The following is a 72,089-nucleotide window of genomic DNA, read 5'->3' as shown; positions in this document are numbered from 1 at the left end:
TGTACTCAACTCTGTGTACATGTATGTATTCTTCCTTATTTATATAGATGTCTACTTGTGCACCTAATTATATGAGATAATTTTCCCTAACCTTCCTTTCCCTTTCCCCCATCCAGTTTATTCCCCCTCTATTTCCATTCTTTTCTTAAGGTCATCAAAACCACTCCCAGGTCTTCTCTAATAGGACCCCTTTTGTGAATCTTTTTTTTTTTTTTTTTTTTTTTTTTTGCGGGGCAATGGGGGTTGAGTGACTTGCCCAGAGTCACACAGCTAGTAAGTGTCAAGTGTCTGAGGCTGGATTTGAACTCAGGTACTCCTGAATCCAGGGCCGGTGCTTTATCCACTGCGCCACCTAGCCGCCCCCCCTTTTGTGAATCTTGATGAAAATAAGGTTCAGAGGGAACACACATATCTGTTACTCATATCTGAATGTAAGCAGTTTATCTTTGTTTAGTCCTGGTATCATTGTTCATTCATGTTTACCTTTTTATGTTTCTCTTTGCTCCTATGTTGGAACTTCAAAATTTCTCCAAAGCTCTGGTCTTTCCTTAGGAATGTTTGGAGTATTGAAAGTCAAAATTTTCTCTGTAGCATTATAATATTTTTTTCTGGATAAGTTATTCTTGGCTGTAAGCCCATATCCTTTGCCTTCTGGAATATCGTAAATTCTCTAAATCTTTACAGTGGTAGCTGCTAAATTGTGTGTGATCTTGACCCTGGCTCTTCAGTATTTGAATTATTTCTTTCTGGATGTTTGCATTATTTTTCCTTTGACCTGAAAGCTCTGGATTTTGGCTATAATGTTCCTGGGAGTTTTCATTTGGGGGTTTCTTTCAGGAAATGATGAGCAGATTCTGTTTCCACTTTGCCTTCTCATTGTAAGAAGTGTAGCCAGTTTTCTTTTAAAATTTCTTGAAATATGATATCTAGAGTCTTTTTTTGGTCATGGTATTCAGATAGTTAAACGTTTCTTATATTTTTTATCTTTGATCTGTTTATAGGTCAATTGTTTTCACTATGAGACACATCACATTTTCTAATTTTTTTTTTTGGCCTCTTGACTTTGTTTTAATATATCTTGTTGCCTCACAAAGTCATTGGCTTCTATTTGAATTTTCAAAGAATGTGTTGCTTGGGCAAGGTTTTATATCTCTTGTGCCAAGCCATTAATACCCTTTCTAATTCTTTCTTCCATATCTCTCATTCTTTTCAGTTGTTTCCTCAAGAGCTCCTATTCTATTTTTTTTTTTTTTGGTGAGGCAATGAGGGTTAAGTGACTTGCCCAGGGTCACACAGCTATTAAGTGTTAAGTGTCTGAGGCCAGATTTGAACTCAGATCCTCCTGAATCCAGAGCCAGTGCTCTATCCACTGCACCACCTAGCTGCCCCACTACCATTCTATTTTAAAAATAAATAAATAAATAAATAAACTCTTGCTTCATCTCTTCCAGGAATTCTAGTTGAGTTTGTGCCCAAGCTGTGTTTTTCTCTGAGGCAATGCTTGTAAATGTTTTGTAGTCATTCCCTTCTGCATTTCTGTCTTGAGTGCCCTTATCACCATAATAGCACATTATGGTACAGTTCATTTTTTGTTTGCCTATTTGGCCATCCTACTTCCTGACTTTGGACTTCATGTTGGGGCTCTGTGTTACTTCTGGAAGGAAGCTCTAGACTAGTCTTGTTGCTATTTTATTGGGATATTGATTATTGTGTTATATCAGGATCTGAGGTATAATCTAGGGATCTGCCAGCTTTTAATGTTCCCAAAGCAGTCTGATTCAGGGCAAAGCCAAGGACCCCTTCTTCTGAGCTCTGCAAATCCTTGACTTAGGATTTGATCTGATCAAGAATAGATTACTTCTGGACTCCACCTCTATCAGGCAACTAGAAAGTTCTATTGACTCAGAGTGGCAGAATTATAAGCTCCCCTTCCTTTCTTTCCAAGAGTGGGAACTACCACACTATTAATGTAAGTTATCTATACTCAGCTCCTTCCATGTGGACCCTCAGCTCAGCGATCCTCTGGCTCCTTGAAAGTCATAGTGGAAGCCTTCCCAGAAGGAATGAGCTATGATTATAGACAAAACCAATCATCAGCAAAATTGTAGATTAGATAGAATTGGTCATAGGTCTGCTTCCACCTACACCTCAGCCTATGAACACCCAGCACTTTGCTAATTTTCCCTGACTGTCAAGGGTTCCCAAAAGTAGTATATCATTCAGGCTGTATCCCTTGCTTTAGACTTTTTAATTTCAGGGACTAGAGGGTAGTAGAAAGTGCACAGGATCTAAGGTCCTGGTATCATAGAGTTAGAGTTCTAAGGGAAGTCAGAGGCCATCAAAGGAGCCTCTGTTCCTAGGGATTCACGATTGATCCAGACACCCAAACTCAAACAGACCACCAGCGTCACACTTCCCAGCAGCAGGGACTTAGGGGTATTTGCCAAAATACCCAGCTAGTGATGGACTTTAAAGCACTAGGGAAGGCTGGATGCTGGGAGAAATATTGTAGAGAATAGGGAAAAAGCTTTGTGGGCAATGTCCAACCTTACCTTTATGTAGGGCCAATAATCATGAAGCAGATAGGTGGAACAGTGGATAGAGTGCCAGGCCTGGAGTCATAAAAAAACCTGAGTTCAAATTCAGCCTCAAACACTTGCACCAGCAATGTGACCCTGGGCAAGTCACTTAATCCCTCTTGTCTCTGTTCCTCATCTATAAAATGAGCTGGAGAAAGAATTGGCAAACCATTCCAGTGTCTTGGCAAAGAAAACCCCAGATAGGGTCACAAAGAGTCAGACATGACTGAGATGACTGAACAAGAAGCAGCAGCAGCTAGGTGGCGCAGTGGATAGAGCACTGGCCCTGGATTCAGGAGGACCTGAGTTCAAATTTGGCCTCAGACCCTTGACACTTACTAGCTGTGTGACCCTGGGCAAGTCACTTAACCTCAATTGCCTCACCAGAAAGAAAAAAGAAAATGGAAAACCCCTTCAGTATCTTTGCCAAGAAAACTCCAAATAGGGTCATAAAGAATCAGACACAACAGAAAAATGACTAAACAACAATATATGCATATACATATGTTATATGATATACATATATATGTATACAGACACATACAGACACACACATGTGTGTATATATATATATATATATATGAAATTTTAAATCTGTGCTCAACTTAATATACCCCTGTTTTCAAAGAGAAATTTCTGTGGGAGAGAACATTGGAAACATTCTGCCAAGATATACTATTGATGAGGTCAGAGTATCCTTCATAAAAACTCACCTGTCCGGTGTCCCATACCCTTAGGGCCTTTCTCTGCTGGGGTATATCTGATCAACCAAATAATTCTAATATGTTATCATTGGAAACAATGGGTAAATGTGTTTCCAATTCCCAAGGAATTTAGATCATAAGATTTGAGTTCTGCAGCTGACTCTTTACGAGAATTGTTTATTAGCGTAACCCATCTAAGACCCAGGAAGACTCAGGAGCACCAGCTTGATGGGTTGGAATGTATATGGGCATATATTTCCTAGAGTTGTCTAATATGTAGTTCCTTTGGCTTGGAAATAACTTTTTTTTTCCTGGGAATTTCATGTAGCCAAAAAACAGAAAGAGGGATTATTGCCTTAATGTTTGTTAGCAGCAGGGGGATTATGAGTGTCTGCCCATGTCAACTAACATTTATTAAGTGACTACTATGGGCTGTTGCAGCTAAAAGTGGAATTCCTGTCTATAGTTACTTTCTTCCCTTGGGGTTTCTCAGAGCACAGCTGAGGAAACTCCCATTCATTCTGCCCCTCTAGAATAGGTGGGGAGAAAGTTGTTTGAAGTTGGCCTGGAGGAAGGGGAAAAAAAACCAATCCCTGCTGCAATGGATTGCTATTTGTAGCATTGCTTCTAATTAATTAATTACTTGTTTAAATATTTTCCAATTACATTTTTTTTTTTAGTGAGGCAATTGGGGTTAAGTGACTTGCCCAGGGTCACACAGCTAGTGTTAAGTGTCTGTTGCAAAAGACATATACACACATACATGCAAACAAGAAAAATAAAGTGAAAACAGTATGTAGCATTGCTTTTTAATGTCGTTTGTATTTTCTCTGATGCCTGATAGACTTCATAAGTTGAATGCTCAATTACATGGAATTGTTGAGTCCAATGAATTGTTAGTAAGTGAGTAGGAGGAAGGGGCTGGGGAAATGGGGGGTCTGAGCTAAGTCAGTCAACAAGCATTTATTGTTTACTAATGTTCTAGGCATTGTGCTAATCATTGCCAAATCAATTAGGCAGGTGTGGTAGCAGCACACTTAGTCCCTATTGCTGAAGAGGCTGGGGCTTGGGTTGGAGTTTTGAACTCAAGTAGGAACAAAGGCAATGGGAGAGGAAAGGGAGAAGGAAGGGGGAGGGAAAGGAGGAGAGGGAGACAGGAAGGGAGAGTGAAGAAGAGAGGGGAGGGTGAGAGTTTACATAATATAAATTTGTAGTTGAGACAGTGGACACAGTTGTTGACTTCCTCCTGCAATGTTTAGTAACTCCAAAACAGGAGATAATGTGAACTGAACCAGGTGTGAGGATTGATAGGTTGAGGAAGTAGGGACAAGGAAGTCAAAGGTAATGGACAAAGACTATGAAGGGAGAAAGAGAGAAGCAGGAGCAAGAGTTATGGACTAGAAAAACTGGTATAATAGGGGTTTGAGACCTGATTGGCATCTTGAGAAGGAAGGTTTAGAGGGACAAACGTTCCCTCTCAACATTGAAAGCCATCTGGACTGCCATGATCTCTGAGCTGGGAGGCAGCTTTAAGTCATGCCTGGGAAAAAACACAGTCTTTTGGAGAAAGGAGCCAGGTCTAAGTGAGCTGAGCAGCCAGCAGCAGCTGGGGAGATAGCATCCCCAGCCTGGTCCAGGATTTACCTGGAAAGAATTAGCAGCACAGGGTGAAAGGAGGAACTGAAAGAAGAGCTGAGCTATGACAAAGGAAGATGAGGTTGTGTGGGCCATTGGGGGCCCTGTAGGTGTCTCAGAACAGAACTGGACTGAAGCTACCTCTTCAAAAGCTGAGGGAACATTTAAAAGGGCTACTGTTCCCCCAGCCTGCCTAGTAATAAGCACTGTAATATTCTAAGCTTGCTTTTTTATCTGGATATTTCTTATACCCTGATTTTGCCTCATATATAGAAGCTAAGTTTAGATGATTATAGCAGACAACCAACATTTTGCACAAAAGCCACAGATTTGGGTTGTCGCTCCTTACCTTTAGTCCTTCTGAATGGAGGGCAAAGAATTCCCCACAAAGCCTCTATTTAAAGAGGGCTCCTACACCAGCCATTTCTTCATTTTCCACCAGCTTGCATTCCTTGGACTAGACTCCACCAGGCCTCCATACAAGTACCTTTTTCTTCCCCTACACCCCCTTTTCAGCTTCCTCTTCTATGTTGGCTTCTCCTATTATATTGTAAGCTCCTTGAGGGCTGGATTGTCTTTTGTTTATATACAAGTATCCCTACAACTTGGCACAGTGCCTGACACAGAGTAGGTATTTCATAATTGACTGACTGATTGACCTTTGTCTGAATGTTCAGGGCCTTTCCTAACTGGTGACCTTGAGCTATTCTGATTGTATTAATAACTTTTTGTCTGACAGAAACTCCACAACATAGAAAAAGGGACTACATTGACCTGAGGGCCAATATATTGCCTCTAGGCCCAAAGTGAGTTGATTATTATTACAGGGTGTGGCTGATTCATTCACCAGGGAGGAGAAATCAGAAACTATCCATAGACACTGACTATGGAGGATCAACTGGTCTTCCATAGAGAGAATTGGAGGAACTAGAGGTTGAGGAACAGAAATGGGTTAGGTAGGAGTGAAGCAGCCAGAGAGGAGGAAGGATAGCAGACTGTATTCAGAGAGGGGAGGTATGATAGTTTTGGGTGATGGGTGGGTTGATTTTGTAACCACCCTTAAGGGTAGTTGAGGTAGCTAAGGAGGGTTGGTGCACTCTATGAACTGGGACAAACAGGGTGTTTAATAAGATAACAACATGATTTTTTTACATTCCTAAGGATTGGGAGTAGGAATTAGCATGGAGACAAAGGCCCAACCAGAAACTGAATGGCTTAAGCCAATGGTTTAAGAAATGAAAGAGAACATCCTGAAGATTGGCAGATGACAACGACAAAGATGAGTGATAAAGACAGAGGTGTTTAAAGATAGATTTGCTGAATTATGGCAATAGCAGGAGTATTTAGAAATGACGAAGGGGGAGAAAGGAATACACCTACTCCTCTTCCTGGTCTGGTGTCTGCTCCAAATGTTCATATGGACTGTTTGTGCCTGATGTGTGATAGAGCCTTCCAAGCTCATATTGGTCTGATCAGTCACAGATGAACACACTGTACCTTGACCCCAATGTGGTGATATCAGTCTGGTTCTCTTTGAGAATGAAGGACAGCAACCAACCAACCACTGGGAGGTATGAGAGAAGGAGCAACTAGTACTGGATAGAATAGCAAAGGATGAGGTATTTTCTGGAAAAATCCAGGTTTCTGCCTCAGAAAGGCAGAAAGAGAAAGCTTTGAGAAGACCTGTGGTGAAGGCAAGTTTGTTAATAGAAGAGATGTTCCTTAGGCCATAATAAAAGGAACAGGAATGTCAGGGCAGGGACTGGAGATGGCGGAGAAATGATCTGTATATGGGTAAGGGTGTGAGAAGTAGGAGGAGAAAGGGTGCTCTGACAGATGTCCACTCTGGATCACAGCCTGCCTGCAAGCAGGGGGTGGGAGGCTTGATAGCCACAGGGTCGTAATCTCAGAACTGGACAGTATCTCAGAGACCACCTAGTCCAATTTATACCTTACCTGGACAAGAACCCACTCTTGTAAAACAACCGACAAGTAATCATAAAGCTTTTAACTGAAGAAAATCTCCAGTCAAGGGGAAACCTGCTACCTTCTGTGATGCGCCATTTTGCTTTTGGACATCTAGTTAGTAGGAACTTTTTCCTTATTTCAAGCCTATTTTTCCTTCTTTGCAATGTCTACTCATCACTCCTAAAGTTGCCTTCGGGGGCAAAACAAGACAAATTTAATCCCTCTCCTACCCCCCCAAAACCCTCAAATGCTTGAACATAGTTTCATCTCAGCCCTACCAATCCCAGTTTTCTCTTCTCTAGAAGAGAAATCAGTCATTCCTAATTCCTTCGACCCATGCTCATGGCTAAGGAAAAAACTGAGAATTGCCTGGTAGAGTAAGTGAATAAAGAGCCAGCCTCAAACTAGGAAGATCTTTTGGGTAACTCCTGTTTCTTATATACTGGCTGTATGACTTGGCACAATCACTCAATCTCTCAGTGCTTTAGGTATCTAAGAGTTCTTAATCGTGTGTGTGTGTGTGTGTGTGTGTGTGTGTGTGTGTGTGAGAGAGAGAGAGACAGAGAGACAGAGAGAGACGGAGAGAGAGAGATAGACACAGAGAGAGAGAGATACTGGAAGTCTGGTAGGGACCCCTTTTCAGAACATCAATTTTACATGAATAAAACAAAACACATCTGATTACAAAGGATGCCAGGTATATGGAAATAAAGATGCTTCTTTAAGGCTATAAATTGCAGAGAATGTGCTGACTTGCACTTGAAGAGAGAATTTTCTCACATGGAGTTTCCTGTAACATTGAAGTCATAGGTCCAGTCCTAGGCCTCATCCCTATGTATTTCAACTGAACAGGTCACTATGGTCAGATAAAAATGAGCCACTGTGAAAATGAGACCATGGACTTTTAGGAAAATTTGCTACCTTCCACCCGCAATCCTACCTCCCTACTTTCCTGTCCCTTTATCTAAGGCTCCCTAGAAGGGGGAGGAGGAGCCTGGACTCACTTATGACTCACAGGCCTCACCATAATAAGAACACCTGACATTCATACAGTTATGTGCCAAGTGCTGTGCCAAGTACCTTATTATTCCATTGGATCCTTGTAACAACCCCACTAGGTAGATGAGGAAACTGAGGTAGATGAGGTTAAGTGACTTGCCCAGGGTCACACAGCTAGTGTCTGAGGTCATATTCGAACTCAGCACCTCCCAATTTCAGGCCCAGCTTTCTATCCACACAGGGTACCCCACACTACCACTACCACCTCAGTAAATTCCAGTGGCTCCCTATCACTTTCAGGATCAGATATAAAATCGTCTTTTTGGTTTTTAGAGCCTTTCTTAACCCGGTCCCTTCCCAGCTTTCCAATCTTCTTATATCTTATAACCTTCCCTTCCCCTTCCCCCATGTACTTTTTGATTTCAGTGATATTGACCTCCTTGCGGTTCCTCAGACAAGAGCCTCCCATCTCCCAACTCTGCCTTTTCACAGGCTGTTCCCCATACCTGTAATGCTCTCCCTCCTCATCTCTACCTCCTTCAGGTCTCAGCTAAAATGTCACCTTCTACAGGAAGTCCTTCCCCATCCCCTTTAATGCTGATGCTTTCCCTCTGTTGAATATTTCCAATTTCTCCTGCATCTACCTTGTTTGTATGTAGTTGTTTACATGTGGTCTCCCCCATTAGATTGTGACCTCCTTGGGAGCAGTAATTGTCTTTTGCCTTTCTTTTTATCTATCTGCTGCCCTTAGTGGAGTACCTGGCATATAGTAGGTGCTGGATAAATGCTTATTGACTGAATGCTCACCTCCTGGTTTTATGTGTGTGGTAAATATTTAGTTTCTTTGGTTTAAACTTAAGGGTGGGGGAGCACTCTTTGCCCAGGGGACAAAGCAACAAGGGCAAGGGTTTGTTTACACTCAAGTTGAGAATCTGGAAGCCTGCCCTGGAGCCCAAGATTGGCAGCAAATTTGCAACATAACTTGAGCCAAGAGCCTCTTTCTCTCCCTTGGACCTGTTTCTCAACTTGGGAGATGGAGCTGATATTACCCTCCACTGCCTGATCTTATGGGGACGCTGTGAAGGCGAACTTGGACCTTAGAGTGCTTTGAAAATAGAAGGTACTAAAAAAAAAAAAAATAGAAGGTACGAGAACAAGATGACAGAATTAGGGCTTTGAGGCCTACCACAGAGATGTGCTGCCCTCGTGTGGCTGTTCTGGGTCACACATAAAAGACTGGGAAATAATGGGAAATGCTCATAGATGGTTGGTCCGGGGATCAGCATCATGGAATTTCAAGAATCTCCCCTGCAACATACTCCCAAGATGGTCTTCCAGACTTTGGTCAAAGACCACCAGTGGGAGAAGGGGAGGGAAGGGAGGAGAACCTCAATTTAGAACCATCAATCTTGGATGGTTCTAAAGGTTAGCAAGCCTACATTTGCCTCTTTGCAATTTCCTCCTCGTTATTCCTAATGCTTTTCTCTGGACCGAGTAGAAGTCTGATCCTCTTTTGTTCCCCTACAGAGCAGCCCTTTAAAATATTTAAAGGCTGATACCTTATTCCTTGCAGTGTTCTCATCTCCAGGCTAACCAGTCTCAGTTCCTTCAATCAACCCTCACAGGGCAGGATCTCAAAGCCCTTCACCCTGCTGGGGGCCTTCTTCTGGTCACTCTCTGTCTTACTAATGTTTTTCCTAAAATGTGGCCCTCAGAACTAGATACATCACCATTCAGGATGTGGTCAGAACAGGGCAGAGCACATCAAGACTATAACCTCCCTAGTCCTAACCACCACATGCAGCCCAAGGTTAAATTCATTTTCTTGGCAGCCCATTATCAATAGGCTTATTAATGTCAGCATGATCAACACCACTGAATCTTATCAAACTTACAGTATGCTAAAACTGCCGGCTCTTTTTAAGACCGGCTCCTAACTACACCTCTCTCATCTTGTATTTATGAGATTGATTATACCTACATAAGGATATAGGAGGGTCTGTAGAAACCACTGGTCCAAACCTCTCATTCCACAGGCAAGTCAACTGAAGGCCATGAAGGTGGCTGAAGCAGGTGGTGTGGAGTGCTTAGAGCTTGGTCAGACATCAAGGACGAAGATGCCACTGTCACCCACTGCATTCCAGGCTATCGCCAGACATCTTGACTGGGCCTTCTTAAGGATTTCATAATCTTACTGATTATGAGACCCTTTAATATAAACAACTCAGGAGTCTGATGATGGGACATGGCATAATGGCAGTCAATATTTCTAGGTCTATAAAAGCTGTGCCTAAAACATTTGGGGAAATCCCAGAACTTTTCCAACCATGCCCTAGCCATTGAATCTTCTAGGTCCAGACATTTGATCTCAGAGGCCTTAGTAGGTTTCATGGACACTGCCTTGCCCCTACAGAAAAGGAGCAGGGCCAATCAATTAGGGAATGGCTAAACAAATTGTGGTACATGAATGTTATGGAATGTTATTGCACTATAAGAAATGGCAAATATGAAGAATACAGGGAAGTCTGGGAAGACTTATATGACCTGATACAAAATGAAATAAGAATAACCAGGGAAAAGAATATGCACAGAGACTACAACAATGTGAATGGAAACAATAGTGTCAACAAAAATTTAAACTGAATACAGTGTAAATATAATGACTGAGTTAATGTCCCAAGAAGAGAGAGGATAATGTATCTCTCTTCATTCCTTGAAGTGGTAGAGGACTCTGGATATGAAATGCTTCATACACTGTCAGACTTGATTGATGTGCCGGTTAGTTTTGATGACCTGGGGTTTGTTTTTTTTTAATTCTTTCTTTTTTGTTCTTCATTATAAGAGATGGCCTCTCCTTTGAAGACATAGCTTCCTTTAATTCCCAACTAAAATTCTGTCTTTTCAGGAAGCATTTCTCAGCCCCTCTTAATTCTAGTGTCTTTCCTTTTTTATTTCCTATTTATCATCCATATAGTTTTTGTTTGTATTTGTTTGCATGTTATCTCACCCATTAGATTGTAATTTCCTTGAGGGCAGAGGTTTTTGGTATCCTCAACACTTAGCACAGTGTCTGGCACATATTAGGTGCTTAATAAATGTTTGCTGATTGATTGATTAGATGTGAAATGCTGAATATACTGTTAGACTTGATCGATGTGCTAGTTTTAGTGAACTCTTTTATTTTTGTTCTTTTTCATCATATGCCTTTCTGTGTAGCAGGAAGTAGGGGGATATATTGGAAAATAAAGGTGAGGCGAAAGCAAAAGATTACATTTTTTTTAAAAGAGAAGGAACCAGGAAATCTACTTCTCTCATGACTCTCACTGAAGAGAACGGACAAAATCCTGCTCAAATGCCTCATTAAAGCAAGGGTGGTGACTTTGAGTCCTTGAAGGCTATGGCACTGGGTATTAGTTTCTGGCCAGTTCTTCCATGCTGGAAGGACATCAAGTAAGATCCCAGCAACAGACAATACCTACTTTCTGAGCACCAGCATAGAGAAGTGGGGAGAAGCTTATGACCAGTAGGTAAGCTGTTCACTTGGCAGTGAATTTTTTTGGCCATGGCAACCTACTAAATGAATAAAAGTACAAAATGGTCTCTGCCTTTTGTTTCTGCAGTGATGGGGTCAGAGGAGCAGGAAGGAGGGTAGAAGGTACTAAATGTTTTAGACCATCCGTAAACATTCATTTGGCTGCCAATATACCTCTGTGAAGCATGGAGGGAGAAACGTTTTCCAATCTCTTCTCAGGGTCTGAACTGAGTCACTGTTCCGTTGTTATTTTTGTTGTTGATATTACTTACGTTCACATTATTGTTGTCATTGTGTGTGTTCCTTTTACTGGTTTTGCTTACTGCACTTTGCATCAGTTCACTTAAGTCTTCCCATGCCTCCCTGTAGTCTCCATATTTATCATTTCTAATGATGCAGTAATATTCTATAACATTCATGCACCACAATTTGTTAAGCCATTTCCCAATTGACTACAAGGTGAATTACTTGTCCAGTGAATAACAAGTGGCCATACAATTGGAGGAACTGAATATACCACTTTTTACTTTCTTATTATACAATCCATGAGGAAAGGAAGGAAACAAGCATTTATTAAGTGCCTATTGTGTGCTAGGCAGTGTGTTAAGTGCTTTAAACATATCTCATTTAATACTTATAACAGTTGTAGGAGATTTCATTTTACAGCTGTGGAAAATGAGGCAGACAGATTTAAGTGACTTGCTCAGGGTCACACAGCTAGTAAATGCCTGAGGTTGGTCATATTTGAATTCAGAACTTCCAACTCTAGGTCCATTGTTCTATCCACTGTGCCATCTACCTAAATGAAGTGGCTTCTAAATTAAACCAGAAAACCCAAAGAAGTTGCAGCTAAATGGAGGGTGGGCTCACAAGTTTTTCATGGAGAGGCAAATAAAAGAATCTGTAGAATTGTTTTTATTGTGTGCCCAAAACACAATAAGAAACATCATTCATTGGATATGTGGTCATCTCATACTGCAGTGCTCTGAAGTATTTGCAACAAGACCCCCAAGGGAATAATTAGAGTTTATTTGCCAACATCCATTGCTGAAGATAGGGCAGCTATATGGCACAGCAGATAGTGTACTGGGCTTGGAATCAGGAAGACTCATTTTTATGAGTTCAAATCTGGCCTCAGACACTGGTTGTATGACCTTGGGCAAGTCACTCAACTCTGTTTGCATTAGTTTCCTCATCTGTAAAATAAGCCAGAGAAGGAAATGGCAAACCACTATAGTATCTCTGCCAAGAAAACCCCAAATGGGGCCATGAAGAATTGGACATGACTGAAAAACAACCAAGCAATAACAAATTGCTGAAGATGAGGAAGAGAAATTCTACTGAAAGCTTGATAAGCTCTTACAAATTAAGTAAATATATTCTTTGGTATTTGGTGGCTTCAAAAGGATGGTAGGCATGGGTGAAAATGGCAAAAACACGTTGGAAGATATGGCTCAGGAGTAAGGATTGGGAAAAGCCTCACCCATATATCATGAAGATTGTTCAAGAAAAGAATTAGGGGGTGTTGGGCATGGTAAGCACTGAATAACATCACACAGAAAGAAATTTATTATACTCAACAGGCAGGAAACAACTCCTTAAGGCCTCATTCCAGTATCAACTCTCTGTATCCAATTATGCTTAGAATGGAAGCACCTCCATTAGAATGTAAGGACTCTATGCTTTTCTTTTGTATTCCCAGTGCTCAGCACAACACCCAAGACATCATAGGTTCTACATAAATGCTTGCTGATTGATTGGTTGTCGAGACCACTGACTTGTCAGTGCAAATATCAAAATTAATACAAATCTAGAAGGAATAAAAATGATAAAAAGAATGAAAATAACCCCAGCCTGACCTCTGTTTAAACAAGTTATAAACACTGGGAAAAATGGGAAATGGATGGAAGCAAGGTCATTGGAACAGATTATTTAATACAGAAATTTAACCAATATAAATCAATTGTCAAAACAAAGAGACTTCCCCCTGCCCTCCCCAAAATCCACCTCAGTCAGCAAATCCTTGGTTTTCATACAAGGCCTCTGAGATTTCTTCTGAATCTGAGATTCTGTGCAGCAATGAGATCTTATGGTGATGCTTTGTCCTTAAAGGATTTTGAGGATATTGAGTTGTAACTGCTCAAGGGAGAAATGAACCTATATTTTCTACATTTGCGAGTCTCCTCTCTTGCCACTGTTAAATTGTTTAGACCACTTTTTATGGCTCTTCCATACCCTTGACCTATTTGTTTATCATTGATCTGTACCAATGATGACACATCATTTCCCAACTTTCTTGTCCCCTTTCAATGACTGGGTATAAGGGTTGTTATGTATGTGGGAGAAGATCTGTTATCTTTGATAGAGTAGAATATTTGGGATAGTGGGAATCTGGCTCTTTTGATCACTGAAGACTATTAACAAATGCTATTCTTTAAGAATCGTAAAATCTTAGAGTTAAAAGCAACCTTAGAAACCCTCTAGTCCAACTTCCCAATGTAGAAGTTTCTTCTATAATATATCTATGCATCTACACTATCCTTCTATACTATCCCAAATGGATGGTCATCTAGCCTCTTCATCCATAGCTAAAAAATTTACTATCTCTTGATAAAGTACATTTTATTGTTGGAAAGATCTAATTGTTAGGGAGTCCTTCCATACACTGAACTGAAATCTGCCACCTAAAAATTTCCAATCACTGGTCTTATTGCTGCCTGCTACAGTTACACAGTATGTCTAATAGCTCTTCTTTATGACATCTTTTTCAGGTATTTGAAGACAGATACCTTGACCAAGTCATTCTACCCCTCTAATCCTCGGTTTCCTTATCTGTGAAATGGGTAAGTTGGACTAGATGACCTGACATTTCTCTAAGCTCTAAATCTGTGAGCTTATGAACCTATGACCTATTTGCCAAGTGGAGAGAGATGGCAGCCTAGGGCAATGCCAGCTTAGAATATACACTTCTTTGTAAAATATTAACAGAGAAGGACGGTGAAGGGTTATGAGAAGTATCACTGCCTAAAGTAGGGAGAATCAGTGGAGAGGAAAACCAGCTGAAAGGAAGCTTAGCTAGATATACAACTAAGCAAATTCAGCTTGAGGGCACTTAAGGATTAAACTGGAAAGACACAACAAACAGATAAAAGATAGAAAGGATCTTCAAAGTTCTTTTTTTTTTTAAAATAAACTTTTTATTATTAAGGACATTAGACCTACCACAATGGGACTCTAACATCACAGACTTGGATGTGCTTATAGAAGAGATGGAAATGGCACCAAAGAAAACAAAAATGGAAAATGAACTGGGGTGGATGAATTTTACAGAGAAGGGAACAGAGGTGAATGGAGTAATATCAAGCAACATATTAAACAGTGTTTACCACTGTAAGAAATCTTCAGGGCCTCCTCAGGGAGATCCGTCATCTGTCAAGAGTTTAGACAACTATAACCATAGGAAAAACTAAGTGAATTAAGAATTCCTATGGTCCAGACCATCATATGCACATCCATCAATATGCATGCATGTTTGTATGTGTATGTATTTATCTTATCTTGGTCAGACATTGACAATGATTTGACCAAGAAAAGGTGTATGTTTGGGGGGGGGGGTGGATTGTCTTTGGAAAACTAAAAAGTTCTTTTAATGGTATCATACTACTACCTGAAACAAAGGTCCATCTTTTTTACACTAATAATTTTCTGGTGATATTGTATTACTGCCAGTAATGATATAGTATAGACTCCAAGGAAAGGAACCTGATTATCACCCAGAGGTAGGGCAGAGGTGTATACCAGGCATTAGAAGGACACAACCCATTACAAACAAAGAATCCTGAAAGGAATAGCATAAAAATTGTCATCAGAGAAATGTATAATCAAAAATAAAGATGAACTGATCATGTGGTGAAAACATAGGATAACCAAGGGATGCTCTGTGTCCTTTTATTAGCATTCTTGGAGAACATAAGGAAGGCCCCCATCCAGGACACTGGATAGATCCCTCTATGATGAACTTCTGGAAGGACAGGGACAAGGGCTGTACAAGATGGGCAGGCATGGATGAGTTGTGATCTCCACCCCAGGCAGCACTAATGAGGGCACACCACCCCTCCTCATAATGTTTTTAAATGCATAAAATAAAATACATAGGATTGCGGAGGAAACCAAAGATGAGTGAAAATAAAGATGTATTTTTTCAGAGTTCATGGACCCTTACATTTTATCCATAGACCCCTTGTGGGGTCTGTGGACCCTAGGTTAAGAACCTTTAGTCTACATTTCTTAAAGATCATGTCACCTAAGCAGTCCTTTCCTGATCCACCTGCCTCTTGGGTATTAGCATTCTCTATCAAAATTACTTTGAATATACTTACTTATGTACATGTTATATTCTGCCAGAAGAACTTAAACTCTTTGTAAGCAGGGACTGTTTTTGTTTTGTTTTGTTTTGTTGCCAAGGCAATTGGGGTTAAGTGACTTGCCCAGGGTCACACAGCTAGTGTCAAGTGTCTGAGGCCAGATTTGAACTCAGGTACTCCTGAATCCAGGGCCGGTGCTCTATCCACTGTGCCACCTAGCTGCCCCAAGCAGGGACTGTTTTAAATTTTATCTCTGTAATCAGATATATTTTAACATAGTTTAACAGAGCACTTCATACATAACAGATATATGAGTTGAAATTGGATAAACCCAAATTTGTATTATTGGGGTAGGGGGTCCTGCCAACCGAATCTGGAACCTGCTTTGTGTGGAAATTTATTTTGATTTGGGGACCCTACCTTTGGGCTGAGATTAGAAAGCCTTAGGCCCTCAAGGTTGAGCCTAACACTCATCAGAATTGGCTCAAAGGGGCAGCTAGGTGGCGCAGTGGATAAAGCACTGGCCCTGGATTCAGGAGGATCTGAGTTCAAATGTGGCCTCAGACACTTGACACTTACTAGCTGTGTGATCCTGGGCAAGTCACTTAACACTCATTGCCTACAAAAGGAAAAAAAAAATGCAAAAAAAAAAAAAAAAGAATACATTGGTGGTCCTCCAACTGACTTTAGAGTCAGCTAGTCATATATAAATCACAGGACTGTAGATCTAGAGTTAGAAAATGACTTAGTAAGTTGGAGCCATCTTTCATATGGTTTCTAGTTTGCTATTTGGATTACTCAATCATATTCCTTGACCTCTTATCTACTGGGAGAATAGCACTTGGTCTTTTATAATTGGGTTATTTCCCTATGTATCTTGGTAGTGGACCTTTATCTGACATTTTTGATTCAAAGGCTTTTCCACAGCTAAGTTTCCCTTATCTAATCTATTTTGGTTTTGTTCACACAGAAGCTTTTCAATGTCATGTAATGAAATCTATTTTATTTTATCATCTCCACTAAACCTTGTTTGGTGAAGAATTCTCCCCCTAGTCATAGCTGTGAGGTGCCTCCAACCCATTTTTCTCCATTTGAAAAAACCCATGATGGGCAATATATCCCTTTGCAGGTTACTGGAACAGGTTTAGAGCTTGGAAGGGACTTCAGAGGTCATCTAGTCCAAACCCTTATTTTACAAAGGAGAAAATAGGCCCACACAAGGAACTGACTTTCAAGTTGTTAGCAGCGAATAAATCCTTCAAGGGGAAAAGTACAGAGAGAACTGAGCACCGAAGGTTTTGGTGTACTGACGTGGAAGACTGCGGTCTAAACCAATGTTTTTTACTAAACTGTATTCTAGTTTCCCCTTAAGTTCTTGGGAAGAAGGAAGACATCCCCAATAGTAATTGTTACTGAACAACAGAACATTGAGTTTGTTTCTGATTCTTACCTGGTCTATTCCATTGGTTCACTTTTCCAATTTTTTTACCCAGTACCAAATTGTTCCAATGACTGGTGCTTTATAATATGGTTTAAGGGCTGGAAGAGCTATTCTCTCTTCATTTCTGCTCCCCCCCCCCCACTGTTTTCAGGAAGACAGACCACTATCTTTAATATGTTTTTCTAGGCTCTCGATTTACCAACCCACATGGGCACTAGCAGTTAAGGTCAACAGAGCCTGGGCTGGCTATATCCTCCCTTAGGGCACTAAAGATTTACCCCTGAGGGGTTGAGGTTTCTTTTTAAGGCTAGGCTTGATCCCCTATTCTAGTGTGTTCTCAATATCTACAGCCACCGATTATTGGCCCAATATCATTTGCCTTACTGAGATTCCTCAATATCATTGGTAAGCAATTAACATCGATTAGTTTTTATAAAGAGATATTTTGTCTGGGCGGTGCCACAGTGGACAAAGCACCAGCCCTGGATTCAGGAGGACCTGAGTTCAAATCCCGCCTGGGACACTTGACACTTACTAGCTGTGTGACCCTGGGCAAGTCACTTAATCCTCTTTGCCCTGGGGCGGGGGGGGGGGGGGGGAAGATATTTTGTCATGAGGGACTGTAAAATGAAGGCCTATTGCACATTAGGGTTCATGGTAGTGTGGGGTTGGTGAACCTGCTTCTCAAAGTGTGATGTTGTACAATTAGAGGGGTCCTGCTCCCCAGTTCAGAGGATAAAATATTCTGTGACTTCTTCCTATAAAATTGCTGAAGTGGAACTAGGTTATGCATACAAAATCCACTAAGCAGCCAAACTGAGCTCTTTCCAGGAGACAAGGGAGGGAAAACAGGCTGTAAACCTCTGGGAGGGGAGAAAGGCCTTGAGCCTGTATTTCCTCACCCAGACCAAAACATGGCCTTGAACACCCCGCACTTTGGGTTTTCTGATTGTATTGTGTTTCATTCTTTCTTGCGCTTAGGTGAATGAATATAGGAGATAAATAGGCTAGCCTACAACCTTATAGCTTCCAGTCCTGGGAAAATCCTATTACTTGAACCTCCCTTTTATCTCTTGTTATTCACTGCCAAACTTCTGAAACACACAGTTGACACCTTTTGAATTCACCTCCTTACCACATATTTCAAGGGCTGTTCTACAGAAAGAAGGAGAAGACTGGTTGTGTGTGGTTCCAGGAAACACAACTAGAATCAAAGGATAGAAGTAACAAGGGGGAAAAAAGACAACTTCAGATTAATATAAGAAAGACATTTAGAAAAATTAGAGACATCCAGAAATGAGATGGGATACCTTGAAAGGAAGGGAGTGAAGCATTCATGTAGAAGAACGCGATGCTTTTGAAAACTTTCATTTATGCTCATGCCCCAGCAACTCTCTGTGAACACAGGTTACAGGCATGTTGACTCTATGCATCAGTGGAGATAGTTTTCATAGCAGGAGTTCCTCACACCAATTAAAGCACAGGACTGGGCTAAAAACAAGCTCAAAAACCTTCTCATTAAGAACCTGCATGGTGGGGGGCGGCTAGGTGGCGCAGTGGATAAAGCACCGGCCCAGGATTCGGGAGATCCTGAGTTCAAATCCGGCCTCAGACACTTGACACTTACTGGATGTGTGACCTTGGGCAAGTCACTTAACCCCCATTGCCCTGCAAAAAAAAAAAAAAAAAGAACCTGCATGGTGGAGGCAGCTAGGTGGCGCAGTGGATAAAGCACTGGCCTTGGATTCAGGAAGACCTGACTTCAAATCTGACCTCAGACACTTGACACTTACTAGCTTTGTGACCCTGGGCAAATCACTTAATCCCCATTGCCCTGAAAAAAAGAGAACCTGCATGGCTAGTGCTTGACCTGGAATCAGGAAGAGCTGGGTTCAAATTCTGCCTGACGCTGACTCAGCTGTATGACTGTGGGCATAAATCACTTAACCTCTCTGGGCCTCAGATGACATTCTAAGGCTTAACTACTAAATTACTGGTGAGGTAGGATCTGGACTGGTGGGGAGAATTCCCATACTGATGAAAGCATAGGCTCTTGACCTACTGATATATTCTTCTCATTAAACGAGGACTTAACATGCTCTAGAATCAGAGATTTAGAACTGGAAGGGACTTTAAGATGGTCTCATCCAGTCCCCTCATTTTACAGAGGAGGAGGCAGACACCAAGATGTGGAAATGACCTGACCAAGGCCCCATAAGCCAAGCAGGTACCTGATATGAATCTTGACCCCAGGTGTCCTGACCCTTACCCCACACGATGATGTCCCTCCTTAGCAGACTGGTGCACATGTGTCTGTTTTATCAGCTCTGCTTAAAACTCCATCCCTGATTAAACGCAGTACATGCTTTACCAGCCAGGAAGATGATGCTAGAAACAGGGACAGAGACTGGACTGTGATTTCACTGTTACAAAGAACTCCAGCCGAGGGAACTCCTGTTGCCAAGGCAAGCAGATACCTTTTCTGCAGCTTAGACGTACTGAGAAATGACTAGCCTTGCTCAGGACCACATGGATGTATGTCAGAGGTGGGACTGGAACCTGAGTCATCTTAGCTTTGGGGCCAGCTTTCTCTCCACTCTGCTACACAGAGAAGGGTCACAATTTACAACGAGGTAAAGAGCATTTCAACCAAGTCAATCTAAGGAAGTTTATTAGTATTAAGTCATGATGGCCAATGAGCCACTTCCCAGCAGTTAGTCACCTGAACTGTAACAAGAATAGGACTTCCTTTCCAATAGGTAATAAAAATAACATCATTGATAAAATGTTGTGAACATTCCTTCCTGAAAAAGGTGCCTTCCTTGTTCTGGGTGGGCAGGACCAGTCCCTTGATCTAGTTTCCTGAGAGCATTCTATGGGCTTCCAATATGTCACAATATTCTGCAGATCACCCTTCCATGGAATTCCAGACTATGGAGTATAAGTGGGCGTCTCTCCATTCCCTTCTGCCCAGAGCCACATTTTGTGACCTTCTTTCTTGGTTCACCCGAATGAACTCCTGGGTGTCCAGCAGGGGGAGTGCAGGTCCTCAAAGGGTGAATGGCTGAACTTAGAGACACCTATATCATATGAGAGCCAGAAGGGACCTTAGAGATCACTTAGTCCAACTCCCTCAGTTTACAGATGAGGAAACTGAGGCTCATGGTCACACAGCTAGTTAGTGGTGGAGCCAGGACTTGAACCCAAGTCCTGGGCCTTGCTCTACTCCACTGCACTGATGGTCAGTCTCACAAAGTAACTACATAATACTTTTTTGTGTGTGTCATCTTCTTTAAAAAAAAAAAAAGGTTTAAAAAATATATGGCACTAATGTGTAAAACTATATGATTTCATAGAGTTGGAATTTCCTAGTATCCAGACAACAGCAGCTAAGCTTTGCTCTAAATGTACAACTGGTGGGATGCCAGGGTGTCCATGAAAGGCCTCACGAGGTTGTCAGTAGAGAAGTAGAAGATGAGACCGAAGGTGATGGAGATGGGCAGGGCGGGCAAGGCCTTCTTGAACACGGCCAACAGCAAGAGTGTCAAACACAGACCCTGTGGGAAGGACAGAAAGTGAGGCTAGAGAGGGAAAGGGGGAAACTGGAGAGTCTGTGTGCATGTGTGTGCATGCGTGTGCGTGTCCATGCCTCTAGAGTCTGGTCTTACAAGAAGATCTCAGGGAAGGCCTCAGCCCACGGCGAAGCTAACCCCCAGAGCACCTAGCACCTATGGGGTGCTGTGTACTTTCTGAGATACATTCCCATCCCCGGGTTCACTCAATCCTCACTGTCAGCCCTGTGGGGCAAGTACTACAGGGATTATTTTATCCCTATTTCTTATGGGAGGAGAGTGAATCCCAAAGAGGTTAAGCTCATCCAGCAAGAGGAAAATGTGGGTTCCTTGACTCTCTACTCCAGTGGCCTTTCTGGTTAGTACTTGGCGAGCATTTTAAGAACTGCAAAGTGCTTTACATACATGATCTCACTGCATCCTCATGACAACTCTGGGTAGGGGGAAGGTAGGTGCTATTATTATCCTCATTCTACAGATGAGAAACCTGAGGCAAGTTAAATACCTTGCCCGGGGTCACATGGCCAGTGGGTGACCGAGGCTGGATTTAAATTCAGGACTTCCTGACTCCAGGTCCAGTGCTCTGTCTACTTATACCATAGGACTTCCCCTCCCACCTCCCAAGGCAATGAAGTCATATTTAGCAGACACATGAGGACACTGTATCTCTAATGCAGCACATATACCTTACACAAGAATGAGAACTGCCAAAGGCCCATGGGATTGTCACCAGGTTAAATGATGTGAAGCAGGGTAAGAGCTGCGGGCCGCTGAAAGTCAGCTCTCTGGCCTTGGTACCAGTCCTCTTCATTCTTAAGAAATACTCAAGGACTGGCTGAGACCAGGTAAGCAGAGGCTGCTGCTGGCGTTTCAGGGACCCTTGCTGCAACACTTCTGGTGTAGGACCATTCAAGTAGATAATTCATAACTGCTTCGGGATGGGAAGCCAACCCAGACATTTGCTAGATGCCTGCTGTGTGTAAGACGCTGGGCTTGGAAGCCAGAAGACTTCCTCCTCTCCTTCCTTGAAAGTCTTCAAGCTAAGGCTGGAGAGCTGCTTGCGGCCATGTTATGGTAGGTATTCTTTCTGCACGTGGGTCTGACTAGAGGGTCACTGAGGTCTCTTTCAACTTTCAAACTACATGACCCCACTTAAGACCTGTCTTTAAAGTTACTCACTGCATGACCGCTGGGCCTCAGTTTCTTCATCTAAAAAAATGAAGACAATACTACTAATAATTTCACAGGGCTGGCTGACAAGTAAGCTACCTCACAGGGAGCTAAAGACAACGAATGGACAAAGGCTGGAAGGGTCACATCAATCTCAGTTATTACTCTTACTGCCATCACTTGCCTTACTACTTACAATGAGAATGGCGACAAAGCAGGCTAACGTCGTGTTCCAGTCCCCACTCGCCGTGGCTGCTGCCTTGCCCACAAGAACGCTGTAGAAAATGAAATCTCCCAGGCCAAGCTTCACTCCCCCTGTTTGGAGGAAGACAAAAACCAAGTCTTGTTAAGTCTTGTGGCAACTGCTCATGGACGGTGAATGATAAAGGATGATGGATGAGACTGACTCAAGTGAACTGAAGGCTGACTTACCACAACATCCACTGTACAGCCAGTTCTCTCCAAAGTTCAAGGGCATGGAAAACAGCCGAGAACTGAAATGCTCAGACGGCCTCAAAGCTCAGTGGCCCAAATGTGTCATTACCCTCTTTCCCCACCAAACACTGAATCACATGGAAACAACAGCTCTGACACTGACGATGGCCTTAGATTTCCATAACCCATCTAAAATCTTCGGAAATACTGATGGGCAGCCCTTCAAAAAATGCCCGGCAGTAGCAGAAGGCACAGAAACAGAAAGCTAGGAAATCTCCCTGTCTGGAAAAGGGACTAATTAGGTCTCTGTGGGATGGGAAACAGGGAGCAACCCAATCTAATGCTCATCCTTCAGCAGGTTAGCTGGATCAGGCATGGAAAGAGGCATTGTTCTGGGCCCAAATTAATGAATGGGACTGGGATTGGATTGGTGATTTTACTGGTACAGGGAACTTCAGGCGAAGAAGTCCCCCTACTCATGTAGGCCAGCACTTTCTCTGCTAGTAAATCTGAAAGTGATAAGCCAGGTTAAAAGAAAAGCAAGTTTGAAATTAAGAATACTGTAATTCTATGACTTTCAAGCACACTAAAACACTTTCGGCTATGAGATCACATGCTATGTTGGATTTGTGGTTCAAATTCCAGCTTGCTGCTTCCTACCTATGTGGCACTGGACAGGTCACTAAAATTCTCTGGGCCTCAGTTTCCTCATGTGTAAACTGAGAATACTGGACTAGATAACTGACAAGATCCCTTCTGGCTCTAATCTATGATCCCATGACCTGCTTTTAAAAAACACTGAGGCACAGTGGATAGAGCACTAGCCCTGGATTCAGGAGGATCTGAGTTCAAATCCAGCCTCAGATACTTAACAATTACTAGCTGTGTGACCTTGGGCAAGTCATTTAACCCTAATTGCCTCACCAAAAAAGAAAAAGAAAAGAAAAAAAACACTGAGGATTTGGGTAGATAACACTGATTTTTAAAGTGCTTTAGATTTGTCTGCAAGTTTGTACTCATTACCAAGCCTCAGCTTCTGTCTCCCAATCCCTTTGGTCTCTTAATAAGCCAAAGAATCAGTTCCCTTGTCTTTCTCTACTCTATATCCCATAGGCCAACCTCTATGACAGTGGCAACTGGGCCACACCTTTCCATGAGACTAACAGGCAATTCATTTCAACAATTATCAAGCACCCCCTGGGTGCCAGGGACTGCACTGGGCACTGGGAGAACAGAGACAAGATGAAACGATCCCTGCCCCCGGGGAGTTTGCTGTCCACTAGAAGCCAGCAGACTGCACTTGGGCTCTTAGGCATCTCAGGATCACTAGTCTTTGCTTTCTTCCCTGTGTACAGAGATCACTGGGCAGGTGTATGGGCACACTTGCTCTAGGGAATTGGTCTCCTCCTCCCACCTGCCCTCACCACCCCGCGCCCCTTAGAAGCCAGATCCCCACTTGGCTGGAGAAAACGAATCCACCTTACTTTCCTCCTCTTCCTCCAGCTCCTCCACTGCATAGGAAGGCACATGGAGTGGGGTGCACCTCGGAGAGTCGCAGGCTTCAGAGTAAGAGCGGTCCCCAGAAGCATCGCTTGAGTCTTCATCTGTGCTCCCAGTCAGAGAAGAGCAGTGAAGGAAAAAGGGACATGAGAAGCACAGTCAGAATTTTTCAGTGGAGAGAAAGATACTGTCCTTAGGGAAGGATCCATGGTGGATCAGAACTTGGGCTTAATGGGTCCCTCCACTCAGGACACCACAGCCTAATCTATCCTCCTCCTATCCTCCCACTACCTGCTCAGTGACTTCCCTTTGCCTCAAAGAAAATCTTGGCAATAACAGAAATAAGTGAAAAGAAAATTGGGGAGGGATCCTCGGGGCTGACGACGAGGCCACCCCAGCCTTACCCATGACAGGAGGAATCAGCTGCACTCAGCTTACAGTCCCCGGGACGTGCTGCATACTCCATATTCTAATACACAAGGGGGTAATTTCTAGGGAGTGATCAGGACGATCCCTTCCCACATCTGAAAATCTCTACCCCAGACTCATGCTTATGCTGCAGCAAGTAAAGGGGGCAGCAGTTCCCCTATCAGGGAATGGGACGAGTCTGGACTGGGATTTCATAGGGAACTCCCAGGTTAGGACCCTCCTGCTACTATCGCAGGCCAGCCCCTTTTCTGCCATTTAGTGTCTTGAAAGAGCTGCCTCGAGCACTGAGCGATGTTCCACAACGACTAGTGTCAGAGACAGGCCTAGAACCCAGACAGCTCTTAGGACAGACAACTCCCTAGCCACTAACCGGCAGAGCTTCTCCCATACCCATAAATAACAACAGCCAAGTGCAGGTAGTGGATGCTGCTGTCCACTTAGCTTCCTGCCCCCCGCCCCCCCCAGTCCTCTCCATAGCCACCCTAGCCATCTAGTTCACCTGAATGAGGAGGACTCGGCCTGAGGCTGGTTCGATGGCTGCTGAGTCACTGCAGAGATGACCCCAGCCACACCGCTCACTTCACTCCCACCGCCCCCCAGTTTTGTCTTCCCCTCTCAGAATGTAATCTCCTTGAGAGAAGGAACTAGTCCTGCTTCCTTGTTCTTGGATCTCCAGCATGGCACACACTAAGCACTTAATAAACGTTCTAGCACTCTCTTTCTCTCACACCCAGAAGGAGGAACTGTGGGACACCATACTCTGGGCCCGTGGAATCTGCTTCAGAGACACTGACCTTGCTCTTGGTCCTTGGGGAGGGATCCCTTTGTTGGACTATCCACCTTTGCCATGCCTACAGTCCACACCATGGCAGCTGCAAGAAGACAAGACAGACCAGACCATGGTCACTGTGGCTGCACAGTCAACAAACTGTGCTTCCTTATTCCTACCGTGCTTAAAGAAGTATTCTGTATTAGAGTACACTGTACTGTAATCATGTGCCAAGTAGGTGACCTGGTAGAGAAAGCCCTGAATTTGGAGAATGAAGAGCAGGGTTTGAGGCCTGGAGGCTCTGTGACCCTGGGCAAATTCCTTCACTTCTTTGTGGATTAGTTTCCTCAAATGTGCAATGGGGGTGATAAGACATATTATTATATTAGGCTGGAACAAGGATAACAGAACACAGACCTAAACAAACATTTGCTCTGGGCCCCCTCTCTGATCTCTTCCCCATCTATACGCTTATAAAGTTTTGTTACCAATGTTGTTTTCTAACTCACTCTAGTCAATGCCTATGTTCCTATACCGTCAGGCTCAATTTGTATCATCTGCGTGTTTCCATTTTTTTGTGTTCTTCATGTTTATCAGGCTTTTCTAACACAAAAAGTATTCCATTACATCATTTAAATACTCAGGATTTCCCCAAAGGCTGAGCAGGTCTCCCCCTCTATTACTCGAGTGTGTTTAGGTGACTCTGGCCTGCCAACCCTCCTTCAAGGTTCACAGACTCAAAGACCCAAAGTGTTCTAGAGTGCCAAGTGACCTCAGACATGGGTCATCTCTCTCCTCCAATCCCTCTCTTGGAAGAAGAGGGAACTGAGGTCCAGAGAAGGGAGCTGATTTGGCAACGAAGTTATAGTGGAAAGAGCCCTGGCTTGTTGGGAGCCCCAGGAGCTGTTTTAATCCTGCTTCTGAGACCTCCCATGAGGCACTGAACCACCCTGGGCATCTCTAAAATGAGGCAGCTGTACTTTGTGGTCCCTAAAGTCCCTTCTGCTCTAGACTGAAGATCATTTACTCCTATAAGTCGCTGTGTAGGGAGATGTCATGCCAAAAACACACTGGACATTTTCTACATAGGATCAGCCCATGGAAGTTACTGGGCGGCGAATTTCAGCTTAATCTATGGAAGGACTCCCTAGCAACAAGAGAGCACCAACAATGGAAAGGAATTCCTGGTGAGACAACTGATTCCCCATAGCGGGATGCACAGGCTAAGATGGCTTTCCTCCACTGATGCTATAGAAGGAACTGCACCGGAAGGTCAGCTCCGAGGGCCTCTGTGGTTGCTTCTGAGTATAAGACGACAATTCCAGGGGAAGAGTGTGCTTTTTTAATAGTCTTCAATAATCAAAGAAAGGCCAGCTCCCTACTGGACATTGGGGAGAACAGAGACCAACTGCATTCTCTTCTCCCCACCCTCCCCAACCTCGCAAAGAGGTTCTTTTTCATAATTTTGAAAGGAAAGAGTCAGGAAATTGTTATTGGCACAGGGAAAACCAAAAGGGAAAGAGCGTGGGGAGATAACCCAACTCACATGGTTTATGCGACTCAGCAGGGGCTGAGGTGGGGAGGACTCACATGAATAGATGAGTGCAGGAAATATAGGCTCATTTCTTTCCTGAGCAGTTTCTACAAGCATCCTCAAGGGCCCTTTGGGACAGAGCACAGCCACGAGATCTGTGAAAACCAAGAAGTCTTTGTTAGGGAAAAGCAGCCGGCATTCTCAAACAGATCCCAGAAACTTGTTCAACTCATACTCTTTGAAATGGATGGCTGGGCTTCCCTTGGCTGGCCCTGACCAAAGAGAAGAAAGGGAGAATTAAGAGCACAGATCTCCTCCTTTGTTCCTGGTTTTCAACCCCTACTCAAAGCTAATCTGTTGCCAAACAAGTTTTTGCCCTCATTTGTGGTGTGTGCCTTAGAACCAACAACAGGTTGGACCCTTTAGCTGGCCTTGAAAGTGCCAATTTTAAGAAAAGACGAATGAACTGTTAAGTGACTTCTTTTTTTTTTAAGTGACCTCTATTTTCTGTTCGGAGGAAGGCCCCTTTCTGGTGAAGCCCCCATTTTTGTTTCACAAAATTCAATTCAACAGGCACATATTAAATACCCACAATGCTCCATGCACTGGGGATACAGGGCCTGTCACTAAGACAAAAATGAAACAGTCTCTGCCCTCAAGTAGCTCACGTTCTTCAGGAGGAAGATAGTTAAAAGACTAACTGGAATCAATCCATCAATAAGCACTTATTAAGCACCTTTTATGCCCCAAACACTGCATGAAGTCCCGAGGATACAAGGGACAGTCCCTGCCCTTGAGGATCTTACATTCTAGTGGGTGGGTGGGGGGTTTGACCCTCATTGTCTGGCATCCAAGATAAATGCTCTACATCAGACCACCCCTGTCCACAGCTGTCCTACCATACACAGAGATGGCTCCCAGAATGACCCAGGCCGACCACTCTGGGAGGTACTTGATGAAGACCAAGGCCATGAGGGCGCTGATCATGATGAGGTAGGCCTGCTGCAGCACCAGGGGGCCCTTCCAGTGGATGCAGATCATCCCCACTGCCCCAAAGTTCCAGATGACCAAGAAAAGGGTTGGGTAATCCATAGCCACGTTGTAAGTCTTGAGCACTTCCCTGAAAAGCAAGACCAGCAGATATGGGGAAGTCACTGGGAAGGGGAAAAAAAATGCTGACCCCACAGCTTCCTTTAGCTAATCAGACCCTGACCTAGTTTAAAACCCTCTGCCTATCAACGCATAATGGATTAAAAGTGCTAGTCTTGGGTTCAAATCTTACTTCAGATGCTTATTCCCTGTGACCTTGGGAAGACACCTTCTCTTAGACTTGGTTTCTGTGGCTATAAAATAAAGGTAAGTAATAACTCCTGCCCTAATGGTTTTTTATAAAGACCAATGAGATATGTGTAAAATGCTTCACAAAATGCTATGTCAATTACTATTATTATTTTTAATAGTATCCTCTTTCTCCTCCACAGAATGTTACAGTTACTTTATTGGTCCCACGCGCGCACACACGCACACACACACACACACACACACACACACACACACACACACACACACACACACGTGTTGCCCCCATTTCTATTAGCTAAATGCACTTTCCCCCCAACTCCTATGATTCCCAGGCAGAAGGAGTTATAAGACCTGGGTTTATATCCCAGCTTTATATCCCATGTACTATATGAATGACCTGAGGCAACTCTCTAACTTCCTTGGGCCTCAGTTTTCCAGTCTGCAGAGTCGGGAAATCGTACAGTTCTCTGCAGGGTTCCTTCAAGCACTAAGATTTCCATGATCTTCTAGGTTTAAATAAGTTCCCACTTCCACCTCAAAACCTATTTCCACAGCAAGGGATCTTGTTACATTTATTTTAAGTCTACTACTTGCCTTATTTTAGAATTTCATTTTAACTTTCTTTTAGACCAGGAGAGCTTAACCTTCTCATTTCAAGGACCCCTTTGATGAAGTCTGGTGAAACCTATGGACCCCTTCTGGGAATGATGATTATAAAAATATACAGGATTCCAAAGGATGGCATTTATTTTGGTTATTAAAGTATTTTAAAATAAGTTCATGGAGCCCAGGCTAAGAATCCCTGCTTTAGAGACCTGAATTTTACTTGTGGGCAAGGCACTCTCTGCAGCACAAGGGGCCCTTCCAGGGGATGCAGATCACTCCCAATGCCCATGTCCCCAGAGGCACTAGGAAACCTGCCTTCCCTGTCCTTCCTAGGTTCCTTAGGGATCTGCAATAAGAGGACGTCCCCAAACAGAGCACAACATCCCAATCAATCGTCTGCCAAATCTGGAATTTACCAAGTTTAGGCTAAAGAATAAAACTTAAATGAGAAGGGTTTTCCATCTAACAACCAGCTCCTATCTAATTTGGAGTTGGAGGGCCTGGCTCTGGACTCCTTTCTACGATTTACTATCTATGTGGCCCTGGGCCAGTCACAACTTCTCTGTGCCTCAGTTTCCTCATGGATAAAATAAATGGGTTTGACTTGATGGCCTCCTTCTGAGGTCCCTTCCAGCTTTCAATCCATGATCCCCTAATCAGGTTTACAGTAAAGTGTCAACTTGTTTTAAAATCTGGGGCCTGCAAAAAAAAATTGGGGGCCTGGACCTGGGTTTTTGTTGCTTGAGGGGAAAAGCCCCCTGTACCAAGACAGGTGGACACCTGCTCTGTATGTGGTCTTGGAGAGCTGCCTGAAGCACTGAGCTCAACTTACTCAGTGTCGCGCAGCCTGGAGGTGTTAGAGGAAGGATTTGAACCCAGGTCTTCCTGACTCCAGGGCCAGCACTTGATTCACTGTGCCATGTTGCCTCTCTCTCTCCATGGTATTTTTACAGGGGACTAAAAACACAGCACACAGCCAACCAAGGTAGAGCATATTATGCCCACAAAAAAAATGTGTGAAGAAAATGCCTGAGTCTAGCTCAGTGCCTGGAACATAGTAGGTGCTTAATAAATGTCTACTGATTGGCTGGATGTTCTGGCACCAGAGAGAAGGCAATCCTAGTTCCTCTTCTTCCTATAGCATCCCATTGCTAAATACTGTTTTGTCCTTAACTGAAGTCTATTTCAAATATCAACAGGGCCTTGGCATCAGAAGAGATAGATCCATGTTCTGGCTCTGACCATGCCCCTCCCAAACCTTACCCCTGTGCCTCAGATTTCTAATCTGTAAAATGGGAAATGAGACTGCTACTTATACTTGCAGGGTTGTTGTGAGGAAAGATGGATGCCCATCCCTTTCTCTAACCCGAGCTCCTTTTCGTGCCCTTCATCTTGGGGAGCAGTGTGGATGAAAGGGTTACCTGGAACAATCACAGACCTCAGGGGCAGACACTTACCCCAGATAAATGTAGGTGAAGAGGAAGAGCAGCATCAGAGAAGACAGGATCAACCAGCCATGGATAAACTGGACAACAGAAAACACACACCACTGTTCACACAAGGAACGCTCTTGGCGTCTCAGGCAGAATACCTGGGCTTATCAGCAGTCGTGAGGGTCCTGCTGCTCAACTCACCCACTGGGGTGACGATGCATGTGGCCAATGTCTGCCATGATGTCATGCTAAAACAAGACTAATCTGAACAGTAAAAATGAAGAGCCCCACAACGAGGCCCACACGCACACGGCGCTTCTGCTTCCAAGTGTTTTCTCATCAACAAATGGCTGCATGACAGTAGCTGCAGCTTATACCACACGGTGTCCCAGTGCATTCTCTCTGATCCCTCGTGTTATTACCAGCTGCTGCTTTGCCACTGTACCCTAAGGACCATGGGATCTTTCCATGTGACTTGCAGCTGAAACCTTCATATCTAGTCTCTTCCCATGGAGAACTGGGCATGTCTGACTTCTCCACTTGTCCCCTCCCCACCACCCCACCAGGGCTTAGCACAGTACTTTGCATATAGTGAGCGCTTAGTAAGTGCTGCCTTCATTCATGCACATGTGCACGTATGTATGTGTGTGTGTGTGGCTGGAGCGCTGGTGGGCCCCAGTGTGGTGTGGTAGAAAGGAGGCTGCATTTGGAGTTAGGGGACCTGCGTTTGAATGAAGCCATGGGCAAGTCTGGAGTCTCTTTGGGTCTCAGTTTCCTCATTTGTGAAGAATATGCATAATCATTCTTGCATTAATTATGTGGCTTTGGGAATTACATGAATAATGTATCTAAAGTGCTTTGGGGACAACAAAAACGGCTACAGACGTCAAGGAATTTGGGGTTTCATTAGCAGGGATATGAATCACCTAACCACAAATGAGGACTCCAACCAGTGCTGTGACCACAACAGTTTCCAAGTACAACCTAAATACGTTCTTATCATCAGTTAGGGTCCTTGAGGAGCCAGAGAGTTCTAAAGGATCATTAAAGAAGAAACACACTGGTCAACCTCAGGGCCAAACTCAAGGTGGGAGGACGGGGGATTTCTGTAAGTGGGGAAAGCACTTCCCTCCAGGACCAGGCCTTCTACCTGCAAAGGCAGCAGTGATAATCACAGCAGCGACATCCCTAGTACACCCTGGGAAACACTGGCCCATCATTAACTCCGAAGAGGCATCTATCTGCTTCAGACATCACTTGTGATTCCTTCAAAGGAATCAGGAGAGAATCCCATACCTGAGACTCACTTCATTTGCTACCTAAAGGTTAAAGGTCTGTTTCTGCATTCTGATAATCACTGTGATAAAGACATTTTACCTTTACAAAATGGATAATAATTATTCTAGGGGTTGATGGCTTAGGAACACAAACTTATGGTATTCCTAGAAAACGAATTCTGGGGGACATAGCACTAGGCTGAGAGTTAGGGACTCAAGATCACTCTGCCATTAAATAGCTGTGTGGCCTGGGACAAATTATTTCATCCTTTGGGGCTTCAATTTTCTCATCTGTAAAATAAAGGGTTGGACTGGATCATTTCTAAGGCTCCTTCTAGCTTTAAAATTTTAGGATTCCTGTTTATTCCATAAAAAGGAAAAAGACTTCGGGGTCATTGTCCCAAAGTCACCAAGTCTCTGGGAAGAACAAGCAGGGGCGGGGAGATGTCTTGGAGCAGCTACACTCCTGTAACCATTGGAGACAATGGGTCAATCCCCAGAGGCTGAGAGCCTCCCAGACCACAGGGTAGAATCTGTACAGAGCCAGCTCTAGAGGGAAATGGGAAAAAGAAAACAAAAACCAAAACAAAACAATAGCCTGTTGTGGCCGTCAGGAGCCTTAAAACGAAACCTTATTTCTTCATAAGGAGAAGCAAAATAGAAATTAACTTTTAAAATAGGGGAAGTGATACTTTGGACAATATTTTAAAAAACGGAAATCGAGGACATTTTAAGCAACAAACCATAGCACATTAAGACTGCATAACATACACAGAAAGGGGGAAGGGGAAAAGGGGGAAGATTCAAACACCCTGACTTGTCTGGGATTAAATATAACTTGTTGGGTGGCAGAAAGTAGCTGGGGCAGCCTTTCTCATGGCATACACATCTATCTAGGCAATGCCTACTTATGGAGGGCTGGCAGAGCAGACAGAGGGCCTGCTTCGAATCGAGCCCATGCTAGCCATGTGACCCTGAGAAAGTCATTTACCCTTGTGTCTCACACATAGCTGGAGGACTTTGGCCCTGACTTACTTAGAATCAAGGCTTTGGTTGTTCAGCTTAATGCAGATAGGACTACAAAAGGAAATGTGTTTACCCTTTATTTTATACATGTAAATATTATATTATGCACTTGGGCAAAACCACACATATATGCATACATGTGCGTATATGTATATATAGACATATGTACCATTTTGTATATGTATATGTCATATTAAAAGATGAGAGACATAGTTTCTGGGTAATTTAATCATTTTATTAATATAGCCAGCAGGATATTAATAAAATGAGGTCTATGGAGTCTCTCTCAGCAAAAGACCCCTTATGGCAGTGGGGTCACAGATTATATGTCCTTCTAAAAGGAGGTGTTCCTGAGGAATGCCTAATCACCTCTGACTGGTCAACTTAATTTGGAGGTAGGCTATATTAAAATGAAGCACAGACCACATCCCTCAACCCACAGTTAATTATTAACCTTCACCCCAGACCAGTTCTTTATTGCCCTAAGGAGAATTTGGAAGGATCATTCTTCTTTTCTTTTCTTTTTCTTTTTTTTTTTTTGCAGGGCAATGGGGGTTAAGTGACTTGCCCAGGGTCACACAGCTAGTAAGTGTTAAGTGTCTGAGGCTGGATTTGAACTCAGGTACTCCTGAATCCAGGGCCAGTGCTTTATCCACTGTGCCACCTAGCCGCCCCAGGATCATTCTTATCAAGATTCCCAAAGGTTTATAGCCATGACCAGGGCCCAGGAGAGTTGACTTTATTTTATCAAGAAAGACTTTGGAATGGGGGGGAGTCAGGAAGTCCAAGATATTAATTACAAAAATTATTTCTCACAATATCTATGTATACACACAGAGAGTTGCCAATTTGCATTGATAAAAGGAGTTTCCTTACAAAGAGATCCTTCTACCATTGAAATTACAGGTCTAGACCCAAAAAAGGGACACACCCACACACAGACATGTATGTATATGACATTTTTTAGTGCTTTAAGGTTTACAAAGTGCTGTGTCTCTATTATTTCATTTGAGCTTCCCAACAGTTCTGTGAAGTATTATCACTATTTTATAACTAAGGAAACTGAGGCTGCAGTAAGTGACTTGTCTAAAGTACTCAGGTAGTAAGTGTCAGACGTAGGATTTGAACCTGGGTCTGTCCCAACTCCAAGTTTGTTACTCTTCTCATTTTATCATTCCCACTTCTACAAAAACACATCACTAGATATAGAAATAGACAGACATGCATATTCATATACATATAAAACAAGGTTTTAAAACATGTTTATATACACATGCAAACATGGTGATTGTGATATTAATAACTGACACATATAGCTCCTACACTGTGCTAAGTGCTTTACACATGTTATCTCATTTGATCTTCACAACAAATTGTTCCTCCATTTTACAGTTGAGGAAACAGAGGCAAACAACGATTAAGTGACTTGGCAGAGTCAAATAGTTGGCAGATGTCTGAGGCTGGATTTGAACTCAGGTCTTCCTGACCCCCAGCCCAGTGCTTTATTTTGTATACCACCTAGCTATGTGTCTGTGTACACATATATACAGATACATGTACTGTAGATATATGTATGTATGTGTGCATATATATACACATGCACACATTTACATCTATATATATATCATATATACAAACACAATACATACATGGCTATGTTTTTTCACAAGAGGGAACGATAGAGTACCAGACTTGGAATTGCGACAGATGCAGGTTCAAATCCTACCTCTGACCCTTCCTGGCTGTCCTTTCACCTGGATGTCCAAAGACAAAAATGAAGCTGTGGTACAGTGGGGAAAGGACTGGCGCTGGAATTGGAGGCACTTTGTAAACTGAGAGACACAAGCACATTGTGTCCAGAGTGCTTTTTCTGGACTATACCTGCAATCCCATTAGAATAAGAAAACTCCTTTGCAAACTGCACACAGGCGACAGTTCTGCAAGTTATGGTCTTAAGAGGGCTGCCGGGGGGCACTGAGGTTAAGTGACTCGTCCAGGGTTACTGACGGCCAGCAGGCGTCACAGGGGAGGCAAGTGTTCCTGGCCTGTCCCAACGTGAGGGAATGAACCCCTGCACCAAACCCTCTGAAGAAGGCAGATAAGAACTGCACAGGATGGGCAGACATGGGTGTGGACAGGATGGGTGTGTGCATCACTGGGAGGAGCTCTCAAAGGGATGATATCTCAGACTGATGCTGGTTCAGAACAATGCCATGAGCAAGGCCCCGACTGACCTCCCAGCAGTGAGGGGTCCCTCCACCACCTCTCACCTTGTAGCAGCGGTACTTGTACAGCACAACCAGGAATATTGTCATGACGATGATGACGCTGATCATGATGAGGGTGTTTAGCACCGAGTTGAGCAAGCGCTGGCCAACAGAGGGGGTATCTTCTGTAAAGGGCGTGTAGATTCTGCAGGTAAAGAGAAAGGATGGCTCAGCCCCTACCCTTGTTCTCCCTTCAAAGCCTTTCTACAGTTGACCTTTTCTCATCCATCATCTGGATTCTCTCTCTCGCCCATCTTCTTCCCCTACTTCTCCATGCCCATCTGGCCATGTGCCCACCATCCGTGGTCAGGCTCTGTCCTTCTGCCACAAGGGCCCAGACTTTCAAAAGTATTCACCTGACACAAGGTCAGATTTCAGCCTGCTGACTGGCTGTAGTCTAGCAGAAGGGGGAGAGATGGGACAGTTTTCTCAAAGTCTTTTTCTTAGCTAAGATGAAAACTCAGACTGAAGTTCTTTAAAATAGTTGTATTTTAGAGGTCTGAGCACTCACTGTCTTGGGCTCTCACCTCTGCCCTGTTGTTACTTTTCTCTGTGACCTTGGGAAAATAATTTAACCTCCGGGCCTCAGTTTCCTCAAATATAAAGCAAAGGAATTGGGTCATATCAGAAGTGATGGACTGTTGGAAACAGATTTAATAAAATGCAAATGCAACAGAACATCCGTAATGAAATGTGCTACCTGCAGGTACAATTTCATGACCTAGCGTCTATTGTGAACCAGACACCCCTGGGCCCAATGCCTCTGAGGGCTTCTCTCTATCCACACTGAGGACCACAAATCTATTAGCCCCACTCCCAGCCCCGCCCCATATTAAGCTTACACAGCCCCAAATTATTCCCTTACTTACTACCCTTAACACTAACTAGCTATATTAACTTATACTCATCTAGTAAGTACTCATGAATCTTCTCAAGCTCCCTAACCACAATATAAGCTTACCGAAGGCAGGAGCTGTGTCCTTTGATAGGTTGTTTTTTATTTTCCTTGCAGGGTCTGGAATAATATGCTTGCTGAACACTCCCCCACCCAAGGAGTGAGCAGTGATCACAAGACCACAGAGCTGGAGCTAAAAGGGCCAACTCATTTTACAAGTGAGGAAACTGAGACTGAGACAGTGAGTGACACTGCTTAGGGTCACACAGCCACAGTGAGAATCTGAAGTAGCATTCGAACTCAGCTCTTCCTGATTCCATGTCCAGTGTCCCAAAGGTGCCACCTAATTGCCTCAAAGGATACTATACATACATACACATACCCAGCCTGGCCACCCCTCTGCCACTGCCCTACCCCCCTTCCCCCAAACATTTTGCTAGCCTGGGTACACCATGTACAAGGCCGACTCACAGCTGTCCATTCTTCTCTGTGTAGAAGCGGACTGACTTAATGGTTGCCACGACGACCACCATGCACAGCGTGACCGGCACAAAGAGCATGATCACGTGCTTGGCCCCGTATTTGAGCGTCAGCTCTTCTTCCTCTTCCTCTTCCTCCAGGCTGCTGCTTCTGGACGAGCCCCTGCTGTCAGGGGTACACTGGTCAGCATGGCCGTGGTTACAAAGGCTGCCTCGGCGTTTCTGCAGGACGACACATACCATTAGTGGCCACCTCTGACCTCTTCCCCAATGGAAGGCTGGGGAGAATCCCTTCTTTTTGTTAACAACAACAACAACATACATGTTCTCAGTCCATCCTCATGATTGATGGGAAGATGCCGAGAAGACAAGATCCCCCAGTGCTTGCTGTACGTCACTCACAAGCATCACTGATACTGTCCTATGGGCTGGGGATAGAGAGCAAAGCAAAGAACATGGTCTCTTCCTTCAGGAACACACATTCTAATGCAGGAGACAACATGTAAATAACAGTGATGGATGAGATCTAGCCAATGAGTGAAAGGTTTGCTGATTATTAGAAAAGATGTTCGATCTGGCATTGAAAAACCACCTGAATGGCTCTCCTCCAACCAGGTGTCTCCTGTGCTTAAAATCTTACAAGACTCCTAGGAATATTTAACGATGATCACTTTGTTCGATGACTCTCTCTGTTCACTAACATCAGGGGGCATAAAGCATGGATAACTATGCTGGCCAAACGTGTAAATCTCTGTCATGGAGGATGCCTGGCACAGAGTCCAGAGGGAATAAGGAGTCCTTAGAGATGGTAAAGCTTTCAAGATGTAATCTACTCTCACTCCTCAGAGACCTATTTTTTACTTAGTTTTCAGTTCTTGGTCATGTTTCACCAAAGTTCTAGTTAACTGAGGTATTCATATGGTACAACCAGATGTCAAGGGGAACCCTGAACCTGCTCACACATCACAGAATGTTGGGGCTGGAAGGGTGTGTCTTTAGCTTCAAAGCTAAGGTCGATCTGTTCGATGGGCAGATTCCCCAAAGGAAACTGAGCTTTTAGTGGGGTTGCTGGGATCTCTCCTGCCCTATTTCTCCCGGCTCCAGGACCCTTCCTTCCCCACACTCAGGGCAACAGAATTTTCCTTAATGAGATGAGGCAAAACTTATCAATGGTCTGCAGTTCACAAGGAAAGCAAACTGTGTCTCTTGATAGACACATTTAGCAACCTTACTCATGGGGCTGAAGATGATATGGTTCCCTCTGGAAGACAGACAACATTAAACAAACATCAGTGGAAGGGTTCATACTGTTGGATAGATGCCAACCCAAACTCCAGCACTGTAACGGAAGGAAGCAAGCCTTACTAAGCTTACTATGTACTAAGGTTATCGTCTCCTTTGATCTTTACAACAACCTTGGGAAGTAGATGTGCTTATGATCCTCATTTTACAGATGGAGAAAGTGAGGCAAACAAAAGTTAAGTGACATGCCCAGGGTCACAAAATATCTGAGGTTGGATTTGAATTCAGGTCTTCCTGACTCTAGGCTTAGTGCTCCATCCACTGCCTCAGAATCATAGAGTCCCACAGCCTCATAGCAGGGACCATCTAAGCCAAGGATTCTTTACCTTTCTGTGTGTCATGGACTCTTCAGGCAGGCTGGTGAAGCCTGTGGACACCTTTCAGAATAATGTTTTAAATATATACAATAAAATATATAGGATTAGAAAGGAAAAATCATTTTAAAATTTATTTTTGCAGGGCAATGGAGGTTAAGTGACTTGCCCAGGGTCACACAGCTAGTAAGTGTCAAGTGTCTGAGGCCGGATTTGAACTCAGGTCCTCCTGAATCCAGGGCTGGTGCTCTATCTACTGTACCACCTAGCTGTCCCAGAAAGGAAAATAATTAAACAGAAGTCAAGGTGTAATTTCCCCCCTACAAGTTCATGGACCCCCTAAAATCTACTCATGGAAACCTTAGGAGTCTGAAGATCCCAGGTTAAGAAACCCTGATCTATTCCAACCACATGTGAACAAAAATATCCTTTAAAATATCTCCAACAAATCACCTTCCAGAAGTCACCTGGAAACCTCTGGTGATAGGGAATTCATGGTCACTTTCTGAGATCTGTAGAAGCTGTCTTTTCTACCGAGTCAAAAGGTGCCTCTCTGCAGCCTTCACTCGTGCCCCTGGCCCTGCCCTCCCAGCCTCCTTCCAGAGCAGGCCTCTACTCTACTGCAAATTCATGTGCATAAGAGTCAAGGGCTGGGCAGGGAAGGTGGGTATCCCAGGAGGCAGACTGGATGGGGAGAGTCTGAAGCCTAAGGGTTTTTGCCAGTGCTCAGAGAATGACTCACTTTATGTGACTTCAGACAAGTCCCTCTTACTCCTCTGGGCCTGATGAGGCTCCTGATCTTGACTAAAATTGGAAGGGAGATTGAAACAAGCAGCGATAATTTCAAGTCTCCCTCCCTCTTTCTAAAAGCAAGAAATCATAAACTATACATTTTAGAACAACAGTAGTTCATGTTTATATAGTGCATTAGGGTGGCAAAGTACTTTCCATACACTCCCTCACTTGATTCTCACGACAATCCTGGAAGGGAGGTGCTACTGTTGTTCAGTCCGACTCTTCATGACCCTATCTGGGGTTTTCCTTGGCAAAGATACTGTAGTGGTTTGACATTTCCTTCTCTGGCTCCTTTTTACAGATGAGGAAAATGAGGCAAACAGGGCTAAGTGACCAGCCCAGGGTCACACAGCTGAGGCCAGATTTGAACTCAGGTCTTCCTGACTCTGGGCCTGGCATTCTATCCACTGTGCCACCCAGTCTCCCCTGGGTGCTATTATTACCCCCATTCTACACAGGAGGAAGTTGAGACTTAGAGAGAGGCTAAACGATTTACCCAGGATCACATTACACGTATCGGTATCTAGAGAGATGTTTGCCTGCAGTCTCCCCCTTGAGAATGTGAGCTCGGGGGTGGCTAGGTGGCACAGTGGATAAAGCACCGGCCCTGGATTCAGGAGGACCTGAGTTCAAATCTGGCCTCAGACACTTGACACTTACTAGCTGTGTGACCCTGGGCAAGTCACTTAACCCCCATTGTCCCACAAAAAAAAGGGAAAAAGAATGTGAGCTCCTTTGGGGCTGGACCCTGTAATTACCTCTCTTTATATCCTCAGGCCTCAGCACAAAAGGCTAAAGAATTCTTTTGAAACAAATGACTAGTAATTGCCCCAGGATCCATCCAAAAGTTGCATAACAAAACATTTCATTATGGCGGAGGTTGGTTTCTAACTGGTCTCTCTCAGTCAGAGGTAGAATTTGAACTCAGGATTAGTCTGGATCCAATCAATCAATCAACAATGTTTAATAAGTGCCTACCCTGGGCTAGGCACTGTCCCGTGTGCTGGGGAGCCAAAAGCAAAAGGGGAGCTATGGTTCAGTGGAATAAAGACTGGCTCTTAAATTAGAGGCCCTGGGTTCAAATGCCACATCTGACGCTGACTAGCTGGGTACCTCACTTACCCTCCCTAGTTCTCTGTTTCCTTATCTATAAAGTGACGGACCTGGACCAGATGCCTGATGCTTGAGGCGCTAGGTCTGAGATCCTATGATTCTGTTTTTGAGAAGCTTATATTTTATGGGGTTAAAACACACACACACACACACACACACACACACCGGGGCGGCTAGGTGGCGCAGTGGATAGAGCACCGACCCTGGAGTCAGGAGGACCTGAGTTCAAATGCGGCCTCACTTAACACTTACTAGCTGTGTGACCCTGGGCAAGTCACTTAACCCCAATTGCCACACACACACACACACACACACACACACACACACACACACACACACACACGTAAAGACAAAATATGTACCAAATAAATGCTGTCTGTCTCAGTGAATGGAATAATGATGGAAACAAAAACCCCCAAACAACCCCCACACACACACATACTCATATATCCACGATTAATGAAAAGTATGAATTGGTGATTTTTAAAATAGATAAAACACATGTTTTATAATTTTGTTCCCTTCAGACATGGGACATTTTACATAAATTGGCATTGCCATGTAAAATTAGGTCAACCAATGAGAAAAGGGATTTAATTCACCCACGTTGTAATAGGCCTACATTATACAAAAGCTTATTGTACACATGAAAGTGTATTAACATTTAACAATTAGTTCCTGGACCTAGAAACTAATGGTTATTTTCAAAGAATTTAAAAAATTCTTTAGACAGGGATTGTGTTAAGGCCTGGGGTATCAGAGAAAGGGAGTCCTAGCCTGAAGAGGCCCACTTTCTAATGGGAGAGACAAAACCTAAACACCTATGTGCAAATGAGATACCTATGATGTAAATGGAAGATGTTTTCAGAGGGACAGAAGGGTGGGGAGGAGGGAGGAAGGAAGGGCCAGGACCCAGGACAGGCCTCTTGTAGAAGGTAGGCATTGAGTTAAGTCTTAAAGGAAAACAAGAAAGACTGTAGTAGGAGGTGAGGAGGGAGGGCCTTCCAGGCATGGGGGGACAGCCAGTGACAAGGCATACATGGAGCGCTATTTGTGAGGAACAGCATGGACAGTGTAGTGGGAGTGTAGCATAGATGCAGGTGAATAAAGTGTGAGAAGACTGGAAAGGTAGGGAAGGGCCTACCTTGGCTTTAAAAGCCAAGCAGAGGCTGTTCTAGTTGATCCTGGAGGTAACAGGGGGCTGACCTGCGCTTCAGGAAGACAGATCATTTTGACAGCTGAATGAAGGATGGATTGAAGGAAGCCCAACCAAAAAGGTACTGCAATAAGCGAGATGATAAAAGCCCAGACCAGGGCACGGTGAAGAAAGGAGATGTTGTTAAGTTGGAAACAAAACTTGGCACCAGATTGGATAAGTAGGGTGAGTGAGAATGAGGAGCCTAGAATGGCACCAAGGTTTTTAGGCTGGACAACTGGAAAGAAAGGAGGACTTTGGGGACAGATGAGGAATTCTGATTTTAGAAAGGTTGAGTTTGAAATGCTTTCAGTTTGAGGTATCCAAGAAGTGATGGGAAACTAGAGGTCAGGAGGGAGGTTAGGACTAAATAAACAGATCTGAGAATCATCTTCATCAATGTGATAACTGAACCCATGGGAGCTGGTAAGATCACAGACATGCTGTGGAGAAAAAAGAAAAAAGGGTTCAAGACAAACCCTCGGGAAGCATCTGTGGTTGGCAGACGTGACCCGAATATCCAATGCCTACTGGATCATTCAAACTGCAAGTCCAGAGACATCTCAAACTTAATACTTCTCACTTATGTGGCCTGGTGAATAGAGAGCTGGACTTGGGGGTCAGAATCCTGCCTTAATTACTAGTTGCATAACCAGGTCTCTTAACTGCTCTGTGCCTCAGTTTCCTCATCTGTAAAATAAAGGGGCTAGACTTGATGGTCTCTAAAATGTCTTCTAACACCCATGACCCTCAAACCCACTTGTCTATTAAACTTTCCTATTTCTGTCCAAGATGCCACCATTCCTCCAGGTTTCCAAATTTACCCTCAGGGTTGTCTTCAATTATTCATTCTCTCATCCAACATAGCCAGTCAGCCGCCAAATCAGCTGTTTCTGTCACTATAACACACAGCATATTTCTCTCTAATCACACAGTCACGCTTTCAAGGACTTTCATGTAGGTCCATTACAACAGCCTCCTAATTTGTCTCCTGTGCCTCAAAATTCTCTCCTTCCCAATATGTTACACACGACAGCCACCCTCATATTCCTAAAGGACACGTCTGACCATGTCCTTCCCTTATCAGTAAGATCCAGTGGTTCCTTATCACACACTCAGATCGAACAAAAACTCTGGGCCTCTGGCTGCCTCACTTTTCTCAACTATAAAATGGGGATAATAATAGTACCCACCTCCCAGCATTGTTGTAAAAACTCAATGAGATAATATTTGTACAGTGCCCAGCACAAAGCAGGTACTTAATGAAACAGGAGACAGATAACATAAATGGAAGGTAATCTCAGAGGGAGAAAGGGACAGGCAGGCATAGTGGTATGTGTTCCCCACCTCCCTTTTAAAGTCTTTCACAACCTGGCCTCGAGTTATTTTTTCAGCCTTGTTCTACATCCCTTCCCTGGCTGGCTTTATGATCCAATTAACAGGCCATCCTGTTGTTCCTCACAAATCACATTCCATCTCCTGTCTCCATGCATATCTGCACTGGCCATCAGTCCCACACACCTCCCTTCTGCCTCACAGAATCCCCCTTTTCCTTCAAGACTTTCTTCCTAAAGTCTTTCCTGATCCCCCCGACTGTGAGAGTCCTCCCTGCTGAACAAACTGATATCCATTATGTGTACGCTCATATATGTACACATTGTCTACTCCTTTATTGAAAACGGAAGTTCCCTCAGAGTAGACATCATTCCACTGAGTTTGGCACATAGCAGGCTCTTACTAATGTGTGGTGATAGAGTGAATTGTGATAGCTCTGCTGTAAGGGTGCTTTTACCAAATGAGAAGGGGCTTCATGGGCAGCAAGCCCAGGACAAAAAGGTGGGGGGCCAGGAAAGGACCGAATGGGGACCCTGATGGATCTTGGCCTAAATGGATCTGCAGCTGGACAAGCATGTTAGCAGTCGACTTAATTATGTTAACAGCCTGACAGCAGGGCCAAGTACAAGAGAGGGACAAAGCCTGTTGCAGCTCAAGCATCATTCTTTTCCAGACAACATTCCAATCCAAACATTTAGAGGAAGAAAAGGAAAGAGGAAAAGAACTAAAATCCACAGGCATTTAAAAAATAAAGGTTAAAGAGACTGGGATAATTTAACCTGGCAAGAAAGGGCCGAAGGGTGACAAGCCGTCACAAAGTTCAATGTCCACTGAGAACAAATGGAAAAATAAAGTGGAGGGATGGGGAAGGACAGACAATAATTTAAAAGTCAATTAAATTTAACAAGCATTTATTAGGTACCTACTACACTATGCTGGGCTGCAGGGTTAAGAATGCTGGGGAAACAATGAGTATACAGGTAAGTAAATAGTTTGCAGAGCAGGTAGAAGCATTGTATTGGAGAAGGGCCTTTGTAGGAGACCGCACTAAAGTTGAGCCTAGAAGCAAAGTAGGGATTCTGAGAAGCAGAGGGGAAGAGGGAGAGCATACTTGGCATGAGGTGCTAGTACAAAGGCAGGGGTGGAGGGTGGGGGGTAGGGCAGCAACAACAGCAACAGAAACAATTATAATAACTAACATTTAAGCAGCATCTACTATGTTCCAGGCACTGTGCGAAGAGCTTTACAATTATTATCTCTGGCAGGTAAGTGCTATTCTTATCCCCATTTTTACAGATGAGGAAACTGAGGCAGACTGAAGTTGAATGACTTGCCCAGGGTGACAGAGCTTATAAGTGTCTAAGACCGAATTTGAACTTGGTCTTCCTAACTCCCAGTCCAATACTCTATCTGGTGCCTCATTGTAAAACATTATATAAATATTTATTAATAGTATTATTTGTTCTAATATGTAGGTTAGCCAACAAAAAGTTTAACCCCAGGCTCATTTCCTCTTGGCATCTATTAGCTTCTGGGCTGTTCCCTTCCAATACCTACCAGCAAGCTTCCTCTGAGAAACAAGATCGTTTTAATATTATTCTGAACAAAGCGTCATCCTGAACGACACATAAAGGAGATGATAAATGTAGACATAAAAACCATGTCACGCATCTCAAAGCCAAAGGCAGAGGGCTTTTGAGATGGCTTACGGTTTTGGTTTATCTATACTTTTTACTGCTTCCCCACGAGCAGCAAGCATCTGGAGGTGATGGTAAGTTTCTGGTTTGAGTTTTTAAAGGCCTCCCCCCGCTGGGGACAGCTGTATAAAACCTACAAACAGCCGGTCCACCTGCACGGTGGCTCCCCCTCGTCCAGGGAGCGGGCCTACCTCTTGGATCTCCTTGTCCCTTTCTTCTGTGCAGATCCCTTCGTGATAGGACCGTGCAGAAGGGCTCTCTGTTGACATCAGGGACGTCCTCTCATTGCAGACTTCCTCCTCACTGTCTGAATTCATGAATGTGATCATGGTTCACCTCTTGGGAAGAGTCTGGGAGGGAAGGCACAAAGAAAATCCTTAGAAGCCATTGGGAATTGCAAGAGGCTGCAAGATTAATTTCAGAGGGGAGTAGAGAGGGCCAGAAGGGGCTAGAAAAATGGTAACAACCTCAGATTTAATTAAAACAACCACATTTTAAGTATCTGCAACAGAAATGTCATGTCAAAAGTCTCACAGAAAAGGCTAGGTAAAGGATGTTACCTGTTGTTCTGATGATGTACTAGAATTGTCTATCTTAGTGCACCTAGGGCCCAAGCACAGGACCCCCAGAGAAGGGATGGCCTAGCACCAGCTGTGTTCTAGGATGATTAATAAAAGAAATTATCTCAGAGAGGCAACAGAAAAGACACTCTAAAGTCTACCTTCATGAAAAGAGGAGTTGTTGGATAAACACGAAGGTTCACCTGAACAGGGACATGGAATGTCATCTTTTCTCAGGCCCACAACAGGGCCCTGGAGTGATTCCTAAAGAAAGGCCCTCTCTTTCTGCAAACCTGCCTGCAGGTTCTCAATCTAAATGACTGGCTGGAGAGTACAGGTCCTCAGATTCAAACTCAGCACCCTTTCCACAGGGTCTCACTTTCATTTTCAAGTAGAGAGCCCCAGGGAAGGCAGTGAGTACCCGTTAAGCACCTACTCTTTGCCAAACACTGTGCTAAGTGCTTTATATACTCTCAACAGGTCCAAGATGGCTGATGGCTCATGAGGTGGTGGTTTCTTGAACTATGAAGTTTTACACTGTAAAATGGTCACCTTTTGGTTTCTGGCATGAGTTAATCATGAAATTATTATCTCTCACTAGTATCTAATCAAAAGCATCATTTCTCAAAACAACAACAAAAAACCCAACAAAACAACAAAAGCATCATTTCTTCTTATTCCTTTCTGAAGGATAGTTAGGGGATGATGACAACTGGCTCCATTCTGAAACAAAGGTCCCTCTTTTTACTGACAATAACTCTTCCAGCGATGCTCTATGGCTAGGAAATCCACAGAAATCCACAATGTCTTAAGAATTAAGTGACTTTCTTTTTCTTTTTTTGCAGAGACAAGATGTGGGGATAGGTAGGCCATCAAAACTGGATGAAGCAAGGGGCAGCTAGGTGGTACAGTGGATAGAACACTGGCCCTGGATTCAGGAGGACCTGAGTTCAAATCCAGCCTCAGACACTTAACAATTACTAGCTGTGTGACCCTAGGCAAGTCACTTAACCCCAATTGCCTCACCAAAAAAATCAAACCAAAAATCAAACCCCAAAAAAACCCACCCCAAAACTGGATGAAGCAGCCTGCAGATTAAAAAAATAATAAAAAATTGGGGAAGTACTGACCTAGGTAGGAAGGAGCAACCTTCCACATGAGTGTTGCTGTTCCTTGGGAGAGCCAATACAATACTCTGCCTCCTTTTGCCACACTCTGAAATAGCATATATGAAAGGAAAGGTGGAAAAACATTGACCAAAGACTCTTGATTAAAGGTAAAATGGGGAGGGAAATGAGAGAACTAGCTACAGAACCAGGATGAGCAAGGGAATAGCACAAGTAGAAATGAATATCTTGTTGTATGCATTTCTCTAGCTAGACCCCACCATCTTCAGCAAGAAGCCTTTCCTGACTCCCCAACTGCTCATAACCTCACTTCCAAACTACCTTGTCTATATATTCATATCGATTCACTTAAAATTTGAACTGTATATGTCCTTCATATATACTTGTCTCCTCTATCAGGATGCAAGCTCCTTTGTGAGCAGGGGCTGTTTCATTCTTTGTACTCATATCCTGTGCATCTGGCACATTGGTGATGCTTAATAAATACTTGTTGACTGACTGACAGTCAGCAATGGCCAGAAAAACAAATTCTGCCTCGATGCTTTTGAATTTCTTTGTCTAGCAGAGATTAGACATCAGACCACAATGGTACTTACAGAAGGGCTTCTAAATGGGATACGTGCCCATGGGAGCTCTTGAAATGGGATGATTTCTTTTATTTCCTATGTGACCAGGAATGGGTCTCCCACCAAAATCATCTATGTGCTATGTACATTGTTCCCTGACATCCCCCACCGAGAGACTGGAAGTGGTAGAAAGGACAATGGGTTTGAGGGCAGAAACTGTGCTAGAAACTGTGTTAAACCCATGGCCAAGTCAAATGTACCTCTCAGAACCTCTCAGTCAGAACAGATGACATCTAAAAGTCCTTTCTGGGTCTAAATCCTATGAGTCAAAGCATAGGGAAACCTCAAAATATAATATGGATGTGATCTTCTTTCCTGCCCTACCCTATTTCAATTCAACATAAAATATAACAAATTGTTCTCATTTCCCCTGAATACAAATGAAATGCCTATCCAGTCCTTTCCCATAATTATATACATACATGTATTCAAATTATATACATATGTGTATAGAAATATAAGCAGACATATACATTATATATTATACACATACACACCCAATCTGGGCTTCTGAAATGTTTCATGTCATTGTGTAAAGAAAAATGGATTTGGAATCAGAGAGGTCCTTGGTTCGAATGCTGCTCTGCTACTTACTATAATACATGTCCTTGGGTGCATCACTGAAATCTCTCTGGGCCTCATTAGTTACAAGGGCTAATCTCTCTAAGGTCCCTTCTAGCTCTAAATTTTATGATCCTATCATAACATGGGATTTTTCAGGTGTCTCTTAACCGTGACTATTACAGTGTATTACCATGAAAAGAATTAGAGCTGTGGCTAAGCAGGAGATACCCCTGATTTAAAGGTATTCCCAGTCAACTGCCTGGGGACGTCTCTTGGTTGTCCCATGAGCATATCAGATTTAACATGTCCTGACCAGGACTCATCTTCCTCCTTCATCCTGATCCTCCTCCAAACTTCTCTCCCATCATCCTTCCAGTCAGCCCTGTGTGTAATCTTTTATGCCTCTGTTGCCCACCCCCATCTATCCAATCAGTCGCCACATTTGGGAGATTCTAACTCCAAAACGTCTGTCTATCCCTTTTTCCTCTCATGCAGCCGCCTGAGTTCAAGACCCACTTGATGACCTTCCTCCTAGATCACTCTCGATGCCTAACTGAACCCTCTCCCATTCACTCTCAAATCCATCTTCTACACAGCTGCTAAAATGTTCTTTCTGAAGCACATCACATCACTGCTCAAAAACATTTCATGCCAGCCTACTACTAGACTAAGTGTCCACTCCTGAAGGCCCTTCACAAGCTGGCTCTCTCACATACCATCAAAAGATGTCCAGTTCTCTGCAGAGAAGAGTGTGAATGGTTCATGTGGGGCAAGGTGGCAGAACTGACCTCTCCCTAGTTCGGTTAGCCAAGGAGAATGGGAAGCACTGTTTAGATTCCCCAGGAAGGAAGCAAGACAGCCCCACATCCCTGTGGGGTAGCAGCAAACCATCTCAGCAAGTCCAAGGCCTGGGCAGAGATCCCTGCCCAGTCTACCTAGCCACAGCCAACTATTCTGAAGAATGAAAGGGAGGAAAATCGTAGGATTAAGAACTGGAAATCTTAACAAGGGCAGGCCAAGTCTTTGTTTTCCCAGAGCCTCGCACAGTGCCTGGCACAGAGTGGGCACTGAATAAATGCACATGGATTGGCTGACTAGAGATTAACCAAAGCAATTTTACAGATTAAGACACTAAGGCCTGAGAAAGATTATTTCCTTGAGAGGCAGAGATGAGGCTAAACTGGGGGTGGAGTGGGTCTAGTGCTCTTCCCACTGCCCAAGCACCTTGCTTTCCAAGGTACCCTAGAAGTCCTTAGAGAGAAAGTCGCTCAGATGGTGCAGTTTATAAACAAGTCTGCCAAGCAACGCCCCAAGATGCCCATCCACCCCACAGCTTTGCTGACGCACAGAGGTAATCCAGAAGGGAAGAGGTGTGTGTGTGTGTGGGGGGGGAATCTGTGGCTCCCAAACAGGTCGGGGCAAGGCTGTGCAGCTGACACACCTGGGAGGGATGAAGCCAGCCACCATCCTTCTGTAAAGCTCATTTATTTGACTTCCAGATGGCAGCAGGCTCTAGTTACCTGACACTGATCTCAAAGCTAAGGCCAAGCCAGGTGGTGGAGGGCTGAGGGGAGGGGAGGGGAGGAGAGGGAGAAAACAAAGTAATCGAGTCTGACCAGGGCAACCAGGGCGACGTCAGGGAAGCCTCCTTCCCAAACCACCCAGCAGAAGAAGGTTTTTGCAGAAACCTGCTCTGACCCTGGGAACCTTTTCACACACACCTTCCCCGCCCCCCCCCCCAACCCAGTCCTGGGTCTCATTATTCAGGTGTATCTGCTTCAAAAAGCTGAATGAGCAGATCTGGCAGATTTGTCCCTTCTGAATCGCAGAATTTCAGCAAACCTGCTTAGGCCCGCAGTTCCCTGCAGTTATAATGAAACCCAGTGACCCACTTTCCTTTGCGTTCCTGTTTTATTTAGATCCAAAATGAGCTTTGTGGAGGAATGCAAAGGAGGTCTGCCCTTAAATTTGAAGGCCAAATGACAGCGGGACTGGCGGCATACCAAAAACCCTATGGAGAAAAGCAGTGCCTTATGGGAGATGGGAATTACTGCTCTAAAAGCCAATTTGGAACACTGGATATTAAGTAAGTATTTATGCAGTCTCACTTGAGTCTGCAGCATGGGGAACAAGTTCAGAGCACCCTGTTTATTTAAGAAAGCAAACAAAAAGAACCTGGCTTAAGTTGAAAGAGAAGGTACAAAAGCCACAGTAACCTCACTGCATGAGAAATTATTACTACCTTGCCTTTAAGAGCACTGACTGACCAAAGGCTGAATAGTGCCCTTAGAAACCATCGAAAATCATCCCCTTCCATAACCCGCCTCATGCCAGCACCAGAGCCTGTCCTTGGCCATGGGGCCAGTCATCTTGACCAGCCAAGTCACACTTGACTGAGTGCACATGGAACCAAGCTGGGGAATTGCTTTTCCCACAATCTGGCTGCTGAAAGTGAGATGGCTCTGGCCAAGGGCCTCATGGGACCCAGGGCTAGGTCCATAGTGGGGCAGCTTTGCCAGCCCATGTAAATGTGACACTCCTGTGGCAGCCATCTGCCCTGGTGTGTCCCCAGAGCAGCCAGCTAGGCTAGGAGCTAGGTGGTAGTAGGCTGAGTTATCCCACAGGGGAATTATGAGGATTCCACTGGCCTAGCAGATGCCTCACCTGCCTCTTAGGTCCCAAGCAGGCTTTATTATGGTCTCTTTTCTGACCTTCAGTTTTCTTATCCAGCAAAGTGATATTTGAAAAATAAAAGATAAAAAAACCCCTCCCACCCCAATATTTTACTATATTTCCTACTGCTATGAGTGGGAGAAAGTGGGGGAAAAAAGGTGGATTTTTTTTCTCCAAGTGGTTATGAAGAATTCAATCCCATAAACATTCCTTAAAGGCCTACTGGCCTATGTGCCAGACACAAAAAAGAAAAAAAAATTGCTCTGTCTTTGCCCTCAAGTAGCTACTAGACTCTAAACTCCATAATGACAGGGACTAGAGTCAGAAGACCTGGATTCAAATCCCACCTCTTACACTTACTCCTTTTGACCATGGGCAAGTCAGATCACCATCCTTGCCTCGGTTTGCCCATCTGTGAAATGAGGAGCCTTCCATTTCTGCATTTCTAAGCCCACAGTCTATGTCTTAGCTACACTCTGTAGCAGCCCCCTGACTGGGGCAGTGCGCGACACAAGCAGGCCTTCAATAAAGGTTTGTTGTTCTTTCCATTCTGATGGGAGGGTGGAGGGGAAGAAGGCCTGGGGATGACATGAAGATGCACTTAAGGACAGAAAGCCCAGAAGCCAACATTCCAAAGTACTTTCCCCAATATAAGCACTGAGGAAAGACAATGGATTTCCCCCCCTGACTGGAGACATTTATAATAAGAGAGAGAACCAGTGGGGAGGGGACACATATCAGCAAGCAGAGGAAACATGCCGTGGACCCTGGAGAACTGCTCTAGCCGAGAAAAGTCAGGGTTCTCTGCTTTACAAAATCATAAAATAGCTGATATCGATTTAACCCCGTGTGGTAGGTACCGTGATTTTTATCCCCATTCTATAGATGAGGAAACTCATCTCTAAGTTCAAAGGTCCACTGAAAAGACCCTTTATCTAGTAAAGGGGCTAAGGCAAGGCAGGTCTTCCTGTCTCTAAATCCAGGGCTTTATCCAGTTACACTGAGATGTGGCTCATACAGTGAATGGCACCAGCCACTACCTTGTCTACGCCCCTACCCCTCTCTATCTCTCCAGAAAGAAGGTATCCTCCCCATTACTTGTGAGCTCACTGGGCTGCAGACTAAGAACCATGAAGAATCCCTGAGAGCTTATCTAGTCCAACCAGTTTGCTCCCTACAAGATGAAACTGAGGGGCTGCTAAATAGCACAGTGAATAAAGCACTGGACCTGAATTCAGGAGGACCTGAGTTAAAATTTGACCTCAGACACTTGACACTTATTAGCAGTGTAACCCTGGGCAAGTCACTTAACCCTCATTGCCCTGCCAACAAAAAGGAAAAAAAAAAAGATGAAACTGAGGCCCAGAGAGGGTGCTGACTTATCTGAAGTAATTGAGATAGAAGGTAGCCCACTCCAAACATGGCAATTTTCCCATTTTAGCACACCACCCTCTCACCTGCTACGAGGCTTGATAAGCAACGAGCGAGGCTGGAAGGCTGAGGGTCTCCTCAGTTTACATCCCCCTCCCCACTCCAAGTCCTAGTTCTCCAGGGACTGCCTGCATTCATCCCCCCGACCAGGATGCTGTGCCTGTGGGTGGGCAGCAGGCCTTTCTTTCTTTCTTTTTTTTTTTTAGTGAGGCAATTGGGGTTAAGTGACTTGCCCAGGGTCACACAGCTAGTAAGTGTTAAGTGTCTGAGGCCGGATTTGAACTCAGGTACTCCTGACTCCAGGGCTGGTGCTCTATCCACTGCGCCACCTAGCCGCCCCGCAGCAGGCCTTTCTTAAAGGATGCTGGAAGGAAAGAACATGTCTCTGGACCAGATGCTCCTGTATCCCAAGGATACCACCGCCACTGAGATGTGTCGCATGGGAACATCCAGGTGGCTGCATTCACTGCAATCACATTAAGCAAAGCTGCTCCTTTAGGCTGTGTTTTGTTAATATTCAAAGCAGTATTTCCCTGTTGGAAAGTGGAACTATTTCTAGTCTCACTCGTCACTGAAGAAGGCGAAGAACAGTCTTCAGAGTCCCTGGCTTGTTTCTCCAAGCCCTTGGCTGTCATCCCCAAGGTCATACAGTCTCCTTAAGGACAGAGACTGGCTTTATGATTTCACTGGTATAGAAAATGCACAGCTTAGGAAACTCCCTCTACCAATACAGGTCAGGCCTTCTCTGCAATTTGTAGTCTTAGAGAGTTTCCTGGAGCACTGAGAGGTTGAGTGACTTGCCTAGGATCACACAACCAATCTGGGTCAGAGGTGGGCCCTGAGCCCAGGCTTCCCTTGTTCCAAGGCTAGCTCTCTAATCCCTAGGCTATGGGGCCTCTCACTCAGTGAGCTCCCACCTCCTTTGCTGGTCCCAGGTGCTTTTACAGTGACCTCCATTTCTGGTAAACGCCAGGGGAGGATATGTAGGCTTGCTCTGGATGTTTATGATACAGGACTTAAATACTAGCCTTCTCCAGGAGCTTCTGCACCCCCCAGAACACCAGAAAAGAGGGGACATGCTTTCAAGGGATCTTTAGTTCACAGATCTAGAACCTGGAAGGAGCTAGAAGGAGCCTTAGGTCACTGAGTCCAACACTCCTCATTCTGCAAATAAGGAAACTGAGGACCACGCAGATTAAGGCAACTCCTCTGGGGCCACAGAGGTAGAATAAATGGCAGAGTCAACATCTGAACCCCGGGCTTCTGACTCCAGAGCCAAGAACTTTCCACGGCATCCACGATGCCTCCCCATCTTCTCATCTTTTGTCTGTTTGGCAGATTTTACCAGGGTCTGGAGTCTGAAAATGAAGGGACTGTCTCAGAAAAAATAAGGGCTCAAAGAATCTGGAGCTGGAAAGGGCCTTAGAGAGTTTGATCCAGAAGCCATTTTACAAATGAGGGAGTTACGTGCAGTAGATAGAGTGCTGGACCTGGAGTGAGGAAGACCTATGTTCATATCTGGCCTCAGATCCTAGCTGTGTAACCTCGGATAAGTCACTTAACTATGGTCTGCCTCGGTTTCCTTATTTGTAAAATGGAGATAATAATAGTAGCTACTTCCTTGGGCTATAGAGAAGATAAAAGAGATATTTGTAAAGAGCTTTGCAAACTGTAAGTGCTATATGAATGCTAAGTATTGGTAATAAGTACTAGCTATTATTATGAGGAAAATGAGGCCCATGGGAGTGATGTGACTGTGAGAAAATAATGATTAATAATGGATTTCTTAGGGGGACCCAGAGATCAGTTTTAGTCCCTCCCCGCAGACCCCTCCACAAAGTCTAGTTCTTGAGGAACTTCAGCAGATCTTGCCTGGGACAGGCCCAAGGGAACAAAAGAAATGGAGGCAGATTCTTTTGTCTAGCTCAGTAAACTGATGGGATCAAACCACATCTAGATACTGGACTTTCCCTTTGCCCTTCATTGAGGGTCTTTTACATTTTTCTCCCTGATATCATCTGTAGAGTTCATTTTAATTTATACCACCCTCAAGTCATGTCAACCAATGGAACTGAATGATGCTAATCAATTAGCTTTGATCAATGTATAATAACACGCCTCTACCAGAAGAGGATAAAACTCTTGGCCACACCAGGGCCTAGGTCTCTCTGGGTGTGTGCTTGGTGTGTAGGGCAGTGTAGGTGTTGTCGGTCTTCTGAATTCTCTTTGAGACCTTGTTCTGTGGTCTCTCAGAGAGTATGGGTCTGGGGCTTTTCTCCTGCTCATGCTAACTGCCCCTCAGTCAATACTTTACTGGTATATATAATATTAATTAATAATAAATGTTTATGGCCCAAACTGGTGCAATAGCAATTTATACACACACACACACACACACAAACACAGAAACAGCAATAAATAGCCATAGCAATTAATTTTAAAAAGAGTTTTAGCTTAAAAAAACACATGACTTATTTAAGATAATACAGCTAATGACAGAACTAGAATCTGGACCCAAGTATCCAGAATTTCAAGCCTATGTTATAAATAATTGCTAAATTCCCTTCTGGCTTTAACAATTTATAAATCCATTCAATTTTTCCAAAAAGGACATTGTATCATCTATCTAATGAGGGACCTGATTTTCATGATTCCCCAAGGTCCCTTTCTGGCTTTGACATTTCATGGTTCTCAGATTCTAAGTTCCTCCTGTTCATTGATTTTAAATGGCTGTTTGTTCCTGATGTTGCCATGGATTCTGCCTGACGAGCAATAACTGCATAGATCCCAATGGACTGACCCTTAACATTTAGTAGAAAATTCTCAAAGCCTGGACCCAAGTTGGGAGATGTAGTGGGCTTAGGGGAAGTTACTCAAGTGCCTGCCTGCAAAAACATGTTCTGGGCAGCCTCTTAGAGGGAGTGGTACTGTACTAACCACCCCAGCTCCAGAGAATACTCTTCCCCCAGGCCATGATATACCTCAGAATAGCAAGGAAATCTTGCAGAAGCAGCTGACGTTCCACAAGCCCCTGAAGTAACTAACATTTACAAGTTGGAAACCCTGATTCCATTTCTGACCCTAATTCTGTCCCTGTCTCCATTTCTAACCCTATTTCTGTTTCTGTCACTAACCCTAATTTCATTCATTCTCAATCCAACAAGCATTTATTAAACTCTTACCACATCCCAGGCAGAGTGCTAGGTACAAGAGAACAAGGCAATAAGCAAAAAGGTCTCATACTGGAGGTGCAATAGAAGGACCAGGCACATCAATTGACATTAAAATGTGCTTGGCCCTTCCAGATAGTTTAAAATTCCAGTCTTTCTAGCTTTCTAAGCTAAATCACTTTTTTTTCCATTCAAAAGCCATTTAGGCAGTTAAATTGAATCCCCATAAAGAATCATACATAGGCTTCAGAGCTGGGAGAGGCTGAGGCCTTAAAGATCATCTAGTTCAGAGATATCACTCCCTGAAGGAACCAGATGAAAATGTAATTGGGAGGGGGCGGCTAGGTGGTACAATGGATAGAGCACCAGCCCTGGATTCAGGAGGACCTGAGTTCAAATCTGGTCTCAAAATACTTGACACTTACTAGCTGTGTGACCCTGGGCAAGTCACTTAACCCTCACTGCAAAATATTTATCAAAATAAATAAGAATACAACAAGACACAGACAACATTATATTTTAAAACTAAGTCAATATGTGGCTGGGAGGAATTCTCATGTACAGATTAGGGGCCCATTTCTATCTTTTTTAAATTTATTTTTTATTTTATTTTACTTTTTGGTGAGGCAATTGGGGTTAAGTGACTTGCCCAGGGTCACAGAGCTAGTAAGTGTCAAGTGTCTGTGGCCGGATTTGAACTCCGGTCCTCCTGAATCCAGGGCCAGTGCTTCATCCACTGCACCACCTAGCTGTACCCCCCACACCTTTTCTTTCTTAGTTTGAGGTTTGAGGCCACTGATCTTGCTGATCACTCAAGAAGCATATTTATTAGGCACTTACTATGTGCCAGGCTCTGTGTCACATGCTAGGGATATAAAGACATAAACAAATCATTCTTAGTCCTCAGGGAGCTTACAGTCTATTGAAAGAAGCAGTATATAAACATACAAAGTACAAACAGGATAAATACAAAGTATGTGAAGAAAGAAGAAAAAGTCCAATTTCCTCATTTTGTAGATAAAGGGCCCAAGAAGAGTTAGGAAGTAACTTGCCAAAGCTCAGAAAACCAGTTAATAGAAAAGTCAGGATTGGAACCAAAGCCCCTGACTCCAAATACTGCATGCCTTTCCATTCAACTAGGCCACACTGGCACACGTATTTCTAAAAACAAATTATTTTAAGAATACTTTGCAGGGTGGACTGAGCTAGACTCTTTTGAGATCACAATGCAGAAGTGTTGGCCGTACCATCTGGCAAAAGGAAGAATGGAATAGAAAAAAGGCAAGAGACTCGAGTTACAGACCCAGCTCTGCCGTCTCCTAGCTTTGTGACCTTAGACAAATCTGCTTAACAGATCTGAAACCAAGTGCTCCTCATCTGTAAAATGGGATAATGTTCTCCCCCATCTTAGCTCTCAAGGTTGTTGCTTTTAAATAAGATAATGTATGTGAAAGCTCTAAGAAAAGAGAAGTGATACACAGCACAACCTATTAGTATTAAGAAGCAGCCAAGGTGGGGGCAGCTAGATGGTGCAGTAGATAAAGCGCTGGCCTTGGATCCAGGAGTACCTGAGTTCAAATCCAGACTCAGACACTTGACACTAGCTGTGTGACCCTGGGCAAGTCACTTAACCCTCATTGCCTTGTTAAAATAATTAATTAATTAATTTAAAAAAAAAAAAAGAAGAGGCAGCAGCCAAGGTGAGATGACTTTAGGAGCCTCCTGTCAGAAGGGAACTAAGGTGGAGAGGGTATTGGGTAGGAATATGGAATAAAAGAGCTGAAAGAGGGTGATAATCAGCCCCGTGCCCTCAGGAAAGCATAAATGGCAACCTCTGGGTATTTTTCCAAAAACACAGGAACAGAGGGCTGACCTTTCGCAAGCAAAACATGCAAACTGCCATCTCTAGGGAAATTACTCTTTCCAGTCCAAATGGCAAAAACTTTCCTGGAGAATAGCAACTCATTATCATGCCCAAAGCACCACCTCAACTAGTCACAATAGAGCCTCCATCTAATTATGAATATTCAACTCTTTGCAGACCTCTCCTAAGACAACCTAGCAGAAGATAAAACTCTGGGTTGGGAGTAGGGATACCTAGGGTCCTTGGGCTGTCCATGCAACCCAGAATTACCCTTTGGTTTCACCACCGGGTTCTTAGAAAGTCTGCCTTTAGAGGAGCAGAAGTATTGTGTTCACGTGATTACAAATCACTCCAGCCTCACTGACTCAAGACATCCATTTCAAAGTCAGGGCACTTGAGTCAATGACATAATTTGTGCAGTGATTTTAAATCCTTGAAATTTCAAGCAGATGTAGACTGCCTGGGCACTCAAGACCCTAGAGAAAGGACTTGCTATGTGCATGAAGGGTACTTCAAGGGGAGACAATGAAGTAAGCGAACCAGCTGGGCTTCCTGGTTCTGAATCAAGCCTGCTCTCCAGGCTGGGGAGGCACAAAACATGAGGCTACTCTTCATCTAGAAAGTAGGGATCATTGAATGGCAGAAAAGTGTCCATTAGTTTACATGTAAAAATGGTCAATGTTAGCATGGTATTACATCGAGGGCCCCAGCTGACTGACACTCCCTATTATACTGAATCAGATTAAAATGTAATTGGTAAATATTTAACAAGATAAACACAAAGAAGACAATGAAGCATAGATAACGTTACATTTTAAAACAATATCAGGTCTTAGAGACCTTTCATGTGTTGTTTACTGGCACCCTTTCTATTTGAGTTTGACACCACTGGTAGACTGGAGAGGGTCCTTGGAGTCAAGAGAGCCTGCGTTCCAATCCTGCCTCTGACAAAAAGCAGTTGTGAGACTTTGGACAAGTACCTTAACCTCTGTGTCCCTTAAAGGTCATGGGAGAAGGCGGGGGTGGGGGGAGAAAGGAAGAAGTGAGGGAAGCTGCCATCTGCATCAGTGGAAGGAGTTTCTGCACCAGGAGTTTTTCAAATTCCACGTCTGAACACGGTGTGAGTTTGAGTATGTATTTGTATTTGTGGGTACAGTGGATCACTAGGATGACAGGTTTATAGATGGAGGAGACTATGATGTTATCTAGTTCAATTTTCTCATTCTACAAATGAAGAAACTGAAAACCTTTTAGTTAAGTGATATGCTCGGTGTGGGGTTTCATAGCATCAAAAATCTAGAGGCCATCTAATCTCCTTGTTTTACAGATGAGGAAAGGGAAGTTAAGTGACTTACCCAAGCTCATACAGGCATTCAAAGGTACAATTTGAACTCAGGCCCTCTATCCACAGGTCCTTGGATGCCAAATCTGGCACCCTTTCCACTATACCTTCCTCAGAACAAATTCGAGGGGCAACATTCTACCTAACAAAAATGCTCATGCTTACACAAGTAGATAGTAAATAGCATCATGGTGGAAATCAAACTTACTTCCCTTTCCTCCACCCCAATTCCTAGAATAACTCGAGGCACACAAAATGACACTATCAGTTGACATACATAATCATTAGATATTTCACTGAAACTAACGTACCTGAGGGGTGGCCCAAGTGGCCTACGTGTATTTTTAAAATAATAGAGATTTTAAAACATGTATTTTCAAGTTTTTTTAAATTATAAAAATAATGCCAAGTCCTGGCTAGCACACGTCTATCTATTGGCATATGTGCTGATAAGGTTCTTGGGAGTTGGAATATTAGTGATGCTTAAGATTATTTCTCATTGGAAAGCTTTCTTTAAGAAGAAGCGTTTCTATGCTCCATTCCCACACGAATTCCCCAGGCACAACCCAGAGAGGCAGCAGGCCCAACTTGGCTAAGGCCAGTGAGTGAAAATGGGGAAACGTAAAGCGTGATTGAACAAACCCAACCAGGTTTTCCTTAAGGAGAGGAAGAAGCCCTCAATGGAGTCCCATGACAATCATATGCACAATCCCTTTAAATGCACACACTCCGGCCCGACCCCGAGGCACGTAAGGCACATAAAGGATGCAGAAACTAGGGGCAGCAGCTCTCCACTCGTACCCGGGCTACGGATGGGAGGTGGGTCTGAGCAGCCTCCCCCGCAGCGCAAGGGCCCGGCGTTTACAGTCGGGCTGCTTGGCACGCTCCCGGGTAGTGGAGGCTCCTAGGCCCAGCGTGGAGATGCAGCACTAGGCATAGCGTCCTCCCTATCCCTATCTCTTGGCCCGGGGGTGTTGCAGGTAAAGGGAAGCGAGGCAGGACAGCAGCCGGGAAGCACGCGCAGAGCCCCCGGGGTCCTGGGCCGAGCACGCGCGCGCACGCGCGCGCCAGAACCCGGGCCCCGAGCCGAGCACGCGCGCACGCGTCGGACCCCGGGGTGCCCGCTCCTCCCGAGGGCGGAGAGCGCGGAAGGGTGGGGGTGGGGCGGGGGCTTTCCTGGGGACGGTGGGGAGTGGGTCGTCGCCGTCAGTCGCCCATTCCCCCAGCCCCCACTCACCTGCTCCCAGAGAAGAGCCCCGGCGATGTTTACCTAACTCTCTGGGTAACGGAGCCAGCCCCAGCCCAGGGCCGAGGAACCACCCCCGGCCCGGCCCGCCCCTCCCGACACTGGGAGCCCTGCTGCGCAGCTCCCATTGGCTGAGCCTGCGGGCCCCGCCCAGGGGCTGGGAGGCGGAGTCATCCCGGCTCATGGGCCAATTGCAGCTGGAGGCGGGGCGAGAGCAGGGCCAGTGGGCGAGAGGGCCGGAGGATGCCCGCTTCCTCCACGCAGTGGGTTACTTCGGGGAAGCTCAGAAGCTCCAGTGCTGGGGAGCCCCGTCCTAGGCAACAAGTGTCTGAGATTATTCACTCGGTGCCACTGCAAGTCTCCTAGTTGGACTTGTCCCTGGACAAGCGGGCAAAGAATATCGCATAGTAGGCATTTAATAAAGCTTGAGGGGCGGCTAGATGGCGACTTAGCTATGTGACCCTGGACAAGTCACTTAACCCTGTTTGCCTCCGTTTCCTCATTTGTAAAATGAGCAGGAGAAGGAAATGGCAAATCACTCCAGTGGTTGCCAAGAACCCCTCAGATGGGGTCACGAAGAATGGGACTCGACTGAATCTCGACAAATAAAGGTTGATTGATTAATGGTCATTGAGTCCAACGCCCACACTTTACAGATGAAACCCAGTGAAGTTAAGGTAACACAAGATGTAAGTATCTGAGGGAGAATTTGAACTAAGGTCCGAGACTCCCAAGTTCATCACTTCCCACTGTACCTCACTGCCCCGAGATGACCACTGAAAGGCTGATAGTGAATCAGTTTGTGTGTGTATTCACACGTAACATGTCAGATGCATAAGTAAAATGGTAAGATGCTTATTTTGTGCTTTGAGGGCAGTTCAAAGAATCAAATGTTTAGGAGTGTTAATCACTCCAGCAACATTCTTGCAGTGAGCTCAAATATTTGGAAATGGGAAATTTTATCTCTTAAAAAAAAAGAAAAACTAGATAAGTGTTAGTTATATTACACCTTTTGTGTGTTTGAACATCTGGGACTTGTTACCACACAATGCCAGAGGTGAGATTTGAACCCAGGTCTTTCCTGACTTCTAGTCCCACACTCTTTAACACTACATTAAGTTTGCTCAAAATCTGGCTCTTTTCTACCACTACCAGTGAGAGGGACATAGGGATATGACCCTCCACTGAGATGGAAAGTGCCCCCCCCTTCGGCCTAGTGATCTGATCTCAAAGTGTTAAAGCCCCTTAGAGCCCCCTATTTCTCTTTCTCTCTGTTTTTTCTCTAGAGAGAGGCAATAATGGGAAGCTACTATCCCCCTTTCTAAATATAGGCATATCAACTTAAAAATTGCTTCATAGAGTTTGCACTGAGACATTATGTAGACATGATACATTGTTGCAGAAACAGAAAATTTTACAAAATAATCTAACAACCCAGGAGAGAGAGTTATCGCTGAACATTCCAGGAGAATGATTTATTGCTGAACCCAATTACCACATTTTGCTCAAATTAGATGTCTGTAAAGAGTATAAAAACTGCTTGGTTTCCTAATCCCGGTGTGTCACACCTCCTGGTTGTCCCAGTGAGTGTGGTGCACCTTTCTTTCGAAAGAAATAAAATCAATGCTTCGGCCTCCTTTCTCCTCGAGTCTCTATTACAGGGGTCAATGGGTGTACTTCCCATCCCACTCACCAGTGTCTTACATTTGACTCTCCTCCACATCCCCCTTACGCTGGTTTACTTGCTTGTTACTCTCAGGTAATTCTCCATCTTCCCTTTGCACTGGCTCTTCCCTCTTGCTATAATACTCCCCCTCCTCACCTTTGCCATTCAGTGTTTCTCTGGCTTCCTTTAAGACTTAGCTCATATCTCACTTTTTTTTTTTTGTCGGGGCAATGAGGGTTAAGTGACTTGCCCAGGGTCAAACAGCTAGTGTCAAGTGTCTAAGGTCAGATTCAAACTCAGGTCCTCCTGAATCCAAGGCCAGTGCTTTATCCACTGCGCCACCTAGCTGCCCCCATATCTCACTTTTGGTAGGAAACCTCCCTTGTTCTTAGCTCCTTCCTTCAGAGATTACTTCCATTCACTCTGTATTTATCTTGTATGTACATAGTCATTTACACGTTGTTTCCCCCTTAGGGGGGACAGGGAGTGTCCTTTTTTTTCTCTTCTTTGAATTTGAAGGGCTAAGCATAATGTCTGGCACAGAGCAAATTCTTAAATGCTTGTTGACTGACTAAATGACTGACTATACCATGTTTCCTCCTTCTCCCTTCCCTCAATGGGAATATTAGATTTTTTTTTTCAATTTAGCTGCAAATGTCAGCACATCTGTGTGATTCAGTGGAAAGAACTGGAACTGAGAACCCCAGGAAAGATGGATTCACCTTCCAGCTCTGCTGCTAACTAGCTTGGCAACTTTGGGCAGGTAACTTAATTTCTCTAAGTGTCAACTTCTCCATCTGTATAAACAAAGAGACTAGATTGAATAATTTCCAGCCTTAACATTCCATGATTCAATGATAATAACTCACATTTGTATATCAACTTCAGGTTTACAGAGTGCTTTCTTTACAACAAACCTGCAAGATAAGGAGTGAAAATAATATAATCCCCATTTTACAGTTGAGGGAAATGAGGTTCATTTATGTGCAATAATTTGCCCAAAATCAACACCAGTAAGTAGCAAAGCCAGGACTCTGGTCCAAATGTTCTGCCTCCAAAACCAGTGCTCTTGACACATTACCAAGCTATATATGTAAGAGAAGTCATTGCCCTATCATCTGCTTGGTCTTCGTAGACCTCAGTTATGGATTGCTAGAGTCAATACCTGCTTCATGGAAGAGTTCATGGAAGATGTGTGTGGGGACCAATTTTTAATTGGGGAGTGTTAGCTAAGTGGCTCGCCGCAATATTGGGGCAAGAAAGGAGACTGGCAGCCTCCCTCAAAACAGAGCAGGATTTATTTAACAAGAACGAACTTAAAAAAAAAAACACAACACAAACAGGATCAGTAGGATCAAGGGAAAGGAAATAAAATGGGGAAAGGGAAATTATACAACCCGAATAACAACATTGCCCAGAAATCAGCTGAGAATACACAGCAGTGTCCTGTTGCCTTCCAGCTTCCAGCTAGAATGGTGAATCTCCTTCTTCCCAGCAGACCCCAGACAGCCCCCAGCCAATTGGCTGGCTGCTCTGACAATCACATGACTGCCCTCACTAGGCTTCCAATCATTATGATTTTGCCAGGCCCATGTAGGCATCAGCAAGTAGTAATGACATGAGGTGCCAGTGCCATGGCGATTGCTATAACCAGTGGGTGGAGTACCGTGTTGTTTGCGGAGCCCCAGAGGCCAGTGTACGTGTGGAGGTTTTGGTATTTTTTTTAAATTTTAGCCAAAAGATGGGATCATAAAAACCTCAAATAACAATTAATTCTTTACATTCTCCCCTTTGTTTCATCAAGAAACATGGGGTGTTTCCTTGATGGAACAATAAATAATAAACAATAAATTAAAAAATAACAGAATATCATAACCAATACTAACAAACAATATACTAATAACAATATAGGAAAGGGAAAACACATAATACAGATGATGTATATAGTAACAGAAGGAAAAACAAAAATGTCCATTTAAAGTCCTTAAAACCTTGTTTTCAAAGGAGGGTTGAGATGTCATCAGGGGAACTGGACTCTGGTCTGGATTTTGGTTGTCTCTGGATTCTGGTTGTCTCTGGAACTGCTGGGTTTTCATTAATCTTTAGCATAGCATTGTCCAAAAATGTTCAAATTAAATAATGAAAGTTCTTCAAAATATACAAAACAAATTTAAACTTGATATATACAGCATATTGGAGTCCTCCCTTTGGAGGATACTCATATCCATATGCAATACAAAATTGAGACAGTTATGACATTACTAACACTTTTTACCACTATATGTCTAGATCAAGGCCAAATTTAGTTATGTGTCCATGATGACACCTGAAAACGTTATGGAAAGGTTACCATACCACATCTCATGGTGCATAGATGTCTAATAATTGTGCTAGGCCTCAGGTGGATGGATTCTGACCATGCCACCAGATTGAGTGAAGAAGCTAAGTTAAGTTAAACCAGGTGCATGTGTTAGGGCTAACATGACACCAGACCATTTTTGGAGTGAGAGAGGAAGAAACTGGACTATGTCTAGCAATTGTGCTCTACATAGCTGCTCTCAGAAGCAAACTATAGACTTCCTGAATGTATTTGGCTGTTCTCTCAGCCTCCATCAGGGTATCTTACATGTACCTGTCTCTCCTTCTGTTGTACATATATTCTCTCCAGGACCTGCAACATGGAGTTGAACCATCTCCATCAAGATCATTGTAAGAGCAATTAGTCTCTGAAATGGTAAATCAAAAATCATAAATCTTGTATTAATTTCACCAAAGACAATATGATGGTAAAAATGCATGCTACACTGCATAACTTAGGATATACTTGAAATATATATATATATAATCCCAAACCATATCCAGAGTATACATAGTCACAATGACATACAAATGATAAATGAATGTAAATGGCTAATATTATTAAACATTATTACAGAATCTTCATTAAGCAAGTAATCCACATCATCTTGTCCATGAATTCTCTATCTAGTATAATGACAATAACAGATACTTGAAATGATAAACAATTTATCAAAAGGAAATAAAATATCAGCAAGACTCAATATGTTCATTAATTGTCTTATAAATCAAGCAATAAGGTTCAATAACCCTTTCTAGAAGACAGAGCCATGTACTCTTGGTGGAGAAGTTCTTTACCTGTAGGAGGAAAAGCTTGTTTAAGGTAAAGGCTTATAATGCTAGAATTTGGGCTATACCACATTTTTTAAACTGGTTCCCCAATTCTCTGCATGCCAAAGTGGCAGGGGTTTATGAATCATCATTGATTCTTCTAATGCTGTCATAATGACAGTTATGATAGAAAATATGGAGTTCTTTAGTGTCAGCTTTTTCTATGCCAAAAATTTGCCATAGAGGTTCATTCAACTGGTGAATGATTACATTCAGTTGGTTATGTTTGGCAAAGGCTACAATGGCGTCATTCCCAGCACAAGTACCAGCTTTTTTCAAATCAGCAACATATTCTTCAAAGGGAATATCTGTTTCTATAAAAGACCCAAAGTCTTCTTTATGGCTGAGGATGTAATTAGCAGTTTCTTGTCTGTGTTTGAGATAGTTTCTCGAATGACCTTCTAACTGGTCTCTGAGGGCTCTGAAAAGACAATTTCCATCTCCTGATACCTTACGGAGTTTGAGTCCCAGGGTTTGCAATTGAGTGATAATGCTTGCAAATTGGAACTGTCTATTAGCCCTGAGCTCCGTTCGGTTTCTTTGCTCTTTAGCAACTGGTTGAGTTTTATCTGAAATTACTTTACCCTGTGGGAGTCTAGTCTAGGTCCACTGTGTATTTTTCCAGGTAAAGGCAAATAAATACTGGAAGTCCTCATGCACTGGTATAGAGAAAAAGGCAGAGCAGAGGTCTGCCACTGTGAAGCATGTAGCCTCACATGGGATTGAAGAAACTATGGTGGCAGGATTAGAGACTATAGCATGTCTAGGAATAACATAATTGTTAATAGCTCTAAGATCTTGTACAAAACGATAAACAGGTTTGCCATCTGGGCCAGGCTTGGGTTTTTTAACTGGCAAAATGGGAATATTACATGGAAAATGATGGCATGGGACAATAATACCCTGACTTTTCAAAGCCTCAATTATAGGGGTGATCCCTTCTATAGCTTCTTTAGACAATGGATACTGTGGAATGGATGGAGGTGGTCCCCCTTTAACTTTAATAGTAACAGGCATAGCAGATTTAAGGAGCCCCACTTCAGTAGAGGATGAGTCCCATAGGGACTCAGGAATGTCAGAGGGGATTTTGGATGTATCCCCTACTGCTCCTTGAGCATCTGCAATCAAAATTTGGAAATAAATGAACAGTATCTTCTGGCAACTGCAGAGAGACAGCCCCATCTGGAGCACAAGATATGGTTGCTCTAAGTTTACAAAGGAGATCATGACCTAATAAATTTACAGGGGCATCGGGCATAAGTAAAAATGAATGTTCTATAGTTAAAGGCCCCATAGATACCATGCAAGGGGTTAATTCTGCCACTCTTTGGGCCTTACCTGAGAATCCTACCACATTTAAAGATCCAATAGCGGGCAGCTAGGTGGCGCAGTGGATAAAGCACTGGCCCTGGATTCAGGAGTACCTGAGTTCAAATCCAGCCTTAGACACTTACTAGCTGTGTGACCCTGGGCAAGTCACTTAACCCCCATTGCCCTGCTAAAATTAAAAAAAAAAAAAAAAGATCCAATAGCATTGCATCCAGGGTCTGGTTTACACACTAAGACTGATGTAGAGACCCCTGTATCTAACAGACAATCATAATACGTGTCTCCAACTTTGAGGGTCACATGGGGTTCGTTACTCTGGGGAGGTGAATGGATTGGTACAAGGGAGTTCAAAAATTCAGGATCTGAAAAAGTAAAGCTTTCCGTATTTATTTTCCACTCCTCCTCTGGACACCATCAGTCCTGTATCTCCCTCTGAGGGATTCTAGAGTTACCCCAGTTCTGATTCTGTCCTTCTGTACTTCCCTGATAGGGTCTAAGGTTATACTGATTCTGGTTGTAATAAGGCCTGTAATTATTTTGCTTGTTTCCTTTCTGGTAAAAATTTCCATAATTATTCTGGTTTCTACTGAAAAAATATTCCAGATCCTCAGTTACTGCCCACCTGAGTTCTTGCTTTCTAATTCTACATTCTCTCAATGAGTGTCCTTGTTTTTCACAGTACTGACACACCTTAGGGGTTTTTGTCCTGACCTTTAAATGCCTGACCTGAAAGTGCTGGTGACAGAATGCTTTGCTTAGCCGTATTGTCTTCATTTGCCTCAAAGATATAGGTGGCAATTTCTTTAAGCCTTTCTACAGCCATATCTTTCTAGCCTGGACACTGTGTCATAAAAAATGTACAGATTTCTGGCAATGATTCATATACAAATGTATTACATACAATATAGGATTCTTTTGAGTCTAGTGGGTCCAGTCTTATAAATTGCCTAGCAGCTTCACAAAGTCCATCATAAAATCTATTAGGTTGTTCATTAGGCTCCTGAGCGAGTTTTTAAAATTTTTGCCAGTTGTCAGATTTCTTAGAACAAGATTCCATTCCTTTCAGTAGCATTTCCCTAGCATTTTTTTTAATTTTTAGAATTGCTGTGGATTTTTATAATCCTAGTTTGGCTCCTGGAGAGGCCATTCTGTAGAAGCTTCCCCGGAAGCCACTAAGGAATTTCCTGCTGTGACAATATCTGCAATTTCACTTGGGGATAGTATAATTTCCATAAGACAAGTGACATCGGCCCAAGTGGGTCAATATGTATTAAATATAGATCTTAACTGTGAAATTACTGACTTTAGATTCTGATCAAACCTAGGTATAAGTTTCTTCCATGCACTTAGATCCTTTGGACTGAATGGGCTATATGTTTTATGCTATGTACCTCTGCGGGTTATAACATCCTGTAGGGAGAACAGTTTCTGTTGATCTGATTCTAAAGACTGGTCTAAATCTGTTTCTGAACTCGGGTCATCTCCAATAGAGGGACCTGTTCTGGTATCCCACTGAACACGTGGTCTACCATGGTCATATCCCTTCCTCTCTTTACAGCATTTTGGAAAAAAATACCACATTGCAATAATGACAATAATGAGAATAAAATTTATAGCCATTTGAGTTATAATGATAGTGGCATAGTAAAGTTCGAATTTAGTTGTAATGGTTCCAGTCAAATTGTATATATGCTCAGTGGGAAAGATAAACTCTCCCATACCATTGTTCCAAAGATTTTTTACTGTGTTTGTGAGGAGGAAACCAGCAATGCCATGAATAAGTATGGAGCAGGACAATAGTTTAAATCAGGACAATATGCTGTCCCAAAATATGTCAATTAGAATATACAAGGGGGGTGCCAAATATTCAATCATGGTGCAGTTCAAAATGGACCAGCTTTTCTCTGACCTGCAAGATAAATGCTAAGGTTTTTTAAGAGCAAGGGAGATTGCCTAAGGGGGCAGTGGGGGAGGGGCAAGAAGGTCCCCCAGGTTAGTTGGCTTGTGGCCAAATAAGGGGGGGGTGGGTTAAAGAAATTCACTAGGTTAATCAACTCCTGGTTGACTTGCCAAAAACTGTGGGGACTGGGGCAGCTAGGTGGCACAGTGGATAAAACACCAGCCCTTGATTCAGGAAGACCCGACTTCAAATCTGGCCTCAGGCACTACTTCATGCTTACTAGCTGTGTGACTCTGGGCAAGTCACTTAATCCTCATTGCCCCGCAAAAAAACAAACAAACAAACAAAAACTGTGGAGACCAATTTTTAATTGAGGAGTGTTAGATAAGCGGCTCACCACAATATTGGGGCAAGGAAGAAGACTGGCAGCCTCCCTCAAAACAGAGCAGGATTTATTTAACAAAAATGAACTTAAAAAAACAAAACACAAACAGGATCAGTAGGATCAAGGGAAAGGAAATAAAATGGGGAAAGGGAATAACACCACTGCCCAGGAATCAGCTGAGAATACGCAGCAGCATCCTGTTGCCTTCCAGCTAGAATGGCGAATCTCCTTCTTCCCAGCAGACCCCAGACAGCCCCCAGCCAATTGGCTGACTGCTCTGACAGTCACATGATTGCCCTCACTACGCTTCCAATCATTATGATTTTGCCAGGCCCATGTAGGCGTTGGCGAGTGGTGATGACATGAGGTGCCAGTGACATGGCGACAGCTACAACCAGCGGGTGGAGCATTGTGTGGTTTGTGGAGCCCCAGGCCAGTGCCCATACCGAGGTTTTTTTTTTTTTTTTAAATTCTAGCCAAAAGATGAGGTCATAAAAACCTCAAATAACAATTTATTCTTTACATGTGTGAATTGCATATAAGGTAAACCAAGTCAGCAAGCATTTATTAAGTGCTTACCGTGTGCAGGGGGGTTGGGGGGTGGGGTGTACAAATACAAGCAAAATTAAAGACAGTACTAGTAATAATAATAAGGAAGGCAAGATTATAATAAACTAATGAGACTGTTGAAACTAATGTTGAAACTAAATGTTGAAACTAATGGCTGTTGAAACTTCCTCTAACCCACACATAAACTCACACACAACAAAGAGCAAAATTTCCATCTCCAAAGTAGCATAGTCTTTCATAATTGCCATCACCAGGGGTTATTCCTATGCTGTAGCAATACTACCATTGTGCAGAGTATTTTCAGAGCTCTGCTTTTGTAATAATCAGAGCAATTTTGAGTCTCATGAAAATGTGCATTACAATTTGAGAAAGACACCTCTTTAATTCGATCCCAACTGATATGATTCTGCTTAAACCCACCTTGTTCATTAACTTTGGTGCTGAATAACTTTTGGCTTTTTTTCAAATTAGATCTACCCTGAGAGGATACAAATATGCCACCTCTGAGGGGAAGTGAAAGACAGTGACAGAGGCTTTGAAGCCAATTCACTTTAGCTTAATTCTGGCATTAAAATTTACTGATATCTGAAGGAAGATGATAGCTACCTCCAGAAAAAGAACTGATAATTAGAAATATTCATAGTAGTAGTAGTAGTAGTAGGCCTCCACCAGTCACGGACGACCATGGATCAGCACCTTGAAGAGCCACAGGCCACAGTGTGGCTGTGCAGTCCAATACGGGAGCCACAGCTCCTGAGTGACATATAACCAGTAACTGCCGCATCCCGTATTGTGTCTACGCCATGAGGAGTAGCTGGAGTGTCCTCTCCAGGGTGCTGGCCTGGGCAGATCAATATGGAAAACAAGCTGTTGCCCATGCAGCAGGTTTTCCCTCTCCGCGACATTGGTGGATCCAAAGGAGAGGCAGAGCCAATACAGTTTGGCACCGGTGCCGCCGCAGGAGTTGCCAGAGGGATGTGATGTCCAACATCCAACTGTCTAAGGGACTCCGACTCCTGATTTTTCCTCGGGGTTAACTCCCGAAGCCTTTCCCATACATGGATATAGCCGCAAGGCAACGGAGGTTTAAAATCAGGGTTTCTTTCCCCTAGGCAGGTTGCCCGCCAAGGCTAAGGAACCCCACCTGCCTGAAGGGACTGGTTTTAAGGCACCAGTGACTCGCCTTCACCCCTTCTCCTTCTGAATAGTATGGTTTTATATATATATATGTATATATACACACATGTATATCTGTGTCAATTGCAGGCCTTCTGTAGTATGGGATGGGGAGGGAGGGAAGGAGACAGATTGGAACTTAAAATGTAATTAAATGTAATTTTATCCAAGTCAATAAATATTTATTCAGTGCCTACTATATGTCAGGTACTGTGCTAGGCCATGGGATAAAAATAAAGGCAAGGGGAAGCTAGGTGGCGAAATGGATAAAGCACCAGCCCTGGATTCAGGAGGACCTGAGTTTAAATCCGGCCTCAGACACTTGACACTTACTAGCTGTGTGGCCCTGGGCAAGTCATTTAACCCTTATTGCCCCATGTGTCTACCTCCAAATTAAAAAAATAAAATAAAGGCAAAGGACATTCCCTGCTTTCTAGGAGCTCATACCCTAAAGGGAGAGATAACATACAAATAGCTATGTACAAACAAGCCACATGCAGAATAAATTGGAAATAGTTAAACATTAACTTCATTTACTAATATATCTCACCTCCCCTAACAAGATAGCTTTCCCTTATTACAAGGAATAAAAAACGAGGAAAAGGAAGAAGTTCAGTGAAACTAATTAACTCAACAAGTCTCTTAGTATATATAAGGTTCCCTACCTCTATGTCACCATACAAACATATGCATATTCATGTATATATGTATGTGTGTATATATATCCATAGTTCTTAACCTCTGCCAACAAAGGAGGGCCAAGCATTTTCCTAGATCTTCAGGGTCAAACTTGGTCATTATTATTACACACCATTTGGTTTGGGATTTTTGTTATTCTTTCATTTATATTGTTGTAGTCTCTGTATATATTTTTTCCTGGTTCTTCTTATTTCACTTTGCATCAGTTTATTTGCCTTCCCACGATTCTCCATATTTTTTTATTCATCATTTCTTTTCTTTTTTTTGGGGGGGGGTGAGGCAATTGGGGTTAAGTGACTTGCCCAGGGTCACACAGTGAGTAAGTGTAAAGTGTCTGAGACCGGATTTGAACCCGGTCCTCCTGACTCCAGGGCCGGTTCTCTATTCACTGGCCACCTAGCTGCCCCTAGTCATCATTTCTTATGGCACAGTAATATTCCATTATATTCATGTACATTCTATTATATTCATGTATATTCTATTATATTCATGTATATTCCATTATATTCAGTAATATTCATTATATTCGTGTTGCCATTACCCAATTGATGGAAATCCACTTTATTATTCTGACACTTTTTTCTTATTATATTGGAGGTTTATGGTTGTTTGTATGCTCCTTGAGTAATATTTTTCCTCTATGTTTTGTGTGTGTGTGTGGGGGGGGGGCAATGAAAGTTAAGTGACTTGCCCAGGATCACACAGCTATTTCCTCTGTTTTATAACCTTAAAACCTTACACGGTACCTTTGAGGTGCTTAATTATTATTATTACTTATTAAATTGAATTCTCAAGATGTGAGAGGGAGCATTTTGTGTATGGAGAGGAACTCAGTTTAACATAGTACACTGAGTACCTTATCACTGATTTCCACAAATGGTATGTTTACAAATCTTTAATTAACATAATCTAAGGGATAAAATTTGGAAGTCAAAACTATAAATAAAAATGTTTATTATTTTTTAAAAAAGAAAAAAGTATAGATAGGCTTCAATCTGTACTATTAAAAGCAGTATCCACATTGGGGAAATCAGTCAGTCAGTCAATAAGCATTCATTAATCATTTACTATGTGCTAAACTCTGGAGATACAAGGAAAACAATAAACATGAACTCCACCCTTAAGGAGCCTACATTTAAAGAGAGAAAAATTACACACAAATAACTATGTAGCTAGGAGATATATAGGATAGCCTGAAAGTCTTTGTTCAGTTTTAAGCTATTAAAGCTTAATTATTTAAACTATTATAGCTTAAAACTGAAAGACTTTTGGGATGTGTTGTATACAGTGTAAACGGTGGATCACAGATTCAGTGGGGTTTTTTTGGGGGGGAGGAGGGGGAGGCAATGAGGGTTAAGTGACTTGCCCAGGGTCACACAGCTAGTAAGTGTCAAGTGTCTGAGGTCAAATTTGAACTCAGGTCCTTCTGAATCCAGGCCCATGCTCTATCCACTGTGCCACCTAGCTTCCCTTCAGTAAAGTTTTGAAATGTTAGAAATGAGACAAATTAGGAGGTTTCAGGTCAGCAGTCACAGCACTGACTTTGTTGTTTAATTTTTAGAAAGAATTATCTTAAACTTTTTTCTTAAAAACATGAGCTTGAGGTTGATGAAATTTGGCTGCTGGCTTACCAACAGAGATGTTTTAGGGACATCTAGTGGATGCTGGTGGTAATTTCCTCTGTGGGTACTGTAGAATATCATACATAGTATTCTTCTTAGGTAGTGGGAGCTCTAAAGAGAGTTTTCATGTACCTCAGCTTACCCAAACCTGCAGTAGAGATAACAATACCCGCTGAAGGTCATCTTGAGAAATAATAAATACTTTTATTTTTAAAGTCCAAAGATAAGAGAAAGAACAATGTTGATATATAATGTGGTGAAATATGAATACAATTGTAAAATGCAGACGAACCCATACATTCTTGTGTACTTGGTTCAGAGGGGATGCCAGTCAACAAAAGGGGCAGATTTTGTCTTTGGTTTTTGTTTTTTTTAACATCCAGCAACAAATGATAAAAGAATGAGTGTGTGAATTTTTAACATCGTGGATTTAAAGCCAGAAGGCACCTTAGAGGCCATCTAGCCTAATATTTTCGTTTTACAGATAAGGAAACTGAGGCCTAGGGAGACTGAGTGACTTTTGCAGTCACACAGCCAGTAATTGACAGAACTAGGATTCAAACCTAGGTCTTCTGACTCTAGGGGATAGTACAATACCAGATACAGGAAGCCCTTAATAAATACTATTGATTAATTATGATTCCTATTTCATTATTCAGTTGTTCGGTCATTTTCAGTCATGTCTGACTCTTTGTGGCCCCATTTAGGGTTTTCTTTGAACAAAGAAACAAAATCCAGGGCAGCTAGGTAGTGCAGTGGATAAAGCACTGGCTCTGGATTCAGAAGGACCTAAGTTCAAATCCGGCCTCAGACACTTGATATTTGCTGGCTGTGTGACCCTGGGCAAGTCACTTAACCCTCACTGTCCCACAAAATAATAATAATAATAATAAAAACAAAAGCCAAATGGAGTCATAAAGAATCAGACACAACTGAAATGACTGAACAAAAAACATTTCCTTCAAGGTTTAGCCCAACTGCTAACCCCTATACCAGTGGTTTCCAACTTTTCCTAGAACCCTTTTACAAGAGTGATATATGTTGTGAACCCCCAGGTAGTTTAATATGCTACTTTATAGTATTCTTTATACTTATTTTTATTTGAAAGCACATTGGATTGAGTGTCAGTATTCCTGAGTTTGAATTGTGCCTTTGCTACTCATTACCTTCATGACCTTGGGTAAGAAGAAAGTTCTCTGGCTCTCTGATTCCTCATCTATCAAATAAAGGGATTAGACCAGGTGATCCTTAAGATCCTTTCCAGTTCTTCTTCTTTTTTTTTT

At 43.4% G+C, this 72,089-nt stretch overlaps 1 protein-coding gene across 1 annotated transcript; it reads right to left on the bottom strand.

Moving 5' to 3' along the window:
- Positions 1–19,876: 19,876 nt before the first annotated feature.
- Positions 19,877–58,376, bottom strand: PSEN2 (presenilin 2). Its single transcript, XM_043962336.1, has 11 exons — positions 58,262–58,376; positions 43,859–44,017; positions 35,909–36,138; positions 34,546–34,687; positions 29,997–30,064; positions 27,531–27,751; positions 26,688–26,786; positions 25,123–25,200; positions 23,884–24,003; positions 22,161–22,279; positions 19,877–20,779 (listed from the first exon to the last, which is right to left on the bottom strand). Exons 2-11 carry the CDS (start codon positions 43,994–43,996, stop codon positions 20,624–20,626), a joined length of 1,371 nt encoding a protein of 456 aa, XP_043818271.1. The 5' UTR covers positions 43,997–44,017; positions 58,262–58,376; the 3' UTR covers positions 19,877–20,623.
- Positions 58,377–72,089: the final 13,713 nt, after the last annotated feature.

Source organism: Dromiciops gliroides, chromosome 4 (genome assembly GCF_019393635.1).
Source record: "Dromiciops gliroides isolate mDroGli1 chromosome 4, mDroGli1.pri, whole genome shotgun sequence".
Classification (NCBI taxonomy): Eukaryota; Metazoa; Chordata; class Mammalia; order Microbiotheria; family Microbiotheriidae; genus Dromiciops; species Dromiciops gliroides.
This window is presented reverse-complemented; position numbering and strand designations above follow the sequence as displayed.

What these genes read in the sequence shown, in the direction of transcription:
- PSEN2 (XM_043962336.1), bottom strand. Translation starts at nt 43,996, where the DNA reads ATGATCACATTCATGAATTCAGACAGTGAGGAGGAAGTCTGCAATGAG. An exon ending in TCCTGCACTCATCTATTCAT is followed by an intron (nt 25,201 to 26,687) that starts GTGAGTCCTCCC and finishes GTCTTCTTGCAG; the next exon opens with CTGCCATGGTGTGGACTGTA. An exon ending in GCTTTGTCGCCATTCTCATT is followed by an intron (nt 20,780 to 22,160) that starts GTAAGTAGTAAG and finishes TCCTTCCCACAG; the next exon opens with GGTCTGTGTTTGACACTCTT.